We start from the raw sequence: 72,089 nt of genomic DNA, 5'->3' as shown, positions 1-72,089 counted from the left end.
GTTATCACTCTAAAATATTTTTTCCCATTAAAATCTTTCTCCTTACTACACGTCCATTGTAAATACTTATTTCCTGAAATAAGATTGTATTTAAAGATATTTTATTATATTAAGTTAGAACGTTTTAAAACAATTTTTTTATTGAAATTAAACTCTTTAGCTTTGTACAATGTACGTATTTGCATTTACAGATATTTATTGAAGAAATTGTAGTGGCTTTTTTAAGTGTTAAACATTGTATTTTAGATTTTAGAACGTGGTATATGGTTGTTGTACTTCATCATGTACATTGAGAATCGTCACTTGCGTCGAAGTTCTCATGCGGTAGATTACTGCCGAAAGTACGAAAACCTTGCACAAAGCGAAGCACAGTTACACGTACAATTGCTTTATTTTTCTGAATTTGTCTTAATAAGCTCATTTGTAAATTGCAAAAACATTAAAGACAGACGTAATTGGGTCACAATAAAAAATATACATAGTAAATCATTTATTACCTCAGAACAAACATGACAGTAACTAACGATATTTGAATATACAAACTTTACTAAACTAACGACTATGCCTGGTAGTCTTCTAAGATTTAATAGTCTTAACTGAGAAAAGCAACGGTGCATATAGAAACTTGCATAATGATATGAACAATTATATGTGCGTGAATTAACAAATTCAACTAGTATTTTTGCGGTAGTTACAAATTATAAAATATATTAGAACAGGAAATTATACATGTTGATACCAAACACGAATACTTACTAATTCGAAATATGATGCTGTTATCAATGTCATCACAATAAATATTCCTCATTTTTCGTTTGCAATATGCCATCTGCTTTGTTTTATATACACCTTTCGCTATGACAAGGCAGTTCAATGCATGCGACTTGCAAGGTGGCACGGTAGTATTTACTTTCCGGGAACTAAGTTGTTCTTTTGTGTACCTTACTTAGGTCAATGTCTCTGAACACTGTGATTGGACAAAAAATACTGAACTATTTTCCCACGCTGAGGGATGAATCAGGTGTAGGAAAATATGAAATGATTTTACATACAGGTGAAAATGATTTTTTGAGAATTGTTTTAGATTTTGTATTCACTGCTTGTCAAAAGACATAAACGCACTAGTCACCTAAGGTTTATAAATATAGCAGAAAAAGTAAATAGTCATCAGACATATTTCTGAATATTATAATGAAAGTTTTTCAGTTAACTGTGTTTGCAGCTTCTTTATCAGTGTTGGAAAGTGGCGAAAATTATAAAAAAGGCTACATATATCATGATCCCTTTTGCCTAGGAAATAATACCGTCCCACGTGCACCTTTAACATGCGGATAACAACATAACATAGCGCAACGACTTCTTATCCATTAAATTGAAATTTTCCTTCTTTTGAGTTATTCTACTCTAATATGTGATGTTAAGTGTCAATATTATTGATTTCCATTTGACCTTCTTTTTCTCCTTTTAAAAATAAAATTCAAAAGAAGTTAATCATTTATTTAACATGAAAACTAATGTTAACAAAAATTAATTGCATTTTGTTTGTATCTTACAAGCAATCAGACTGATTATAAGTTTATTACTAAGCTTATAAAGCGTTATTTTCATATACTACAAAGACATAATTGTCTTGCCTGTATTATGTCTTTCAATTGCAAAGTATAGCAATCCAGTATCACCCTGACAGTAAAGGTCATAAAACAATGTACATTTCTCTAAGCAGTAGTTGGTTGTTGTGTCCAGTTTTGTATTCATATCAACAATACACTGACAAATCGTTTTCTAAAAAGAGAGTTGCAAAGACTTACAATTAGAAATGTGACGAAATGTAATCCACATTATATTATACTTGAATCTAGAGATACATGTCTTTTAGTTAAATTAACACCGAAACTTACATTATTTCTCGTATTTTTTTTATTTTGAGCTACAACATTTGTAACTGGTCATAGGGAGTGCAAAAAAGTAAAACATCGATTGCAACATCGACATTGTTGTTAATTCTTTCAAACTACTCACTGGATAACGCACTAGATGCAAGCATTTGAAGTAAACAACTATCCATTTATCCTTTATGTATTATTACCATTTTGGCGTGGAAGCGGATACCGGAGTCGATTTTTTCTAATTTTATATAGTTTTGGAAAATATTTTTAGAAAACTCCTTTTTTCGTTTTTAATTCAGAGATCATTTAATATCGTTATATCGAGGAAAAATTATGTAATTCCGGTAATCTTTAAAAACAAATTAATACATTTTAATGATTTTAAATGTAATGTTCTTGTTTACTTTTTATTTACAATTGTAATTTCAGTGATCATTCATGTTATATTCAATATGTAAGCCATTTTTATTGAATAAAAATAATAGTGCTGCATATCCACTGTTGAAAATGATTTTTATCGGTAACTAAGAGTGTAAACTGAAATCCTTTCCTATTGAGGAGAAAAAACGTGCAATAATTTTACCCTAAGAGCTTCGAACACCTACATGTCTTAATTGCAGCGAGACTTGTGATCGATGGTATTTACTGAAGCCTGTGAGATGTTCTGATTGATATATAATACAAATTAAAACAAAGTAATATAGACAATAAGGCCCATAGTTAGTCCACTTGAATTTAGAGAATTTGATATCGTTTGATATCAGCTGCAATTAATGATCTTATAAACCAATCTTTTACTCATTGTTGAAGGTCGTACGGTGACCTATATTGTGAACTTCTATGTCATTTGGACACTGCTGGAGAGTTGTCTCATTGGCAATCATACTACATATTCTTATTTTTATATCTTTGACGATTCTTATTTCAAGTTATCGTTTCCCCTTGGACATGGTTATGCTCCCTTCATCTTTATCTATAAAATATATAAAGGTATTGATAAAACGTTCGCAACTCTCAAAAACGTATTTCATATTTCTAAAAATAACAACAACAAAAAAACACCCAAAAAATCCCCAGAATTGGCGCCTTAAACTACCGATGCATTCAGTAATATGATTTAATAAGGACAACAAGTGGTAAATGAGATAAAAAATGAGAGAAGTACAAATTTAAGGTGATTTTTTCTATATAATCACAAAGTATACACTATAATTAGCACCTTCATATGATGAACACTTGAGAGCACAGTCATACTTGTTTTCTGCGCGAAGTGATTCGTTTTGAAACACTCGACGAAAATATTTTTCAACCTTTGTCTGTGTGTAATATTTTTCAACACCACCATATCCACAACCATATTATTTACAATATGAAAATATAATAATAACAAAAACAAGAAATAGTCAACAGATATGGTATTTTATCAGTCTTTGTCACAATGCAATTAGTATACCTAATATCCTAATTTTTAGTGTAAAAATTGAATGACGAAATATAATAATTGTTTTTGTATTGGTGTAGTGTACAGAATCTTTACCGTTCATAACATATCATTAACACGATTATCATATTGTATATGAAAATGCAAGCAACAATTACTTCTATGCCCTTTTTTGGTTATTAACCTATTTTAGCCAATGGAATGATAACACAGATTGTATTTCATTATTGTTACATGTACACCAAAGCAAGGCAATATAACCGTTTTGATTTTGGCTGAACATGTTAATTCTAAAACCTTTCCTATCAAAATTACTATGACAAAAAACGCAAGATTTTTTTGACGGTTTATTTTTTATTATGCTACGATATATTACTTAATAGAGATTACTGTATGTCTTTCAAACAAGAGGAAAGATTTATTGATAAACAAATGCGTTAACTTTCTGTGAATTATATTTATTTTATGACTGTTTATCACAAGTTTCAGTTACTATGTGAATGCTTCTTTCTTTTAATTGTTTGCTTTTAATAAGTTATTCAAGTTTTGTTATTTGAAAGGTTAACCACGTTTTACAATCACTTCTGATTTTTCAGTTTGCCAAAGTCATGAAGGCGTTCGTACTCTATTGTTTTAACTGTCGCATTGATATAGTTTTATCAGAGTAACATTATTATGACCAAAGCCGAGTTGGTGTAATACCTGCAAATGAAATCCGTGGAGATACATCTATTTCTTCTCGGGACGGAACTGCATTCATATTTGTAGAAGCTGGAATTTTGATGTTTTTGGTCCAAGGTGAATATTCCGAGATGGCATTCGGGTACCTTACTACGTTTCTGGTTGTTTGTATATCAGCTGCTATAAAGATACAACTTTACTAAAAATATGTTCATTATACAATACAAAATAAACAAATTGATTAGTATGACTATCAAAGAATTGTAATAATAAATCTTTAATTTACGTTATAATTAGATATACAAATAAATGTTAGTGATTGTTTTATTTTGGTTAACCGTTCACAATCAGACCATATACCAACCACATCTACAGATAACTTGAAAAACCGTATGCACGTAATGTCCTTTAAATAGTTTAAACCAGTTTCTGGATATTATAATGTTTTGAAACCATTGAACCAATGCGTCCATATATACTAAACTACGTCCCATGTGCATGTTTTACATTTACATTATGTATTATAAATTCATATCAAATAATCGACAAAAATGCTTCATTCGGTGATTGTTGATCAAAAACTTGGCTGCTAATTAACTTTATGGTTTTTTTTTATCAAGTTTACCAATAGTGACATTGATACACAATCATCACATAATCATGAAGCCCGTCTAGTTAGATGATAGAGCTATGTTGATTTCGTTTTTTATAGTTTTTTTATGCGTTCCAATTTGTTATTTAAACTTTGGGATACCGGTTGTGAAATGATTTGGTGATTGCTCTGTGTTGAAGGCCTCACTGTGACTTTGAGATAAAAAACAGTAATAAAAGCGCTCTTCTTTTGCTTTATGTGTGTTTTATTTTTGCTGTGTATGTACTGGTTTTCTCTCATGGATAGATACCGCTTATCCTTTGTTTTCTATTGTTTACTTATACTTCTATCGCATGTTTCCCCTTCACACTTGCGCTGTCCGATTGCAGAATATCTAACGAGAGGTGGTTCAGGTCACTACATACGGAAAAGCTGTCGGCAAATAAGAGTACGGGAAATAATATAATAGCAGTTCATTTCAGAAGATTTGGATAAGACAATTTCATAGAAAGTTACTTTCTAATTACATATTGTTTATTGTTTATAGTAACAATTAAGCATTTAAGTATTTAAAACATATTCATCTAATTTGTTAAATTTGAAGGATCATAAGACTTTTAAAATACATTGCAATTATTTTGACAATTTGTGTAGTTGTTCTAACTTTAAGGATGGTTTTATGCTTCGAATTAATTGATGACTATCAGATAAAGTCTTTTTAAGTCACTTTCGATGACACATGATCCATGTTTATGACAGGTAAAAAGGAAGAGAACACTTTGCATACAAATGATAACAGGAAAAAAATTTAACAGATATATTTGATATATTTGATAGAACAACAGTTAACCCATCAACACAAGACTCTTCTGAAAAAAATATTTTCAAAAAAGACAAAATATCAATGAAGGCACAACATGTGGTTGGATTTAACCTTTTTTACATGCGCACTTTTAATTTCATCGGTAGTAAACAATGCAATATACACAGTGTTGACGAAAACATAAATAACCCTTTGAGTGTCATTTTCTGCTGTTTCGTGTACATCCTTGAGTTTTCCTACTAAATCCTTGTATTTTTTAACGCTTATGGTCTATGTATGAGTTGCATGTCAATTAGACAATGACCTAATGACAGTTTAAATGTATTACTGTTCTAAAGATCCTTCGTGTACCTTGCTTCAAACTATCCTTAATGAAGAGTCTTTTTTTTATTTAACAAAATGCTTTTCATAATTGAAAAAAAAGAATACAATGGCATAGCTCTACAATCTGTCGATACCTATATCTTGGCATTGCACAAGGTCATGTTTTTCTCTGAATGTTAATGACGTCTTTGCACTAAATACATTGGATATTGGATGTGTACTGATATTTTAATCATAGATGCATGATTTTTTTTATTAGTTGTTATTGGCTTTGAACTAGCTGTCAGTAACTGCGAGTACTCTCAGATCTGTATTTAGTGTCTTTTTGTTGTTGGGATGTACCCTGCCACGTCCACTCTGTGTTTTTGTTAGATGTATTTCTATTTGTATCCAACTGACGATTTAAGCCTTTTTCAACTGATTTTTATAGTTTGTTCTTATGTTGTACTGTTACACCACTGTCCCAGGTTTGGAAGAGGGTTAGCGCCTTCAAAAGAGTTTAACCCCGCCACATTCTGTATGTGCCTGTCCCAAGTCATGACCTGTAATTCAGTGATTGTCGTTTGTTACTATGTAACATATTTGTTTTTCGTGCATTATTTTGTACATAAATTAGGCCGTTAGTTTTCTCGTTTGAATTGTTTAACATTTGTCATTTCGGGGCCTTTTATAACTGACTGTGCGTTATGAGCTTTTCTCATTGTTGAAGGCCGTACGGTAATTTATAGTTGTTAATTTCTGTGTCATTTGGTCTCTTGCGGAGAGTTTTCTCATTGGCAATCATACCACATCTTCTTTTTTTTATAAGACAAAGTTCCATTGAATCAAGAATTTAAAGTAAGTTGTTGTGTAAATAAAAGTATTAGAAAAAAATATTTTTTTAACAGTGTAAGTATACATCACATTTCCTAAAGTTATTTATACTTAAGCTTGTCCCTATAAATCTACTTAATATCTCATCCAACGAGCTGATATAAAAATCTAAAATGGTATGTTACATGCACACTTACCGGGATTCAAAACAAGATGTCGCATCATAAGAACGAACAAAAGCCGGCAAATATATGAACGCATAGTCGAGTCTAATTGAACAGATTTACGTGCGGAGTACATTTAATGAAATCGAATTAGATCTGTTTCCGATTAAATGATGTACGTTAACCACTTGACGATATTGTTTTTAGAAGTGTCAACTTCCACTGGCCATGGGATCATATCGAACTGTATTTAACATGCAGTTTGTACGTGTATATGTTTTTAAAAAAATTTCCTCCTTCAATCATAAACATGTGATTAAACTATTACAATAAATAAAAAGTGTTTGTTTTGGAAAATGAAACAAACAATCTTTGTGAATTTGTATTTCTGATGAAAACAATATGAAACAAATGTATTTTTTCAAAATCCGATTTGCATGATGTTAACCTTTAATTTTTTCAGTTTTCACTTTAATTGATACTTTTAATTTCCATTATATTAAAAACAATGTGTGAACAAAACTAACATGTATGTCGAAATCAAAGTTGTCATTTGATCTATAAGAACACCAATATGAATCCAGAAAATGGAAACCATTATACGGATACAACAAAACACCAGTTCATAAATATCCTAAAAAGCCTGCACATATTTAGACACTATATTTTCTACAAACAAACTAGATTTTCCTTATATATACAAACAAAATTTATCCACCTCAATACACTCTTACCTAATCAAACATTACTAGCGACCGATGTTCTTTGTAGCATCTTGATATAAGAATTTCTCCTGGTATTCTCTAAACCAAAGTTGAAATCATCCCTTCAAAAGTTTTACAGACGTCAGCATTATTGGTTAACTATTGTGTAACAGATGACCACAGATATATTCAAATTGAGGGAATCACAACCCCGTACATATATTTTTAGATTGTGATCGAATAAGACTTTCATAGAATTTTTATTGGCCATGGGAAAACGATAGGTACCTCATGGGGAGCAGGAGCACCTTATATCACCCCCGATTATTGGTGGGGTTAGTGTTACTCAGTCTTTAGTTTTGAAAGTAGTAGGCTTGTTTGTCTTTTCGTCGTTTTATGTTTTTTTTTTCCTTTTACTTTTGCTTTTAATCGTTCCTTTGGCATCATCAGTGGCGCTCGAATCGAAACCGAGGTATTGTCGCCACAACAACTACACATTAGCCATGATTTTCCGTAAAAAGCATTTTCTGTATAGCCAATAAATTCATAGCCAGTACAAAATTAGGAAAAAAATCGTAATATTATGATCCATAAGAAATCGGTAAGTTGTAAGTTAAAAAGATGAAAATGCAAGTAATTAGTTGTATTTAAAAACGTTTACAGTACAGTTGTATTCATATAGTGCGGTGACCAAGGACATATTTCTTTTATCTCAGCGCCGAACACACAGCTAAATTATATACTATTTGAAAGAAGAACCCTTGTATTTTAAGAATATGCCTGTCGTACGGATCAGAAATGGACCCTAATTTTTAAAACTAAACTTAATAGTCAACTTCACAATCGTTTGAACATTTTGAAGGATTTCAATTTCATTTTTTTTCCGTTTTAATATCTGTCAAATAACAAAATTATTTGGCTTTATTAATAGTAGATTTTCGTAAACAACTAAATACTAGACATTTGTTAACACACAATTTTTAAAGACGACATTTTTATTTACAAAACTCAAGATGAGGTTTTTTAAAAAATAGATATAAAATCAAAATGTCTTTGACCTTACATATAACGTAAATTCACGTTAAATAATTTGTCATGAAAGACAATACTGCAAAATCATTTGTCATGAAAGACAATACTGCAAAACTTTTGTCATGAATCATTTTTCAACAAACAATGCATTCGATCTATCAACCCAAAAGCAGTCATACAGAAAGGTCAAATATGACATAATGATTTTTTCATATTAAATTAGCTTACAACAAGGATTTGTTTTTCTTCTTCCATTTGAGTGGGTTAATCAGTAAAATATCTTTGTCGAATTTTAGTTAAAGTTCAACGATCCAAATATGTATGCAGAATTTTACCAAAATCTGTGACATAGCCCATTTACTGTAACTTTATCTTAACATGGATGTAAATCATTTCTAGAAAGATGCTTGAAGCGAATTGTGTCTTAACGTGAATTCACCAGGGAGTGGATTAGATAACGTGTATACGCTGTTTTTGGTCACCTAAATTCGCACGAGACAGCGCAAATGACGGACAAAGCATTTAAAAATTGGTGAAAGACATTATGAAATAAAATTATACAAGCATGTTATAACAAATGAATAACACAAAGCAGTTAACCAAAGCAAAAAGAGGTGGTATAAAATATTGCTAATCGTATTGAAAACGCCTAAAAATATATGTTTTTCCTAACTTCATGAAAATGTTATTCCGCTACAAATACAGATTATTTCTTCTTCTATACGTTTTACATGCTGCATATTCTATTCAATATCCGATTTTGACAAATTGGCTTTTTAAAACACTTTCTAGTGAAATACAAAGACATTATTATTTTTGGGAATATGGGGGAAACAAGGACAAACCTTTATGCCTTCAACATGTTCAGATGGTTATACATCCAAAGGTAGTGCTAGTTGGATATCGCTATTAACTTTTTAATCTAGATTATGTTGCAATTTCCTGAACTGTTCTAGGCGTGATACCAAAAGTTGAAAAATTTCATGCTATTTTTACTTCTATCGGTGTCTTTTTCATTTTTCCAAGGTAGTGGTAATACGGCTTCTTCCCAGTTTGAATATTTTTCGACGTTTTGACGCTGTTTTCCGCCAATAGGTATAAAACGGTGTCTATTTACAAGGAACATAGTATAAGGCATTCAATATTGCCTCTACTTCTATTATTGTCATCCGCTCTTTACAAACCATGACAAGGGTTAACATGTTAAAGTTAACAATACAACCGCACTCACTAATTTACTTTGCGTATAAGACTGATTCAGATTTACAAATTCTCATAACAGTGATTTTAAACAAGTTTCTACTTACACACAAATGTACAATTAAAAGAGGCCCATTTTTTACATTACTAAATTTATTAACAATTAGCATATGTGATACTGTAACTCCTATTTACGCTTAAATGTGAAAGTTAAAAAATATATAGTTTTCAGCGCAAATGACGGACAAAGCATTTAAAAATTGGTGAAAGACATTATGAAATAAAATTATACAAGCATGTTATAATAAATGAATAACACAAAGCAGTTAACCAAAGCACAAAAGGTAGTGGTATAGAATATTGCTAATCGTATTGAATACGCCTAAAAATATATGTTTTTCTAAATTTATGAAAATGTTATTCACCTTCAAATACAGGTTATTTCTTCTTCTATACGTTTTACATGCTGCATATTCTATTCATTATCTGATTTTGACAAATTGGCTTTTGCAAACACTTTCTAGTGAAATACAAAGACATTATTTTTTTTGGAATATGGGAGAAACAAGGACAAACCTTTATGCCTTCAGTATGTTCAGATGGTAATACATCCAAAGGTAGTGCTAATTGGATATCGCTATTAACTTTTAAATCTTCACCCTTTCGCATCCCAAAGAAAGGAACATACATATGATTTTTGACAACGTTTCGAGTATTTTGAAGTGAATTCTATTTTCATCAATTTATATAATGAACTTGGGTTGTACATAATTCATGGTGATTTTGCATTTAAATGCCCAATTAGAAATATCTATCACTGACACAAATATGTCAAAAAAAAGCACATAGTCGAATGTGCAAATGAAACATTTTTTCGTTGGAAAAAAAAGAAGTTTTACACGAAGTATACTAATCATGAATACTGTTTTTCTGCAAGAAAACATTTCATTCCTTGTAGAATATGAATAAAAAATCATTAAGGTACATTATTTCTATGACAATATTTCGAGGACAAATAGGGGCTTAATCATTGATATGCAAAGAATGACCCTTTACAAAGTATTACCCTATGTTTCCACCACCATGGTCAGGTTAAATCACTTACATAATCTATATTTGCAATTACAATACCAGTATATTCTTAAAAATTTGTTTTCGTGACTAGTAATTTTTATAAGGTCAGAGAAATTAACTGTTATGATTACTTTGTTTCCATGCTAACTTATGGCCCAGATTTATGATTGCATATGAGACAATTATCATCTAGTGACCAAAGGTCATGGATGTTAGCACCTCAAGATCACATATAAAAAACTTCCCCTCTTTGACTACATCAAATGTATTTTCCCAACAGGGATTTTCTTGTCCCAGTTTTCCTCTATAGTTCTACTATCTCGACCTTTTCTAGCAGTTTTTATGGATTTCAAAACTGCAAGTTCCTGTACGGCCAACGTGTTGTGTTTTACCCTTTGTTTACCCAAGAGGGATTTTCTTGTCCCATGTTTCTTCTATAGTTCTACTATCTCGACCCTTTCTAGCAGTTTTTATGGATTTCAAAACTGCAAGTTCCTGTACGGCCATCGTGTTGTGTTTTAAACCAACAGAAAGTTCATCAAACCTGTCAAAGGGTTTTCCATCCAATTCAATGGCTTTCAAGATTTGGAACCGTATTTCAAATCTAAAATTTCATCGCACAATAGAAACTGGTGGTATAATTTTGTGTAAAAGCAACATGCCTGGACCAGTTTCTCATTAGAATACTAGATCAAAGTGGTAATGTCGGTATAAATAGTTTGTGTTTATTCTATTGAATGGTTTGTTAACATATCCTGTTGTTTGGCAAAGCTGTTATCTTAGAATCACCAAGTTCTTCATTTACTTTCTTTAAAACTTTTCCAAAAGTAGCAAATTTGTTTTTGATGGATCTTGTACAATATAAATATAGATTATGTTGCGATTTCCTGAGTTTTTCTAGGCGTGAAACCAAAAGTTGAAAAATTTCATGCTATTTTTACTTCAGTCGGTGTCTTTTTCATTTCCTCCAGGTACTGGTTATACGGTTTCTTCCCAGTGTGAATATTTTCGACGTTTTGACGCTGTTTTCCGCCAATAGGTTTGAAACGGTGTCTATTTAAAAGGAACATAGTATAAGGCATGCAATCTTGCCTCTACCTCTATTTTTGTCATCCGCTCTATACACACCATGACAAGTGCCAACATGTTAAAGTTAACAATACAACCACACTCACTAATTTACTTTGCGTATAAGACTGAATCAGATTTACAAATCCCCATAACAGTGATTTTAAACAAGTTTCTACTTACACACAAATGTATAATTAAAAGAGGCTCATTTTTTACATTACTAAATTCATTAACTATAAGCATATGTGATACTGTAACTCCTGTTTACGCTCAAATGTGAAAGTTAAAAAATATATAGTTTTCAGCGCAAATGACGGACAAATCATTTAAAAATTGGTGAAAGACATTATGAAATAAAATTATATAAGCATGTTATAATAAATGAATAACACATAGCAGTTAACCAAAGAAAAAGGAAGTGGTATAGAATATTGCTAATCGTATTGAATACGCTTAAAAATATATGTTTTTTCTAACTTTATGAAAATGTTATTCCGCTACAAATACAGGTTATTTCTTCTTCTATACGATTTACATGCTGCATATTCTATTCAATATCTGATTTTGTGTTCTAAGCGTCATACCAAAAGTTGAAAAATTTTTGGCTGTTTCTACTTCAGTCGATGTCTTTTTCATTTCTTCCAGGTAGTGCTTATACGGTTTCTTCCCAGACTGGAATATTTTTCGACGTTTTGACGCTGTTTTTCGCGAATAGGTCTAGAATGGTGTCTATTTATAAGGAACATAATATAAGGCATGCAATATTTCCTCTACCTCAGTGATGATGAATTCAAAAGATTACTATCAAATATATGCCAAACTATAGTCGGATTTGTAGTGCCGTGTAGCAATTGTTTAAGGAGCCCATAGCATGTGGAAAAAACACACAAATCTCCTTTGTTTGTGACGGTCCTTGGTGCTCTGCTGCGAAAACTATTCAAATTTTCAGATTTGAATCCCCGACAAAGCAAATTGTGTATACACCATGCTCTTATCACTTGAAACGTCGTATGGAATTGCTGCATTGGCATGTCCAAATGTGCATTTTTCTGATCTCCTGAATTCGAAAAGCCAAAATTTAACAGGAAGGATTGAGTGTATACAAAATACCATGCTGGAAATCAAAATCACTGGATTAGAGCATGAGAGTTCATAATAATAAAAAGTACATTTTCCAACCTTATTTTTCGTAGAGCCATCCCAGTAGACTACACTATCTTTTGCCATATCCTCACTCCGTCCTCAGTCCAGTACATATCATGATTTGAATTTTTTTCGACGTTTTGACGCTGTTTTCCGCGATTAGGTCTAGTATGGTGTCTATTTAAAAGGAACATAGTATAAGGCATGCAATATTTCCTCTACCTCAGCAAGTGATGATGATTCAAAATAATACTTATCAAATACATGCCAAACTATTGTTGGATTTGTAGTGCCGTGTAGCGATTTTTTAAGGAGTCCTTAACATGTGAAAGAAAGGCATGTGGAAAAAACCCACAAATCTCCTCTGTTTGTGATGATCCTTGGTCCTCTGCTGCGAAATTCTATTCAAATTTTCAGATTTGAATCCCCGACAGGGCAAATTGTATAAATACCATGCTCCTAACACTAAAAACGTCGTATGGAATTGCTGCATTGGCATGTCCAAATGTGCATTATCTGATCTCCTGAATTCGAAAAGCCAAAATTTAACAAGAAGGATTGAGTGTATACAAAATACCATGCTGGAAATCGGAATCACTGAATTAGAGCGTAAGAGTTCATAATAATAAAAAGTACAATTTCCAACCTTATTTCTAAGAACCATCCTAGTAGACTACACAGTCTTTTGCCATATCCTCACTCCGTCTTCAGTCCAGTACATAGCATATGGCGGTAGTATAGAAATGTGCTGTATAATTCATGTGCTGTCTTTCAGTGTATTTCCTTTTCCATTTTACTGGATAATTTTACCAAGCCATCAAGTTCATTTTGATCTATTTTGTTGGTATATCTAGATTCTGTTGCAATTTCCTGAAGTGTTCTAGGCGTGATTCTAAAATTTGAAAAATTCCCTACTATTTTTACTTCAGTCGGTGTCTTCTTCATTTTTTCCAGGTAGTGGTTATACGGTTTCTTCCCAGACTGTAAAATTTTTCGAAGTTTTGACACTGTTTTCCGCGAACAGATGTAGCATAATGTTCTGTTGTGTGGTGATTTACATTGGAACTTATAGTAGCGTGCATAAATTTCTTGTCATTCATCAGATACTGGCATTTATTGTTACAATTTGTAAATTGATATACACCTTCACCTCGAAACAATGGAAACGTCTTTTTTATTTTATTTTGCTTTGGCAATTGTATATTTACAACATTTGAACATGTACACACAATAAGGATTTATACTTTAATTGCCGTATGACACAATGTACTCCCACGTCCTACTCTTAAAACATCTGTTTTTCTTTAGTTGCATAGATTATTTCAAGCTCGATCACTGATGACAAAAGAACATGTTGAACAAACCTCTTACTCAAAATACTTGTTCTGAAATTGCATTCCAAAAGTGCTCTCTTTTTATGACTTACTAAAATTGTTTCCCTGATTAAAGTAACAATGTATAGTTATCTTCACTTCTATAGTCCAAATTTGATGAATTTACCTTTAGTTCAAACTTTTTTGTCTCTCTGTCCTATGTCGATTGTTTAGTGTCCTTTTTAATTTTTAACATTACCATTTGAAGCGTGGGCGATGTTTGAATAATTCAGATTGTGGGAGATATTTTTTTCCAAAATAGTTGGTTTCCTGTTAATAATTTCTTTTAGGTCTGAGGGAAAACTTTCATTCTTTTTTTATCGTTGTCATTTCATCAATATCAGAATCTGTGCTGGATTCCTGAACTTTAACCTCCATTTGTCTTACTTGAATATCGTTATCATATTTCTTACTGATTTGTCCGACCTCTGCAATGCTTTTTTCATGCATATCTTGTATGCTATCCATATTGATATCTTGTATTCTTATATTTAGTTGTCTCCCTGAAGTTAGTTAGCTTGTCTTTCCAAAGGCCTTGACTGAATAAGATCTTCAAGGTTGAACGTTAATTTCATTCACAGTATCATTCTCCGTGATTGACTCCATCAGACAGCTTCACATCAGCCTCACTCTTTGTTTCATCCGTATTCTGATTTAGATCAACATTCTCTTTCTTTACAAGGCTGCTATCGTTAATTGGTTTAAACTCTTCTAATAATTGTGGACAGATCAGTGATGCATTCAGCATTTACAGAAGATGTCACACGAGCAAACATGTGAAATACACTGTCAACTCAAGGGGAACAATTAACACTCACACCTTCGTTAATAAATTTGATCTAGTTATTAGTAGAAGGATATAAGATAAATGTAAGACAGGAAAGAATTTTGATAGCGAACAAACAAAAAGATGACTATCAAGATCATTTCAAATAATCTTGCATATGAACTTCACATCAGCCTCACTCGTTGCCTCATCCGTATTCTGATTTATATCAACATTCTCTTTCTTTACAAGACTGCTATCAATTGTCGGCTTATCTTTACCTTCTATTAAATCTTTACAGACACATTCACTTTTTCTGTTCTAATGTCATTTGGTTTAACCTTATTTCTTTTCGTCCTTTGCAAAACATACGTTTTAGGTACAACGCTCGGTTCCATATTCGAACGCCTTATTTGATTCAGTCGTTGTTGTAGAATAATGTCTTCAATTTCATTGGTTTGGATCCTTGTAGTATATACTTGGTTATTATGTTTTGTCACACTCGGCATCTTTGTGCTTTGTTTATAGATTCTCCTTTATCAGAACCAGAGTTAACTCTAAACTCACTTTTTCCAAAAATACTGTTGATTGCTTTTTATATGTTTTGGGCAAATCATCTGTAATTTCTGTAGTTACTACATAATGTGTTGTACGTCTGGCCATTTCTGATTAAAATAAGGGAACATGTCATAACAATTAAAAATACCATCCTCCAAAGTAAATTCAAAAAGGGGAAGTCCATAAAACTGACAATACCAAAACGCTCGACTATACCAGTCAACGGAATCACTGTACATCAAATGTCATATTCCTGACTTGCTATAATCATTTTCCGAAGAACCTGGTTTTACAGCTTGCTAAAACTTCCACTTGTCTGACAGATGAATCTGAATATTCCGAATACTGTATAAAGATGTATTTGCATGATCATTCTAATGAAACAAAAAGTAAAATAACAAAAATACCAAACTCCTAGGGAAATTCAAAACGGAAAGTCCCTTATAAAATGGCAAAATCAAAAGCTCAAACACATCAAACGAATGGAAAACAACTGTCAATTTCCAGACTTGGTACAGGCATTTCCTAATGTAGAAAATGGTGGATTAAACCTGGTTTTATAGCTAGCTAAACCTCTCACTTGTATGACAGTCGCATAGAATTCCATTATATTGACAACAATGTGTGAGCAAAATAAACAGACATAATAGGTAAAAATGTCAAAATTTGGGGTACAGTAGACAACATTGTAATATAATCTTAATCACTATTAAAACAAATAAGTATTTCAACAAAGAAAACCAATATGACATATAGACATAGTACACAAGCAAAAAAGAAAGTCAAGAATACAAAATTGACCATAGCACAATAACACAATGGCGGGATGTATAAGAACCGAGCCACGCCATAAGTATATTACTAAAAAAGGACTAAACAATAAAGGTTGAAAATATACAAGGAAAAATAAAAAGAACACTATAACAAGTAATTAAGATGATAAACAACGTCAGTACGTAAAATCTATACTCCAAGACCATCATGTATTATTTGTGCAGTTGATACGGAATATTTATCAACAAATCCATTCGTTTGATGTGTTTGAACTTTTGATTTTGCCATTTGATAAGGGACTTTCCGATTTGAATTTTCTTTGGAGTTCGGTATTTTTGTTTTTTTACTTTTATGGTATTTTCCAATGAACATTTTTTTAGAAAAGGACGAGACGTTCTTTGACATAACCGTGGCTTATCAAATTTCTGCTCAGACACTAGTGACGTTTTATAAAGTCTGAGTAGCAGCTGCAAGCTCTTGAATACCGAATGAGTTGGGAAATGTATATTCCATATGCAGGTGAAGTTGGTATATTGTCGCTAAGGTGGGGGAATTTATCATTTAAAAATTAAAATAGTCTCGTTTGTCATATATTCTGGTACTGAGATGACCGCTTACGTCAAATTCGATGCATAAGTCTAAAAATGAGGCAGAGGAAGCCGTGTCAGTTGTTTCTTTAATTTCTAGTTCTGGAGGATATATTAATGGAACCCAATCAGAAAAGAAGAAAACATGATAGCAATATGAAATAAAATGTAAGGTATTTCCTCATCTTTATGATTTAAAATAATTCACTGTAATCATTTAAATTACATTATATTGAAAGGAAATGGATGTTTGTTTTATTTCCCATACTCAGTAACATTCTGTTGTTTCGTTTAATTGTGTTATTTCCTAAATAAATAAATCAATAGTTTATTTGTATATTTCGCTCACAGCACAACTCTTGAACGATAAATGTTTACTGTCATAAACAACCTATCATAACTTGTTTAGGTTAATAGCGATCTCTTTTCCTTAGTGAATAAATTGAGACAACATATCTTTAGTTAATACTAGATGAACAAGTGATCTGTTCTCATTCTTTTAAACGTTGTTAAATGTGTTTAAAATCTTCTTCTAATAATTGTAGACAGATCAGTGGTGCTTTAAGCATTTACAGAAGATGTAACACGAGCAAACATGTGAAATCCAGTGTCAATTCCAGGGAAACAATTAACTCACACATACCTTCAGTAACAGCTTTGATCTAGATACTAGTAGTAAGATATAAGAAAAATATAATACAGAATAGAATTTCGATGGACAACAAACAAAAAGATAACTATCAATGATAAAAATAAACTTTCCTGTGTGAATTGTTTTATACTAGTCTGGGGCCCTTTATAGCTTGCTATTCGGTGTGAGCCAAGGCTCCGTATTGAAGGCCGTACTTTGACCTATAATTGTTTACTTTTTACACATTGTGACTTGGATGGATAGTTGTCTCATTGGCACTCATACCACATCTTTTTATTTATATCAAATATGAACTTCGTATATTCCACACTGTGAGGCAAGCTTTCAATTGTCCAAACAAGCACCAAGTTATACTAAAAAAACCTACAAACCTTAGGTGTTGCGTTTTTTTTTTTTTTTTTTTTTTGGTTTTGGCTTAGTTGTGCATATAAGAAACCAGATGACGATCCAGATTAGGCAAGGAATATGACTGCCAAGAAGAGACACATCGGATGCGCAGCACTTTTGAATCTGCTACGGCTCTTATTATAGATACTAAATATTAATCATTTACATAGACATTTGAACATCGGAATAAAACATAACAAAACCACCTGAACAATCTTGAACTATACAATAAATTCTGAATTTAATTCTGATAATTAAAATTTTTGGACGCATAAATACCGTGTCACGTCAAGAGTCATACGACCAAAAGAAACACAGTAGCACAAAGACAAATAAAGGGAAATGTGTGAAGTAAATAAAAAGAAACACAACTTCAACACCTAGAATTTATAACTCAGGACCATCTTGTATTATGTATGAAGTAGTCACGGAATGTTTAATTATTAGGTCTTGGAACTTTCCGATAAACTGTTCGAGAAAAAGGACGAGACATTTTTTGACAAACCCTACTTTTGTTTTATCAGGCACCGATCCCTTACACGGGTCATCCGTATGATCCGTGTAAGGTACGCAATGTCCGTCCGTCAAATTGTAAAAAAGTTCTACGAGAGCTTTCTTACAATTTGACGAAAATTACGTACGCTTGACGAATCAAACGAAAGACTCGTTTTAGGGATCCTTTATTTTGACATATTTATGTAATCTTAATGGAAGCGCCATGGAACTTCGATGACGTTTCACCTTAATGTTTGCCTAATAAGGACCATTGCACTGCATACAATTATCCGTGTTCAACTTGATTTTTCGAGAGATATAGGAATTTCGGGACGTACGAAAGGTGAAAATATAATACCACCAAGGGGAAGGAGAAAACTTCAAAATTTCCTAAATATAGGCTCGTCAGAAGAAAAAAATCATAAAAATAAATAATTGTGCTCAACAGACCCCCATACACCCGAGTTAGGCTCACATATGGAACCGTTCTTTCAGCGTATAATTTTGTTTTCGTCCCGAACATTCATGAAATATTTGACACTGGACAATAGGGTTAGGGTTAGGCTCACATATATCTGCTCAACATACCCCCCCCCCCTCCCCCAAAAATTACAACTTTGCATTATTTAACCTAAGAAAAAACCAAGGCAAATACATTGGCTTCTCCCTCACACTAAAAATAAGATAAAATAAAAAACAAATGCTTCCTAAATTCAAAATTTTGCAACCCCAAAATTAATAGATGAGAAAAAAAAAATGGCATCCTAAACATATTATGCAGGGGCTCGTTTAATAACTTGCACCAATTCCCCGCCTCTCCCTGGAAACAACCCATTGTCGCCTTGTGATGTGCCAATACACGCGAGTTAGGATCACATATGGAACCGTTTTTTCAGCGTATAATTGCGTTTTCGTCCTGAACATTCATGAAATATTTGCCACTGGACGATAAGCGACCAATAATCCTATATCCTTACTTGATCTATAATTGCATCCGATTGCCTCTACTCAGCACACATTCCTAGCCTACTATTCTAAATCTTCGCCTTGGTCTATTATATACAGCTACATGCAAGTCAGAGACAAAGACGGTTTAATTTTCCAAAACACCGAAGTTTTCCGTTTTTTTCTTTGGGTTTGTTTTTCTTCTTTTTTTACATTTTAATGCTTGGTATACAGTGTGAACTATGTAGCGCTCATATTAAACTTTATCTGCATTAATGTTGATGATCAATCTATTTGTTGGTTGACTGTTGTCTCGAGGACATTTATACTATTATATCTAACTAATAGAAGTTAAATCAAACCTATTTGTGAGGGTGTGTGTGTGTGTTATTTGTCCCCCTCCTCATGGAATTTGATTTCACATGTTCGCTCGTGTTAACACCATTCTTCTGTAAATGATAAATGCACCACGGATTGGTCCACAATTAGTAGTTGATTAAAGCAAATTAACGACGTGTAAAAGAATGATCCCAAATCAGTTGGGTATATAGCATTACCTGAAGATATTACTAGCTGAAAAACAGACCATGAAAATCATCTGTGAAATACTAAGGCAACGACCATTAGCTTTCAACGGGGTGGGGTAGGGGGGTAAAGTATTGTTCCGTTTCACATTTGTTTCCTGCGATCCCAAGAGTCACATTACTTTTTTTATCACATTTAACCTTAACATTAATAGAAAAAAAAACTTCATCGCAAAATCTTTTTTTGTTCCCAGATTTATTTCACATTACTTTTTCAAAACATTGCAGGATCCTTGTCTTGCAAATCTCGATGATCCACGTTGACAATTTGATGATAGCATACTCATTAAAAATAAACATTATTGTGAATCAAGGGCTAATATGCATAAAACTACTTAAGTTAAGATATCCAATCGTAGTACTTATTTATCGTAGAACATGTAGAAAAATCCGTCCGTTCGGAACAAATCTTACTTAAGTAGTTTTATGCATACCAGCCCATGTCCTTAAAATTAGATTATCATACTTCGATAATTTCATTACAATAATAATGGCGAAACGCATGCTTGAACAATTCCGGCGCCAAAGTGTGCAATCGTGGTTAACATAAGTAACGTATCGGACGTAAGTGTACTTGAGACTATTTTTCTTTATTTTCAGATTTTAGAAATCGTGTTTTATTTGCGATATGCTTAAATTTTTAAAGAAAAGAATGCTGTTGTACCGGATAAAACAAATTAGACTCTTGTGTTATCGTGTAAATGTAATGCATGCTCCCTTTACGTTCGTTCGTACCTTTCGTAAAGTAATCTGCTATAAATACATCATTTTTCAAAATGAATAAAATAAACCATACGACAACCACTGACGAGGTTCCTGATTCAAGCAAGCGCATGAACAGGTGGTGGGTAAGACTATTTTAGAAAGAAATCTCGATACGGTCTCTTTTAATCTCAATAAGTGGATTGGTTGATTGATTGATTGGTGCTTAACGCCACTTCAAACACTATTGTGCTATTTCGTGGCGGTCAGTATTTATTGGTTGAGGAAGCCGGAGAGCCCGGAGAGAACCAACGAACTTTGGTAGGAAAACTGACAATCCTAGTCAATTAAGATTGGAGTCGAGTGCACCTGCCCCGTGCGGGATTCGATCTCACAACCTCAGTGTTGACTTGCTAATGATACAGTAGTTCGACTACTTATATCACTCGGCCACCGAGGCCCCTTAATAAGTGGAAGAGGAACATGTAGTTCAAATCAGTACCGGGAAATTATATAAATACTAGATAACACCAGTACGACAATAACGATAAAAACAATACCGATTAAAAAATACTCGCAGTTTTTAAAGGCAAGCTCAAAATATCTGATCCACTGATTTTTTGTCGTGCCGTCCTGCATTCTAAAGTAGAAGATAATGTTTAAAAATTATAGAACTTATTGCTTCAAACTTGATATCAAAATTGAGTAACTTATATCTTTACAAAGAGAGATTATCTATGCTTGATATATATATATAAACGCCTAAAAAGTATACACAACAACACCAATAACAAAAAAAAGGAACTATAAATGTAATTATTTATAAATATTTCGGATAACAGATATCCTTCATCAGTAAATATGATTGTGATGTTGAATGAATCATATATATATATATATATATATATATATATATATATATATAAGTACTCTGAACCATTGACAACTCTACAACAGATTTATCCATCGGATCACCAGCAGTGATGGTGATACATAGCTGTGTACAGGCGAATTGGTGTCATGATATCAATGTAGCATGAGTTCGAATCCCGGCGAGGGAAGAACTAAAAATTTGCGAAAGCAAATTTACAGATCTAACATTGTTGGGCTGATGTTTAGACAAGTTGTATATATATATATATATATATATAAATATTAATTTGTTTATTTAGGGGAGGTAGCTCAGAAATAGTATAATTTCTGAAGGAATCTAGATGAAATTTTTATATTTTATGTTTTAACAGGAAAAAAAACGTATGGTGACCCATTTTTTTCTTTCGTTATTCCGAAAGCAATTTTTAAAGCTATCTTTTCGTAACTTATTTCACAATCCAATCATTTAGTTTAACTTCTATTCACATAATGACATTTCCCCTTGTATAATCCATACAAAATGCGTCATTTGTACACAACCTGTAGCTTGAAAAAAAAGCTCAGTGGCCTATCATTTTATTGTATTTTTGAACATATCACATATACTACATTTTGGCAAAGTATGATTTTTTTTAATTATTTTTCGTTTATACTCCCATACCATCTTAATACCTGCTTTGCACACTTTAATAGCTTGAACAAACACAATTGCTTCCGAGAGTATTCATTGGTGTCAATCTTGATATTGTTAATGCAAATCAGTTGAAATTGAAGGGCAAATGTTAGAAAAAAAAAAATTTTTTCTCTTTTCTTACTTTTGTCATTTATAACAACAAAACAGATCCAAAATGTGGAACATTTATGACTGTGTGTGCTAAAACAAAATTTGCCTTTCTCAACACTTTCAGTTTTAAAAATGCACTCAAGTTAAAAGTGAAAGTCTTATATCTTTTTGCACTTTTGGCCAATGAAACACGTTGATAAGAATGATACTCTGTGGGCCAAGTTTCGGCGTCATAACAAACTGCCTTCTTGAATACATATTATTAGCAATGAGTAATGAACACAAAGTCAATTTATTCATTCATGAATATCAAAGTCTGTTTTGACTCGGTATTACAATTGTTTTCTCTCTCAAAATGATAAATTCATGTACAGTGTGATCAGATAGACCTATTTAGGCTGATTGAATAAATCTAATTCGAATCCCTGATTTTCTGATATTTTCATATCATTCATAATTCAACAAAAAATAACAAACCGCAATTTTAAGAATTTTTATTTCAAGCTTCGTGTAGTTCAATATCTACAAATCTATATAATTCTTGTTGTATTACATAACTATCCTTTAAATATTTGTAAATATTATATACACCTACACAATTTATAAAAATCGCAAATTAGGATTTTTGAAGAAAATCCAGATTGGCATATAACACAATGGCAATTTTACACACACATTTGTTTGAAAGATCTTCGAGGAGATCTGTACTAAATGATATATATAACTAAAGAAAGGTTGATCATTCACACTCTGATAAATTTATCACTACGTTAATTCCAAAAATCAAATCATCTACACTTTCAGTTAAACTAGATTTTATTTACTTCTAATCACTTATCTCTATCTAATTAATATGTAAAATTTCAAATAATTGCTTTGTTATTTAATGATTTTGTATCTACGAAACAGATTTGTAGGTTATTTTGTTATTTATTTTTGGTTCAGTGGTAATTGGTAATAAGTCTGAAATAGCGATTGTTTTTAATATCAGGATCATCTAAAATGTCATAACATAAAACTGCTAATATTGTTTGGAGTTAAGTTATTTTTAAGATATTTCCGTGAGATAATTTAAGTACTTTTCAGACATTTCGTTTGCAGTCAATACAGTTCTGTTATATCAATCGCTTTTCAAACAATTCTATATTTACTGTTTTGATACATACAAATAACTATGGAACCAATTTAAAAGCCTGAAATAAAAGATCGTTTAGATTTAAAAGTATTTCCCAGTGATTTGATATAACTGTAACATTTAGGAAACTTGTACTGGCCATTATTGTTTATATACAGTCGAACTTTGCACAAATACAATATGACGAAATATAAAATTAATACCTGTACATTTTTAAACATCTCAAAAAGCCAATTTCAACTACAATGCTTTACATTGATACATTTATGCTAATAGTTTTCTTTCAATATACATACACCAACTAAATCAACGTATTATACTATCTAAAACATGTTGCATTTAAGAACAAATTTAGAATAATAAAAAAATATTCATTGGTAAACTTACAATATTAGCCACAAATTAATGTCGCAAAAAGCAATACAATAACGTATAATGAATATCACTGTTTAGTTAACAAAGAAATGCTAGTATCCAAAGTGTCATTGAATGTAACAGTCATATATCCCTGAATATTATGTGTGAGTAAAAGGTAGTACATTATATATTTTGAATCTTTAGAGTATTTTGGTGTTTTTCAGTTTTATCTATAAATGCAAGTGAGCTGTCTTTTTCCATTCTGACAATTTCTAGCAGCACAGGCATACTCTCTTAGGAACTCGTTTTTCACCTATTAAAATAGTACAATAATATGAAATCTGAGATATAAAGTATAAACAACAAGCAAATGTTATATATGCAAAGTGTTGATAAAATAAAGTTAACGATCAACGTCTTATTTATTTAACAAAGATGTTATGTTAATGTTAATACGGGACTAGAACAGCTTCTGTAAAAATCAACAACAACAACCTACAATTCTATAAATATTCGCCCCTATTCTAGGTAAAGTCTAGCTTGCTTCCCTATATCAAATAGTTTTGAAAGAATAATGATCAAAACAAACAAAGTCCGTCTATGAGAATATTCGGTTTTGAGCGTTTCTAACGAAGGAAAATCCAGAAAAACGCTTCGGACGCAAGATACCATAACGTGTTGTTATCAGTTTTCTCTCTCTTCCCAATTTTGAAAGCTTGAAGTAAACAAATACCGTTTTGATTGATAATATTTTTGTATTACACTTAAACATTATGATACATGATCCTGATTGACTGAAACCTTTTAAATCATTATACGATTAGTGCAATAGAAGACTAATAAGGGGTTCCAAATTACACAATGAACGTTGCAGCACAAGAAAAGACTTTTGAATAAAAAAAAATAGCAAAGATATCAGGTGTATGTTTTACTTCACTAAATGCGCGTTGTCAGTTTATTTTCGACTTATGAGTTTGAATGTCCCTTTGGTTTCTTTCCCCTTTCTTTTTCTTATCCTCGTTTGAAAAGGGAGACTACTGGACTTATGTACGTTCCATTTCCATTTCTGTGCAGCGTCTGTATGTGAAATATTTATCTCCCAGCTGAAACGATATTCCAGGCTAAGAGCTTGCTGGCGTAAACAATTATAGGACTGGTATCTTTGATGAAGTGTTTTTTTCTATTATGATTTCCTTGACAGAGGGTTGCTGCTGACGAGGAAGCTATTATGCCAAGAGGTCCAAGAGGTGAAGTTGAAATCATCCCTTCTAAACTTTTACGGACGCCATCACGAGTTGGTTGACCGTTGTGGAATATCTGTTTCACAGATGACTACGGTAATGACGGATATGTTTCAATTGTCGTAATTAACTAAATTAACTAAAATCCCGTCCTCATTTCCTCGAATGTGGCCGACTTAATTAGACTTACTACAGGTTTTGTACTCATATGTGCAACAACACGGTTGCCATATGTGGAGGAGGATCAGCTTATCAGGAGCACCTGCGATAACTTCGAAATTTTATTGGGGTTTGTGTTGTTCAGTGTTTAGTTTTCTATATTGTTTTTGCTATTCTGTTGGTCGTTTTTCGTTTTTTGCCATTATGTTGTCAAGTTTCTTTTTGACTTGTGTGTTTGAACGTCCCTTTGGTATCTTTCGCCTCTCTTTCGTGACATTTGTGTTATTATACCGAATTTTGGCAGGTTTTTGCCATAGCGATTTGAATACCTTGGACTTAAGTGTACATCAAATTTACATACAAGTCATAATGATATTGAAATGTGCTACAAATTTGGATAATAGTATTATCTAACATAGGACATTTAATTAAAAAAAAACACTTTTAAAGTATATATTTCCGATGTTCAAATCTCGCAAAGCGACTAGAAAGAGACAAATTAAGGTAACTAACAGAAAATTAGGGAATCACATGCCTAGAGAGTATGTAATGTAGGTTGTTCAGATGTTTATATATATTAGAAATCTTATTCACGACTGTATTACCCGATTTTCTGTAGGAAGAGAGACAACTTTCATTCGATTTCGTAAAAATTATATTCGTATTCACATCTTGTGTTAATTTGTTTCTCTAATGAATACAAATTAGATTTGAAGACTTTCATTTAAGTAAAAAAATCTAATAACTCCAATATGTACTGTATTTAGAAAGCTAAGCAGGCGGTTTTATCATTATATTCTTTATTGTTATGTGTCCGTATAATCGTTAACAAACATTAAGTTGAGTTTATTCATGATGCAAATTTAAGATACGATCACTAGTCAAGCATCGAATTTTGAATTGCCTCATACGATTCCAGTGACAAGTCTAGCCCAGCAGAACATCCTTGTTATTATTAGTGCAACTGATCTACCCTTTACATCGGGAGTTCACACAAGGTTTATGTATGTTGCGCTCCGAAAAGAGAATTCCTGATAGCTCATGTTTGAATTGTTAACTGGATAAAAAAATCTTACTTAAGGTAGATCATAGGTATATATTTCCTCAGATAGATTTTTTTTATACTTTGCCAAAATAAAGATTTTTCTATGCTTTTTCCAAAAATATAATAAAAAGTATGGGTCACCGTGCTATTTTTCAAGCTACGGGTTGTACGAAATTGCACGAATTTGCTTAGATTGTTCATGAAAAAACACATTTTTGTGCTCAAAAAGAAATCTATGAGATAGAATTTTGAAATATAATATGAGAAGATAGGTTTCATAATATGCTTTAAGAAAATAAAAAGAAAAAATGGTGTCACCGAACTTGTTTTCTTGCTACAAGTAAAAAATTTAAATTTCCCTATCAGTCCAGTATAATTTTTTACTAAAAGAGTTATCTCCCCTTAAATGGCCAAGCTGAAAAAATGGTTCTAAAAACACAATTATTTGGTATTTATTTAAACATTTTGAATAATGCAATAAATCACCAAGTTTTCTTTCATTAAATAAACAGTCTAACCTATAAATTGCCTATCTGTCTCCAAATTTGCAGATTTGGGCAAAGATCTAGACCGATTGTGTACTGCGATTGTACAATCCAAGATGGCGGTATACCATGAATCTACCTTAAAAAGAGTTTTAACCTTATGTTACTTTTATAGCTAAATGTATAGCATTGTTTCGATTTTAACGTCTGGTGCAAAATGTAATCACGTACGTATTTTTCTCCCTTTTTCCTGAAAACAAAATTGCATTTTGTTACGTGTAATTATCTGATTTCTATAAAGTTCTGTTTACAATAAATACATTTCTACAGACTTATGAACTTACAATAACATTATGATTACATCTTTCCCTATCAGCAGGTGTTCTGCAACCAGACTCAAGTTTTCTATTAACATTGTATCCCTCATTCCCCCAGTTGTAGACGATGTTATAAATATTGCCTCCCTGGAAAGAAAATCAAAAAGTAGAGAGAGAGAAAGGGAGGAAAATAGCTTGAAGACAATGTTTTAGTATATGTAAAGTTGGTTGTGTATTCAAAGCAAGCTTAAGATATACAGTTGATGGTTTCAAATGTTGTGTTGATTCATTTATTTTTTTTTATATTACATGTATATGATGATGTTTCACCGGCTACTTGTGTACAATTATTCACACTTTACCAGTCGCACTATTCAATGTTTTCTTCGTGGAATGAGAAAATGTTTTTTCTAAATGACGTGCTTGAAACGCGTATTTGTTATATGATATTCACTCTTACTAAATTACAAAAATATATATAAAACTCTGTTATTAGCATTGGTCCGGTAAGATGGAATGATAGTCATTTAAACTTCTTTATTCGAGAGTCAATGATAAGTCTTTCGTAGACGAAACGCGTGTCTGGTGTACAAAATTGTAAGCCTGATTGTGTGTGATGAGTTTTTTATTAAAGAGCTTGAGGAACAAAGAATTAACCTTTGCATTAACCTGGCCAAACGTTAAAATCTCAGTTTTAATCTCTATAGTAAAAATAATCAGTTCGTTATTTCACAGCCAATCAAACTGTTCTGATTTTATGAAATGTACACATTATCTATTTTTGATATGACTGACCATAAAGAATATAATGTTACGTTTTTTGCTGGATACAGGTTAACAAGAAACAATAACGTAGATTTTTCTTATTTCTTAGTAAGTTGATATCTTATATGTAGTACTCATCAAAGGAAGTAGTCTTAAAATGAAAGGACTTTAGTGGTCTTGAAGGCCATCTTGTTTTGGTAATTTTGAGTTTCTTTGACATTTTCAGTTTCACAGAATTACGGAAATATTCAACAGTTGCCTTTGCTTGGTGATTTCAGTAAACATGTTAAATACATCTTAAACAAAATTCCTGTCTTATATTATTACAGTTTTTAATTCTTGTAAGTTTTAAATGATTTTGACATTGAAAACATCTTTCCAGAAAATATATTGTAGGCTTAATATCACTTCTGAAGCAAATGTCTTACACTATGTAAGAGGTATTTCGTAGCCTTGTTGTTGTATAAGATACCAGCTTCATGAAAATTAAATCTTACATTTGATATTTGACCAAAGTTTGTATATGTGGTGATAGGACCGGGATATTCAACTACACATCGTATTACGTAATCCGCCCATCTCTGAAGGTATCTACTCCACTTCTGAAAAATACAAAAGACATGTTACATAATAATTGATAGCACAAATTACCTCTTTTCGTCGTTCTGTAACAAATGAAAAGATTAAATAATCTTTATTTTAAGAAAAAAACATAATTAATTAAACCTAAACTTCCTGCGGGTCCTGTCATAAGTCCCATAAGTCAAATCTCAATAACGTTTATAATGTGGGATAAAAGTAAATCATTTTCACAAATAAATACATATTTGTATTATTATTTACAGTCAAATACAAAGTATCCAAAGACTACTCGCTAAAATAAATACTAATAGTTAATGGGGTGGGGGGGGGGGGGGGGGGGGGGGGGTGTTATACTCTACCGACAATTACGAAGCATTTGAGTTCAGCCAATCTTTCATTTTCTGAGTAATGCATTTTCTATTGTTTGCCTTTTTCTCCTTTTTATCTTATGGCCGCAGTGCTGTGTGTCATTGTCCGTTGTGGGTTTTTGTTTCATCCGTTTTCGATATCTGCCTCCTTTTCATGAATAAATATGACATAAATAAATCAATTAGATTCCTACTATATTTACTCTTTTATACCCTTACCAATGCTGTAATCTGGTTCCCTCGCAGAAGATTGTGTGCCTGAGTTAGATAATTCTGCTCTTCTACTGTAACACTACCTGTTTAAACATAAAATTATAATTTACTATGCATTCCACAGAAAATAATCCACGTGTTTCGGAAGTGAACAAAAACTATCAACCTAGTTTAATTTTAGCATTCAAGCAGAGGATATAGATAAAATAAATTCATTCAAACATTTGTTTTATGCACACATTAGATACAAATGATAATAATGTACAATTTAAACTTACACATAGTAATGCAAATAAAGACATTCGTGAAATCAGGAAGCTTAACATTAATCTCGCTTTTCATGAATGAAATACTGTGTATGAGATAGGTTTTATTAGGTTTTTCAACTTTTTATAGAAAGACCTAATTTTAAAATTTTGCGTGATTTTTATTGTTTTCCTCTTTCGTCAATTTTTTGCTGTTTTTATTTTGCTTCGCATCATGTTTAAAGGATATTTGATGATGCTATCAATCAATTATAGCGCTTTTGAACTCATTCTGCTTTAACGAACTTATGAATTAACCCCAACTAATACTAATACTGTTTTCTAGTTATCACATCTTCAACCGAAGTAAAAAAATATCTACAAACTTATAATTTTCATTAAATTGTCTGTTAAATTTTCAGGATTCGTAGGTCAATTTTGACCTAAGGGACCAAGCGACATGCAATGTGAGTTATTTTTCGCTTATTTCAAAACAGTATATTGGTGTTCATCATAAACCGTAAGCCTGAAACACATTGGGTCTTTTGATTAAAGGTAGTTGGCACAAACAATTGAATCGAGGTCAAAGGTCAAGGTCATGTTCTATTTATCGTTATTTGTTATCGCATCTTCTCTGAAGCATAAAGGACTGTTTCAAAATATTTCGATTAATAAGATACATAATTAGTATACATTTGATACAAATCGATCATATGACTTATAGGAGTTACTGCCCCTGAAATGTTTACGATAAAGAATAATGCATTAAATTTTAATGCTTCTGGATTCTTTTACATGATGCTCGAAAGCATGTGATCTTTGATTCACCGAAAGTAGCCATCATTGTGCTAATTTCATTTGAAAGTACCTAGAACCCATAGTTATGTTTTTGAAGTAACATGACACTAGAAGTGACAATGTGCAAATCGGTAGTACATGTATCACCAAATGTGAATTTGTGCTTTGTGAATTATTCTAAACAAAAGAGCACACGATTGGTGATGAAAATTAATTTATATATAAATTTGCAAATATTATGTAAATTTAAACGAAATGCTAGATATACAAATTGTTATGGTGCATCCTTGTCAATTTCTTTTGAATTTTAATACATTATATTTGAAGAAGAAACCAAAAAAAAAAAAGATCGCCAACAAGTTCACTTGTTTAAAATGAACGTCTTACACCCGGCAATAAAACCTTTTTCCAAGAGGTCTCTCAAAATATGGATGTTTAATTTGATGCCTCGTACAGTTAGTGCCACATTAAAGAACCCCTGTAACAATTATTTGAAGGAAATGTTCTGCTCCTCTCCGACATAACCTTTTCCACTTTTTCTAGTGTCAATCAAAATCGCGGTCGACCAACTTTGCCAAAAATGTCAATGTGTCAACGTATTGAATTTTTATACAAAATTTAACAATTGATGTTAAAGCCCAAAATATCAATCAATCAGTTAATCAATCAATCAAACAATCAATCAATTCTACTTTCATTAGTAGAATGGCGTCATTAGGGAAAGTATTCAGGTTCCTGATTTGTTAATACATTACCAGATAAGAGATATAGAAATTCGAGGTCGAAAATTGCCATGCTCACTTAATACTTTTTTGTACGTTTCGAACAAATCCTTGCTTGCTACAGTGTATATAAGTGCTCAATTTCATACCAATCATTATGAAAATAACATTTAATACATGTGTTCTGTTCTTTTACAATAGTACTTTAAGATATTTCGTTTTTTCCATCATTTTAAGAGGATCTTTTTAAATATCTCGTCATCAAATAAAATTAAAAAACAAATATTCAATAAATCAATTCAACATGATTAATTATGTTCAACGGCCAGTACATGTACAATGTACATTGTATTTCATTAAATTGAAAAAAAAAACACAAATCTGCTAGTTTTCTGATATTTTCCTGAAATAAAAGTATTTCTAAAGCATATAATAGTGAAGTGGCAACTTAAAAATATGAATATGCGATCTAAAAGTATAAAACTGTAAAAATATCAAAAATTTAGAATGTCCACAACATTTTCTATGAAAGTCTTTGAAAAATATTTACAAATTAGAAAATAATAATAAAAATGTATTAATAATCATATACATTTCTTGTATGTGTTTATTGACTAAAAAAAATGCACATGTGCAAATTATATTATAAAACTCTTCTTTCATGCAAAATGCAGCAAACATATAAGCATATGTATGATACCTTGTATTGTAGATCGACCAAAAACTGTAGAAAGCCCTTTAACCATTAACTTAACTAGTACATGCATAATCGACTAAAAGTTACCTGTAGTGTATTGATATTCAACGTTTTAAAAAGATAGTATTCTTCTTAAAGCACGAATTATAATTATATTATAAAAAATATTAAAGGATCAACAAGTACATAATGAAACTCATGTTTAAAAATTGTAACTTAAAAAATAATTTATTAAAAAATGAAAATCTATAAATTCAAATCAAATCATAATTTTTTTAGAGATAAAAATACAGATATCCATTCATGTAATTCATTAATGAAGGAAAACATGATAAACATTTACGTCGAATTCTACCTACATATATGCTGACTTCACTTCTCATGCCGAACACCACCAATCTAACTTAGCGTGCAAAGCATAATCTAATAGTGCTACAAAGCATGCTTGAGTATAATTTACAAGAAGTTTCTCTAATCATTCTGTTTATATCAAATTACGAATAATACACCCTCAATCTAAAAAGGCGGCTATAATAGTAGCTATGGATGGAAAATAATAATGCATTTCAGAGCAAGCAGGCGTGACACGACTCGCCTGGTGCCGTTATTCTTTGCGACTGTCTTCTTCGGGTTTGAGTGGCAGGTCGTCTTCGTATTTGTGCAGAAGGCCTTGTATTACGTCTTTGGTGAGCTTCAAGTTCCTCTCTTTGACGTCTTAGCTGTTCACGCTCGTATAATTGTTGTGCTCGTTGTCTCTCCCGACGCAGTCTATCTCTACGTAAGTAATCGTCGTAAGATGTGTATCGTCTTCTAGTTTGTCGCTTCACTAGTGGAATAAATTCGTGTATGCATTCATAAAAACATTATGTTAAAACTTAATTACAATGTAATAGTAAATTTAACGTGCTGTGATGCTGGCTTGCCAGCGATCCGTCTGTTAACCTATGCAAAAAATTCGTCATTGTAAGTGTAAAACAACACGCAAACTCTTAATTAGACACTTTCAAACGAACATACGTGATTACCAAACGATCATAATTAAAATCATGTCGAAAAAACTTAGACAGACAACATCCAGTAAATGATGTCTACATACGAAAAAGCCATTACAATTAAGTTTCAATAAAATTTGCCTAGAAGTCTTTTTAAAATAGAAATGATAACTTCTAAAATTTAATTTTATCATTTTAATGAACTCTGAATTCTTCAAACCATGAATTGTGGTTAGTGGTTATTTTTGTCAGTCAACACTATTTCAATACTGATGTTTATATATTCTAAGAAAACGATATTTTTGTAGGGAAATTAGATACTAAGTACATGACAATAAGCATAGAAATAGTTAAACATATTTTTTCATGCGCACATTTGATATCAGTTACTAAGCTGAATGTTTTCATTAGCAACGTATGTGAAAAATCCTTTTTAATTTTAGTTAGTTAGAATTAAAACAAAAAAAAATCAGATTAGAATTTTATTATCGTAGTATATTAATATATATGATAAAAAGTTGGATATGCAAATCTTACTTCTTCTTCTTCTCCGTGGAGTTATTTTCAACTCCGTATTTACGCCATTAAACACCTTTTCACTGGCCTCTCTCCCCTTCAGTGCTGCAGGTGGAATTGGTAACAGTACATTTGTCTGGTCATTTGATGTGTTTCTGTTCGGTATATATCCCCTTGAGTCTTCTCGAATGATGATATTGGCTGTTGGAATATTTAGTTTTCTTTCTGGTAATTTTTCATTGATCACATTTCCACTGTGTTTGATTTTTGTCCATTTCTTCTCTGTTTTATGAAAGGAGTGAGAGAAAAATGCATAAAATTATGGTGTGTACATATAACAATATATTTAACTTTAAAATGCTCATTGGCTCTCCAGAATTCATTGACTTTAGGACTTAGGGAGTTCTAGATTTGTAGTGTTCGTGACCAAGAAAACAATTAATTATTTTACAAAATGGCAACAGCTATTATGAAATTCCGTGAACATTTTAAAGTTTATACTTGTATACTACATATGAACAACAAACCCATCTCTCAACGTGTACATTGAAAATTTGAAATTTTGCCTTTACATGATACAGGCATTACACTTAACCCCAAAATGAATTTGATTGTAAGACATATTTCCATTTATTTATAAATAAAACAGTGTATTTTTTTATAATGTTTCATATTTAAAGGATTCTGTCTTATTGTTCCAGAATGTTTCGTTAAAGGATTATATGTCACAATACAACCTTGATAACAAATATTGTTCATTAAATAATGTTGACTTATATCATGTCTCAGTAACAGACAGAGCCTCTAAAAATCTTTTTATGCTAAATTCATTTGTTAATGTCATTTGACCATGACTGCTCCATATGTCATCCGGTAAAAAAGGACAAAGACAAAGATGAGGATTTTGTGTAACACTGTACAGATATTCATTTTGACTTAAAAAATTCACAATATTTCTTCCTTGTGTTTTTCATGTAAAGGCAATATGTAACAAGGAGAACAAGTATTCGAACTTAATGTGGTTCATATGAGATAACCTATTCTAAAGTAGATGTTAGAGTATTTCCGAAGACGATAATTGTTTTAGTGGTGGTGACGGTTTTCCTGGAAATTGTCAACAGTTTAACTATTAAGACGATGAGTCAATGGTATTTCGCTTTAAACTGAATATTTGATAATAATATATATATTGTGATTTAAAATTTATTCAAGGGGTAAAATTGTGTTCCTTTTTCGTATAATTTATAAAAAATGCTATGAATATCTAATAAAAGTATATCATCTGATTAGTTTTGTTTTAAGTGTTTTATTATTCCGTTATTGTAATTGCCAATAACGGATACCCTGTGTTGTCAAATGTGATGATCTTGAGACATTTGACTTCTGCAATGTATACCCTCTTCAAACACCTCCGGTCTAACTGCGGAGCACATTTTTAGAAGAAATACGGCCTACATTTACCTGAAAGAGTCCAATATGACCTTCCTCAGTAGCAGTCTAAATTGTCCTTTCGTTGCTCATCTACCTTTTAGATTCTACCAATTTAATAGTAGAACTTAAATTTTATTCATTTTAAAATGCATGATATATTTGCCACTGGAAGCTCATCAAGACCTAGATGATTACATCCATAAGTTGACGGTCTGTTTTAAACTACCTGTAAAAAACCCTTAAATTTTCCAGTTAATATGTATTTAATTTCTTACTTGTGCACATTTTCCGTTTACAATGATAGCCTTGTGGACATGCTGAACATTTCCTGCCATATGTAAAAGGTTGTTTATCTAATTCTACTCTGAAAATAAACGTTAAATCACTTGTTATAATTCATATTGACTATATGTGTATTGTTATACTCATATTTCCAGAAATAAAAAATCAAGACATGTGTTTCAGAAAATCTGCATGTCAAAGAACCCAGGTAAGATATCCGGCCAAATTTCAAACGTTAACCAAAATGCCCTTACATTTCACTGTCAGTTTAAAGCACCTTTTCCTTCGAAAAGTTTTAAATCATCTTTATCCTGCAATACGGGTCGCATATTTGCATGAATCATAAATTGCAACTGAAAATGATTTAATAAACACAATTCTACTATACACGTTTCTAATAATTTAAAAGTTTTACGTTATATGTGTCATATATAATATAAGAAATAGTTTATTTAAGTCAAACTAAAATATTTTGATATGAGAAAAGACATCATAGGATGAAAAAGAAGCTGGTGTAGTAATATGACAGTCATTTAATAAACTCGCCCTAACTTTAATAAGTGTAATATATTTACAAGTGTATAGATATATAACTATCTCATGTGATACAATCGTTGTAAGATCATATCTGGAGCGATCCCATATCTATTTTACATACCCTCTCAACAATGATTTCTCTCCGAGGACGGATTGTCTTGGGTAAAAATATACCAGAAGAAAAAGCAAACTGTGCATTTTTCAATATAATGTCAAATATTTCAAACATTAACTTTATGTTTGCAGTTTAGAAAATGACAATTTAAGTTTATGTTTCCAGAATATAAGAGTGTGTGCAATTCTTTTGTTTAAACCTCGTCATGGTCCATAAACACAAACTAGCGTGCTTTTCGGTGAAATTGTAGAGCCGTATGAACGCTGAAATAACAGTTCAGCAGCATTTTACATTCTCTCCGAAAAATGGTTTGATTTATGGCTCAGATTAATTCACTTAAAGCGATATCAGTTTCGGTCTAACTTGCCCCCTGTAGCGTTTTCTTTTAACCTCATGTCAGATTTTGATTTTGACACGTAACTTTATTACACCATTAAAATCGATATCCGATGTAACAAAAAAAGAAAGAAAGAAAGAAAGAACAGATCACCACAAAAAAAAAGAATAAAATTTCGATATGTCTGTATATAGCGTTCGTAAGCAAAGTTTTGTGCAACGGTAGACATCTGATCATTTGTTTGGGGCTGCGAGAAAAAAATGTGTCCATAGTACACGGATGCCCCACTGGCACTATCATTTTCTATGTTCAATGGACCGTGAAATCGGGGTCAAATCTCTTAATTTGGCATTAAAAATTAGAAAGATCATATCATAGGGAACATGTGTACTAATATTCAAGTTGATTGGACTTCAACTTCATCAAAAACTACCTTGACCAAAAACTTTAACCTGAAGCGGGACGGACAGACGAACGAACGGACGCACAGACAAGAAAACATAATGCCCCTTCTTCTATCGAAGGTGGGGCATAAAAATTTATTTTGACTTATTCCCCAAAATAATGACACAACAAATTACAAGCACTCGAAAATTCGAACAATGAGCATGTGCCCAAAGAAAAATCCGTCGTGCGGCGTGTTGATTATCACCGGATATCTTCACAAGCATTAATGTAACTTTATTTTGACACATTTTCACTTTAAATTCGATGTTTGTTAATTTTAGGCAGTTTTTAAGGGTACACAATTTCTTTTTTTCCACTAGTATACATTTAAAAAAAGATCTATTGTCTATCTTATTTCAGCTTTTCGATAGTGAACTTTCTATTTCTATGAAGCAACATTTCAGCAGCACCTGCATATGGAGTATATATTTCCTAGTTGATAAGATATTTCAGACATTGCATTTACAAGATTTCCTTGATAAAGAGTTGCTGCTTACAAGGAAGCTATTAAACCAAGAATTCCAAGTGGTGAATTTGAAGTCATCCCTTCGAAAATTTTACGGATGCCATCACGAGTTGGTTAACCGTATGGAGAATCTGTTTCACAGATGACAACAGATATGCTCCAATTGTTGTACAATCCCGTCATCTTTTCCTCGAATGTGACCTTCCGAATAAGAGTTAGCTTATCATCGGGTTTGTTCTAATATGAGCAACACGAAGTGTGACACATGTGGAGCAGAATCTGCTTACCCATCTGGAGAACATGAGATCACCCCGGTTTTTGGTAGGGTTCGTGTTGCTTAGTCTTTAGTTTTCCATGTTGACTGAATGTGTTTTGTGCACTGTCGTTTGTTGTTTCGTCGTTTTTAGTTTTTTGCCATGACATTGTCACTATGTTTCCGACTAATGAGTTTTCATATCCTGTTGGTATTTTTTGCCTCTGACTCTTTTACATACAATGTTTGTACTTTTCCTATTTTTCTATTCCACAGCATTGAAACTATACATACTATGAATTGACTATGTCTGAGTTATTTGTGTCAGAGCTCTATATTTGTATACTTACTTAGGCGAGTAGAAACAGATGAAATAGTTCATGTTGTAATTGGTTGTTTTCTTACTTTCTATCATCCTCGGACATTTAATCAAGGCACAACCAACCGAATCTGACTTAGCACTGACTAGCTACAACAGAAATAAGACATACTTTACTCTGACATTCATTTAACCTTCATGGATTTCACTTCATCAGGAACGCCCAAAGCCGAATAATTGAAAGCCAAGGATGTATGAGAACCGAAACAGTTGAAGAGCTATATGATCAAAAAGGACATAAAAATCGCCAAATCCGTCTTAGAAGATGTGATATGATTGCCAATGAGACAACTATCCACCAGAGACCAAATGACGTAGATGTTAGCAAATATATTTCACTGAACGACCCTCAACATTGAGTATAACCCATACCGTATAGTAAACTATACAAGTTAAGTCGATTTTGATTTAAATTTTACATAATTTATATTTTTGCAATACCGTAGGAATAATATTTCAAACGTTCTGTTTGCATGATGTATGATTTAAAAATATAAACGTTTTCTTCTCATGATTTCATTGAGAATATTTATGATAATTAAACCAATAGGTAGTTAACATGAATTATTGATAAACATAGATGGACAATTTATTTAAAATTGATATCTTTTTTTCACTAAATGGTACGTACAGTTTCGGGTATCACTATTCAAGTGCAATATAACAGAAGAATGGTAATATAAATGAGAAATGAATTTTGTATGTTAATAGTCCAAATTTATTTAATGTCAACACTACCTTTTTGTCCAAATGTCGTTATCAGTGTTAATTGGTCTGAATTCCAGACAATCAAGTTTAAAACATTTAAGTAAATGTAAATATTAAAGAGATGGACGGAATCTGGTATCGCGAAGCACGGAAAATTAAGAGAGTCGTAGAATTACTGCCGAAGAAAAAATTCTAGATTTATTGGACAATACGGTAGTGAAACATATTATAAACTCTTAACTTCAAATAAGACAGAACTTTCTTCTGAAATTTATTAAGTCCATCTGCATTCACTAAAAATCAGTCCCCATTAAAATGCTACCTTATATCCTGAACGTTTTTTAATGTAATTGTTCTATTTGTCAACAAATATAAGCATTTATAGGTAGACCTCACCAAGTTTTTTTTATGCAATTTTCTAATAACTCCTGCATGTGTTGCTTTCAAAAAAATGTGCAGCAGATATTGTAATATAATATACTCCGGGTGCGGGAGTTTCTCGAGTCATTGAAGACCCATTGGAGGCCTTCAGCTGTTGTCTGCTCTATGGTCGGGTTGTTGTCTCTTTGACACATTCCCCATTTCCATTCTCAATTTTAGAATGGAATGAATTCACTGAAAGTCGACGCTATAACATTGAGTTTATAGCGTATTACTAAATACCTTCTAAAATCTTCCGAAACAAAGAATAGCAAAAAAGAACCCTTACTTTAGTAAATTATTATTTTCTGGTGAAGCTTGAAATGTTGAATGGAATGTTGTCTCTTGCACTTAAACTTAATATCATCATTTTTCCAATTAAAGGCAACAAGATATATCTATATAATAAGCAGCGGCGTCAGGAACGCATGCTACGCCTTTCTTGTGCATATTGGAATGTTCACGAAAACAAAATAGAATATGTAGAAGGCATCTAATTAGAAGCTAGTAAAGCGGCGCTGTCGGAAAACTTGCACGAGTATATCATTTGGAGTAAAATTATTGCGCAAATGTGACTGTTAAAACTGAAATGAAAAACCAGATAAATTTCAAAATCAAAAGAGATATGAATTAATGAGAGTTGGTATGATTTCCTTTTTGACATCTATCCAACATAGAACAATAAAATCATCATAGATACCAAAATTAAAAAATTGTGTACGCCAGCCGCGCGTTTTGTCTACAAAGGCAACAAGGCGGATTTCAGCAACCATAGCTCTCCGTACGGCCCACATTCACCAATCCCAACATCAGGGTAAAGTGTGTAGTAATGTAATCCAAGTATGCTAGAGCTACATGTAGTGCATGACACGCGATGTTTTTTTTTTTGCATTTTATTTATCTGACGGTTTAAGACCAATAACTCAGGAATGACAAATTAGAAAATTGTCAAAATCGAGGGGTATCTTACTTTCATTAATCCAAACAATTGTGTTTATTTTAATCAATCGAAGCATACTGAAGATATGATACAATAGAGGGAAATTTATCTATATCTGACAGTTATAAGTCACTCTGGAACGACAAATCAGAAAACAATCAAAATCGAAAGGGAATGTATAAATACACAGCAACACGATGTTGGAATGGAAATGGTAAATATGATGGCCCTTGCTTGAAAAGTGACAAGCTCTTTGTTTTCTGTAAATCCAAGCAGCAACTCTTTGAGAGGTTCTTGAAAGCAATAGGGGTTCGTCTGGATGAGTTTAGACTTCTATGTAGTATTTTGTCTTTTCGTCGTTTTGGTTATTTTTTGCCGTGATATTGTCAATTTTTCTTCGACAGATGATTGTGTTGTTGTCACTTTGGCTTTATCAGCCTCCGTTTTTTTTTTGTTGCAAAGCAAGTTTCTCGTCCTATCCGACGTAACTCTTTTGCCAATAGAAAAGTCTAAAGTCCTCCAAATCTCTGATAACTCGATTTTCAGAAACCAAGTTTAGTTTGATTATCAATGAAATTATAATATACCAGAATTGTCTTGGTATATCAAGTAATACATAAACAAGCACATTCCCGATTGAATAGTTTGTTTTGGCACTAACAAGTTGACAAACCAGGTATATTTAAAAGTAAAAATACATCATTAAATAAAGGTTTAAATGACCCTGACTTACCTGTTTGTAGTTGCATGTTTCACTTTCTGTACATTTCACATCCCACGAAAATAGATTTTGTCTCTCTTTATCCCAATCCTTCAATGCGTCCATCATTACTTCACGAGATCTCGTAGCTTTTGTAAAATATGTTTTATACAAGTTTTCACCATAGTTGTCATCCCATAGTCTATTAAATATACAATTATGTCCCCACTCTCGTGCTTTCTCTGCAGCTGCTGGATCCCAACTCTACAAAATACCAATTGACATTTATTATACAAATTGGCATGTATTTGTGCAATGCTAGGCTGTTGAGCTGCTATAATCATATCAATCTTATGAAATTGTCATTTTAAATACATTTTTATAAGGAAACAGATAATCAGTTATGTTCTATGGATTTAGGTTCAAAGCATTTAGAACCAATCAAACTTGCGTCAAACTTATTGTATGACGAAACAAATATGTCAAATACACTGTATAATATGATAATTATGTAAAAAGTATTTTCCATAATTTTGTAGAATCGAGATTTAACAATACTGGTCTAGGATATATTTTCATGAATCAGATTGGCTTTTGTGATAAAAGTTATCTTGGTCGAATATTGAATGATCAGTGTATTACCTCACGATTTTGCGATACAGCAAATTCATTTCAGGGACAATTTTATGTGATATTTAAAAAGGACTTTGGATTAAAATAACATCTGATCAGACTATCTGAACAGAATAGAGACGGGGTAACAAATTTAAGGACATCGAACTTACGTATCCCAATCGAGGCGGGGCGTTGGCAAAATATACGTAGACAAGAGAGCATCTGTACTCTCTGTCATGTATTAATTTTGTTGGTGATGGGTTTCGTGTTTCATTTGTATGTCAACATGATTCTATTGTTAATTATAGAAACCAATACTTACATGTACCTAGATACATGTATACTACTATTAATCCACAATACATTAAAATGGAAGGATTATTGTCCATATGTAGTATGGAAGTCTACAAACGACTTTCAGTTCTTATTAAGAAAATTGCTTGTTTGTTCTAAAATATTTACAAATAGATTTCTATGTGTTTAAATAGTACCACATGCTCATTTTGTCATTTTATTGTTTATGTATTATACTTTGACCTCATGTAACACCGTGATTTATCTGTCTGAACATTATCAATAAATCTCTTATAATCTCATACGAAAAAAGCACCAAAAAACAGATGATTTATTAATATAAAAATGACTTCATGTAATCAATCAAAGAATAAAATGAAATACAAGTATACCATTCAGCTACATGTTACAGTATAAAATAAGGAGATGTGGTATGATTGCCAAAACTATCATCAGAGACATTATTATATAGATGTTTGCTACTAATATACTAGGTCACCGTACGGCATTCAATAATAAGCAAAACCCATACCGAATAGCAAGCTTTAATAGGCCTCGACATGACATGATCTGGACTACATATTAACAAATTTAAAAATGATATCAATTATTGAAATTTCAAAGTCACCTGTTGCTTTGATTCTCTCTGTTGGATTTTACAAAACGTATGGTTTGGTTTCTGAAAGTAAATATTTCATTGACAAAATTTTCAAGTCAAATTTAACTTGGACCCATATTTTATGAAACGTTGAATGTATCGTACAAAGAAAAAATAAAAATAAAACTTAAGGTTGTATTTGATATTATAATGCAAGAGCAAACAACACGTAATTCGGGATTAAAGTTTATAATGTACGCTAGAGAAAAAAAAAAAAGAAAGCGAAATCCTAAAGTATAAACCCGTATAGAACACAAAAGGTCAAAATGCCTAACCGGAAAAGCCAACAATGTCTGAGGTCAACTCTATATGTGGAAATTGCAAATTTAGCATAATAAATCAAATACAAATGCACAAATGTATGTAAATTAGTTAAGCGGAAAATTTCGACATGTTTTTGAAACAACACAAAAGTGTGAAATACTGAAAACGACAAATTGATATTTGTCCCATGATTGGCCATGTGGAAGAAGTCCTTATATATTGTAATCAATACATTTTTCACATTGTAACCGTTAGATGAATACATAAAAGGAGGGAGATCACTGGAATAACAGTACAACATGAAATGAAACAACACAATACAGTTAGCTGAAAATGAATGAAAACAAATATCATTGTATTAATGAAAATCCATGTCAGTAAACTGGACCTCTGCTGTTGTTTCGCTCTTATGTGGCGGAGCGTCAATCAGCGGGTGGTCAGATTGCCATGTCATATGCTTTGGACCAGCCCGACTGTGCAAGACCCTAATGAGATAAAATATCAAGAATATGTTTTACTCTATTTCGACTTTAGAAGAAGCAGGAAGTTATTTAAAATTAATGAAATCCATCTAAAACATAAACAGTTCAAGACGTCAAATTAAACACCAAAAAAGAAAGAAATTCAATAAAAACTATTTTCTATTCAAATACTTCCAAATAATATAAAATTAAGGAGATGTGGTATGATTACAAATGAGACAACTATCCACCAAAGTTCAAATGAAATGGATGTAAGCAAATATATGTAACCGTTCGGTCTTAAACAATGAGAAAAAAAAACCATACCGTATAGTCGGCTATAAAAGGCCCCTACATGAAAAATATGAAACAAATCAATTGAGAAAACTAACGGCCTAATTTATAACAAATCAATTTACGAAAAACAAATATGACAGACATGAACCAACGACAACCACTGAACTACAGGCTCCTGGAATATAGAATGTGGTTGGGTTAAACTAGTTTGCTGGCGCCAAACCCTCCCCTTTACTTGGGACAGTGGTGTAACAGTACAACATAAGGACTAACTATAAAAATCAATTGAAAAGGGCTAAACTCATCAGATCGATACAAAGCAGAAAGCATCTAACGAATCGGACGTGGCAGCGTATCTATACATCCAAAAACAAAAAAAGACACAAAGTAAAGATCTGAGCTAGTTCAAGGTCAATGACAAGTAATTAAAACATCATGTATATAAGACTAGAAGTATATAATATGCAGGTTTATTTAACATGTAATATCTTAATTGATCCATAATTTCATTCAATTGTTTGTAGGTGAATCTTCAAAATATCGTCATTTGATAAGGTGATACTTGAGATAGTGGGTAATGAATTAGATAAATATAGGATATGTGGTGATAGTAATAATATAAAATAATCTGATGTCGGAGCCATTTTTAGCTTACTGTACGGTATTGATTTAAGCATTGTCGAAGGCCGTACCGTGAGCTTTAAGTTGATTATAACAGTCGTCCTTTGGTCTTTTGTAGATACTTGTCTTATTAGCAATCATACCACATCTCCTTATTTTTATATGTATATGTTACAGTGAATTTGTAGAATAAGGGATTATGTATAATTCATGAAATGTTCAGTGATTATGTTTTATCACTGGTAACTTTAGTGATTAGATATGATTTCTCAAGTTTTCAGGAATTATACATAATCACTAGAAAACATATCAGGGATAATACATAATAACTGAAATGAAGAGAAAACGAATATATAATGCAGAGTAAAATAATTTATTCTATAAAATCATATTTAAACATCTTTAGAAGCATAAATATCAAAATCTTAAGCACAACATTCTAATTCAAATCATTAATTTTTGACAAACTACTATGAGGGTCTGGATGAGGGAGGGGTGTCCCTCATTTCTTCATTCTTCAATTTTTTACATTATTTTTCTCTATACTGTATATTTTAGCACACTATTATTCTCTATTCTTATCGTTTTGTCTATTTTGTCTATTCCTATTTTTAGTCCTTTATTTTGCACTGTTTGCCCATTATTCTCTATTCTGTAAACCCCATCCAGACCCTTTACTAATGAAAATTTGCTCAGGGAATGAGAACTGTCCACTTTAACCTTAAAGAGGTTATATATACGATTTATTTGTCTGTATTTGATTTATTTTTACCCAACAGAGAATCTTTGTTTTATTGATAACCCCTGAAAAAAATGCAGGGAATTTGTAAAATAATTCTTAAGATTTTCAGTGATTATGTAAAATCACTGGTCATTTTCAGGGATTATATGTTACTTTCCAGAGGTGTGCATGAGACGAAGGTTTTATATATACTCCTATATGTATACGAATATGTGAAAACTGTTGTTTCTTATTTGTGTTTGTAACTATGTATACTGTATTGTTTATTATATTTGTAAAAATAATATTATAATGATATTATATTATGCTCCTTGTGAGCCCATTTGATGAAAATAAAGCATCTTCTTCTTCTTCTTCTTCCTCTTATAATCACTAATGATTTTAGTTATTATGATTATACAAATGCACTGTAACATATACACACGATTTGACTATGGTCAACTTAAATGTAAAAAAGCAGTATAATTATACCGTACAGTAAGCTAAACAAAAGGGCCCGACATTAGATTATATATATTATAACTATCACCAAATGTCCTATAGTTATCTAGATCAGTATCACCTAGCTTATCAAATGAAGATATGTTGAAGCTGTCTCAAGAATCACCTGTAAACAATTGAGTGAAATTGTCAACATTAATTGAAATATTTCATGTACAATACAATTGTCAAGTCAAGTCTTTGGAAAGAATATAGGTTCATTTATTTGCACTAGAGAAAAGTCAGACTTGCGTTTATTTGACCTAGTATGACTTACTTTTAACTTTATATGAACAAATACGTAAACTGTTTACTCGCCGTCTGTAGATATACACGACGATCATTGACGGCCACTTCATCTTAAACAACAATGTAAATGGTTTTGAGGTATGGATATGTTGATATAAGATAGACTATGTATACAAATAACTATGTAATTGCAGATAAGGGAGATAACTGTTGTTCTTGTATCACTAACTTGCCAATTAAACTCAAAGTGACCGTTCACCGATTTTTAGAACATCATAATTTGAACTTGTGCAAATGAATGTAATTCCATGTCGACCCAAAAATTTCGTCTGGCTTAAATTTCAATGGCTTTCGGTCATTTTGGGGACATGTTAATAATTGTTTAATTGTGTATGTTCACTTATCATTTTGTAAAGTAAGGGCCTTTTATAGCTTACTATACGGTATGGGTTCAGCTCATTGTTGCACATTCACACAACTACCATATCTCCTTATTTTCATATTTTAACACATCTGCAATCTGACTTCTTAAATATGCATGGAATATTTTGTCATTGGATGTTTAAAAGACAACGAACAATCAGTCAAACAAAAATCTTGAAAACCTCTTGGTGAAGCGAACCTTATGACCACCTATGAACAAAATAATGTATTCCATTTGTATTGTTCGTGCAGTGAAGAATAAGGCGTCTATTCGTAGAAGGCAAACATTTTCTTACAAAATTGCTGTATCTTGAGAAAAAAAAACGTCACTTGAACCAGCACAAAAAGTTACTTGAACAGATCTTTTAATGTCACTTCATGAATAAACGGTTTGTTACATATGATACATCAGGCATACATGTTACTAGAGAGGCCTCTTTTGTGAATATTCTGTCCCAGTATTTCATCTTTAACGGACACATTTTTTCAAATACAAAAAAGCTAACTAAAGTTCTGTTTTATTGGTAACACAGGTTCCTTATTTCTCAAAATAGACGGTTTAAGGTGGTTGCAGGTATGGGTGTCTTCCGCCATGTTGGATTGTCAAAAAGCAGAACACATAGGTCTAGAATTAGGTCAGCAAATTTCGATGCAGGAAAGCAATTTACTAATAAGAATTTTCATTTAAATGTGATCTTAGGTTATTATAACTCATATTTTTGGGTATCATTTTTTTTAAATGTTGGTATCTATGACCGGTAACTCCGAAAAAAGTATAATTTATAAATGAATCTTCAGGAATTTTTTCTATTTTATGTTATAGCAGGTAAAAAACGTGCGGTGACCCTATTTTTTCTTTTGTTATTTTGAAAGCATTTTATAAAAGCTATCTTCTCATAGTTTATTTCAAAATTCTATCTTTCAGATTACCTTCTATTCACATTATGATGCTTTTTCTCTGAACAATTCATACAAAATGTGTATTTTTTTGTCACAGCCTGCTACAGTAGCTTGAAAACAAGTTCAGTGAACTATCATTTTTGTTATATTTATGAACATATCACAATGTATTATACTACATTTAGGCAAAGTATGAAAAATTTCTATCCGATGATTCTTTGTTTATACTTCCATACCACATTAAGAATACTGTTAAGCGGTTTAATATGGTTTAAATGCTCCTAAAACAAATTTAAATGCTGATGCAATGATGTTTATTTCCAAATTTGATTAAGAAAAACTCTTTGTATGCTTTAACGAATAAGTATCTGTTTGTACATTCTAATGATAAAATTTTCTCTGCATGGCCACTACTGGTGGTCTGGATTGTGTTTACAGAATAGAGAATTATGGGTAAAAAGTGCAGAATAAAGGGCAAAAAATATAAAGAATAGAGAAAAATAGGCAAATCAAAAAAGAATATAGAGTAATGGGGTCCTAAAATATAAAGAATAGAGAATAAGGGTAAAAATAAAGAATATAGAAAAATGGCATAAAAAGTCGGAGATTAAAGAAATGGAGGCACCCCCTTCTTTACTTGTAAAGATTTTATAAGAAGATATGCTATGATTGCCAATGAGATATTTCTCCACCAGAGACCACAATGACATAGAAGTTAACAACTTTAGGTCACCTGTCGACCTTCAACAATGAGCAAAACCCATGAAAAGATTATTTCAAGCTTATAAATCTTGAAGTGCTAAGTCTGACTTCTATCATCTTTTACATTGCACATGGCATGAGTCTAAGACTTCATTAAAGCGCGATGAAATGGACCAGACTATATCCGGTGTCAAATCTGTCTACCATATGTTTGTCAAACTCGTTTGTGTCTGGCAGTGAGGTTCACAAGGTCATAAATTATATAAAAATACCTGATTTAATGTTCCTACTTAAAAGTATTACTGCGCAAATATTTACTAGTTATAGTCTTGTTGCAAAAAAGGAACATGATTTATAGCTCAGTTACATTATATCATATGCATGGAATGCAAATTGTATTCTATTTAAAATCTGCAAAGTGTGAATTCAACAAATTCATGATATAAAATATCATTTTCACAATTTATTTTGAAAGCATTTTTAAAAGACTTTTTTTTTGTTTTACTTTATAAAATATGCATTTTCTTGAATTCCGACACTTTATGTATTTTATTTGTGTCATGTGCGTATAAAAAGGTCTCTGAACTGAATCATATAGCGATAAATTGTTAACAACATTAAATTTAAATTGTTAAATATATTCATCTCATGCAATTAAACAATTTATAGTGTACATAATCCGAACATCGTATATCAACAAATTCTTTGTTGTAAGCCTTATGTAACAAGTGACATTACATATGCATTTTATATTGGTATTAAACATTTAACATGAAGCTTTATGTTTCTTTTTAAATAAATAAATCTATGAACAATACACACATGTCTATATTGACAGAGAAACAAACGAAATACAAGTTAAACTAAGATCTACATATTTGAAAAATAAGCAACGACAAATCCATCTGCCTCTGCTTTCGCTAATAGTAAGTTAACCTTTTTAGAACTTTTTTGTTAATGTGGTTCGCTCCCCATTTTTGAATTTACTGCTTTTGACCATAAGCGTACATGCTGAAGTTCCCTTTCACTTGTATTCATTTCAAAGACTTTCATACTCGTTTTGTTAATGAAAATCTGTCTGCATGTATGGATGGCAACAGGATTTGTCCAAAGGCGTTTACGTCCAACCACTCCAAAAACTCTTAAAGTTTGAATATTCCATTAATAATCTTCAATCATGTTTTTTTTGTTTTTTTTCTTTATGTAATTTGCAATCCAAGATGGCAGAAGAACTCCGAGTATACCTTGATCTGAAGTTAATTGTATGTTCTGCAAATTATAGTTTAAAGTAGAACCAAAATCCAAATCGTCACCTATCGTTATATTTATTAAAACAGCAAAACAGTTTTTCATCGGAATCTGTTGACGTGTTTTGCCGTATACGGTTTTATATCAATTTGTTCCACCTAGGTTTCTTCCTCTTTAGATGGTCATATAATTATCATTCATACCATATAACAAATAAACAGCGTTATTGGTTTCTTTAAAAGATCTTTGAAATTTTCAGCTCATCTCATCACATTATTGGCTTTAGTGCCCATGCTGTATTTCGAATTAGAACAACAGCAAAAAAAAAAAAAAGTACAGGGAGACTCAACCAAGAGAATTCCTGCCGAGTTTGATTTTGTTTGATCAAGAAGTATTTGTGTATATATTATGCTGTTTGTCTTCAAAACCTTACGACGGTCTTTGCAAAGCAATGATACGGACTAAGCCAAGGCCGTACTTTGACCTATAATGGTTTACTTTTACAAACTGTAACTTGGATGGAGAATTGTCTCATTGGCACTCATACCAAATCTTCTTATATCTATTTACATGAGTTAATCCAACCTGACAATCCTAATATGATAATAGTGTTATAAAATCAACTGTATACAAGTTTCTAGCAATCAAGTAAATGCCTACAAAACTGAAATCTTCAACTGTCAATCAAAATGTCTAAATATTAAAAAAAAAAAAATGAATGTGGAAGTTTCAGTACTTGGTATGAACTGCGCCTTTCTTGTGTATGCTTACTATAATATGTTTTTATAAGATTGTACTTTACATTTGTTTCTCGGGGATTTAGATTTTAGATGAAAGCATTTGCAGTTAATATAACCACATACAAAAATATATATAAACTTTCAGTTTCTCACAGTTATAAATCTTGCGTTAATTAAAAATTAAATCGTAAAGAATATAACTGTTTTGCTTAATATACTTTGTTTTTGGACAGATTTCAAAGCCAGTGGGCATGTTTGGGCGTTAAAGGCTAAATATCATCAAAAGATCTAAACATATCAACTAACTGCTCAACGATATCAGGTCAAAAAAATACGAGTTTAAAAGTTATCTAAGTCGGACAACAAAATAATAAAGTTTTATCATTTTCAATCTTTCTCTTTCGGTATTTTATACTGCAGGTCATTTTATATATTTTATGAATGAAGTATTATAATTAAGGTTATGAGAAAACGTTACATATAACTGTATAAGTACATACATTAACAATAAATGATTTATTAGCAGTTTAATATCATGCATGTATCAAAGTGAATTTGTACCTTTTAAATTAAAGTGCATTCCCATTACAGCAAATACTACATGAGCAAATGTGATATACAATATATAAAACTTTCTGCTAAATATTTACATGTGTGTGTGTGCACTAGACCCGACTAGTATAAAAGTTTACAAACAAAATTACAATTTCTCTCGGAAAGGTTTTGCGATAGCATGAGTAGGAACATTTAAATTTGTATACATTATAAATTCATTAAGTATATTTTTTAATAAAGAAAGTTTTAAGTACAAACCAAAAAATGTATATAAAGCAATGTTTGGTTGTAGGGTGCTTTCCTTGGTGATAATCTACTTTTTAGAGCAAACGATTTTATATATTGAACGTTTTTCAAGTCGTAAATATGTCTGATTTGTTCTGAAATGATCGGATTTATATACATGTATTACTACTGCAACAAACACGTGTCACATTGAATAGAGCTCGAAATTTTTCTTTACAGATAACAGATAACCTACGTATCACCAAAGAGAGTATATGCTTGTTCAGTATGCAAACTTTCTGCAACCCTTCCAAAAATTCAGATTTTGGCCAGAACTTCATGTACTGATATTCCAGAGGAAAATAGTAAAATATTATTCGTATTGTCTACGAACAATCTAGATCACCAAGAATTGTTCAATAACTCCGCCAGACACAAAAATCTTCAATTGAATATTCGCGGTCTTGGTTTACCCAACAAGATAGCTTCCCTTTAAATGTTTCTTATGTTGAATGTCTGTTTACACAGCCAGCCAAACGTGCACGACAGGAACCATCTAAGTGAATGTAACCAAACGTGTTTTATGACAAATAAAAACTTAAAAGTGACGGGCATTGTAAGCATCTTAAAAGCCCTGTTGTAATATATTTGTTTGTTTCTAGTTAAAGGTGTGAAATAGCAAATTACTCATTTCACACGCATTATAGACATATGTACTTTACAGCACTAAAAGAATAAATGCTTCTCACACTCCTTTCGATTTCTAAAAATAAGATTGCTTTTTAAAACTCTGTCGTATCTTCTGATAGGCGACTTCATATAAGTATTTACGCGAAATTGTATACATGTAACATTACAAGCGTTCAGAAATCTTTCCTGAATTACGGGAAATTTTATAAAGAGCGATCTCATATATTCTGTTAATATATAATATATTATGTTCATAATTACTCTAAATATCAATACAACAATGTTAAATCTGCAAATTTGCGGAAACAAATTTTTGTTCTTCCCTCTCCGGGATTCGAACCCATGCATGAGTTCGAATCCCGGCGAAGGAAGAACAAAAATGAGTTCGAATCCCGGCGAGGAAAGAACAAAAATTTGCGGAATTGCTTCCGCAAATTTGCAGAATTAACATTGTGCTTGCTGGTATTTAGAGTAAGTATGAATATAATATGTGTTTTCAGCCTTGTATCACCTCCACTGGTGATCCAATTAATGGATCTGTCGTAGAGTTGTCACTTGTTTAGACGTACTTGTAATATATTATGTTCTACATATATTTAAGCATGTACGCGCTTTTGTGCGTAGCATTACAAGTGTTCAAAAGTCCTATCTGAATTTGGGCAAGATTTATTAAGGGCTATCAAAGGTGAATGTTAATGAAAAAGCAAGCAAACAAAATCTAATAACCATATATATAAACATCGAGTCTTAATAGGCGTTCTGTTTGTCATCGACTATGCAATACGAGTGTCTTAACCTGTATTTTATCGGGAAGATATTACCAACTGTAATAATTATTTGTAAATAAGACTATGCTTGAGTGCTGAAAAGCAATAAATCAGTTTAAAACCTCAAATATGTCTTTTATTTTGTGTCCAGACATCTGACATCAGATACGCTCGCAACTGATGACCTTGTCATAATTTTATCCAATCAAATTGACTCCTTTTAATACCGGAAACTCAATATATCATCTTGAGACATTCTAACGTAAATCGCGTGCCAAGATGTTTTAAAAAACTTGGATCAAATAATAAAACATTCTGAAAACGTGTATACAGTCTGATATTTGAAGAATTTTCGATTGAAATATGAAAATTAGGTTGTCAGCAAATTATTTTTTTATCTTCTGTGAATACCTGCTATCAAACAGTATTTCAATCAAACTAATAAGCTTGCAGTATACAGCATGAACATTATATGACACTATCAATTTGGCAATGATATTCAAATATCATGATGACTACACAAGAACCTATTAAAGTTATGCAATATTCTCGTTTTTTTGTAGTATTGACTGTTTAATATTTAAATGTCATATTCTCAAATTTCAAAATAATTTACAGAATTTGCTAATAGAAAAAATCGTCCTTTATGGCGGTTAAATACATTTGATCTAATAAATTTTGTATGTTTAGATTACTATATCAACTGCTGATGAATGATTTTTTAATGTTGTTAAATATCTTCTTCTTTCTAGATTACCTTGACCCTGAACCACATGCGTTATCGGAACGGGCAGACGATCGCACAGACCAAAACTATATCATTAGTAATCCCATGCCCTGGAAGGCGGATCATACATTCGAGTCATTTATGATAGTTTTTTTTTCTTCAAAATAGAACTCTGATGTTTAGAACGTTTTCTGCAATTTCTCACATGCAAAGACGAACAACAACGAATAACAAATGGCCTAGATAATTTGACTTGGCACAAGCTTCCAATTGGAAATGTTTTCAACATACAGCCCTTAACTACCAAAGCTGTATAGGTCACGGGAACACCACAATAGTCCGTATTTGTACGAAACTAAACTATAAATAGAAAACAAAATATAAGCAAATTCCAATTATATGCAGGCAAGATTAACCATTTCCAAAATCGAGTCACTATGACAATTTAAAAGGGATATTATTCCCTAGGGTCAAGAGGGTAAACATGTTTTGTTATTTGCAGTAAAAACGTTTTGAGTTCAATTAAAGTATGGATGACTGTTCCAATAATCAAAGATTAAATATACAGGGTAGGTCTGATTAATCCCAACCTTACATGTTGGAGTGAGGGTTTGTCTTGGGCATTTGTTAAGAAATAGTTTGTTTTGTAAAAATAAAGTTATTTATACACCTTTGGGTCATGATAATGCAACACATTTCCTTGTGCAATGATTATCCCATTTCAATATATGTATACGTCTAACCCACATACATTTAAGATTATTATTCAATTTACATTCATGTAAGCATTACACTATTATAGAACATTTTCGGTATATGATGTTATAGTATAGCACTATCAGAATAGTATAGCACTATCAGAAACACTTGGAAATTATATGTTTATACATGATATAAGGAACGAGCTTTTTACTACTTTATATTATGTATGTACTTTTTTCAACTTGTTTTATTATATACATATAATTATGGTTTCCAAGTAACTTCTTCATTTTTAAATCCGTACGGTTAAGAAGGTAAGCACACAATTAACTTATTCTCCTTAACGACAAGAAGAGTTATATTTTCTATTATCACGACGCACCAGTTTTTTTTTTCACTGTAAAATGCATGTTTATTATTTAAAAGTTGAAAACGAGGAGGCAAAGCAGATCTATAAGTTCAAAGTGGAACGTTGGCAATGGAAAAAAGGATATAGTATGTGGCGTACCAATTTAGGACACAAAATTTATTCACGCCCTTCAAACAAAAAGCATAAAGAAAGGAGGTAGGCCTCTATTTATTGGTTGTACAAAAAGTCTGTATGAGCTCTTCAAACTTCTAAATACCGATTTTCCAAATATTTACATTATATATGTTCTTTTGATTTCTTAATAAACGATTGATTCATGCGGCATGGATAAGATCTTTTTGAGAATACACATTATGTGCATGTATATGTACATGTATCTCTTTGGTAGAAAGAACATAAGGTAAGTTATCTTGTCAATATAAGAAAGTGTATTTACCTTGTTTGGTATTGAACGTGCGACCTTGTGTGTTTTTACTAATACCTATACGCAATATTTCGTTACCTAATTTAGACGAGGTCTACCTTTTTTCGAATGACTGCTGATTTTCATTTTATTGATGTCATGTTTAACATGGGAATGTTTGTATTTACCTGTACAATTCATAATAACATGCTTTGAAATAAAGATCATAGGAATTTGTTGTGTACACAAATATACTATTAAAAAAGGAAGTCAAATTGAAAATCATTAGATTTTGAAAGAACAAACATCACACGAAAATAACATTTAAACACTTAAAACAGTAAACCTTTAATAAAAACTGAAAGATATGGATCACGATTGTCAACAGAGACAGCCTTACAAGCTTATTCTAGCAAAAGTCGATATAGATAAGCGAACATACATATTGACATAATACATGACATGAAAATTAGGGACACTGACCTTTTAGAAAATAACATTCAGAGTCTGTTCTCAGTGAAACATGACAATTAAGTTAAATGTTGCTTCTTCAATTAAATGCACTTTTTAGAGTATTATCCTTGGTTGTAATTTAAGGATAAAGTCAAATATGGCATTAATGACAGTCTATTTATATTAAATTAAGATATATGACCATATACAAATTCCAATCAAGCCCCCAAAATATTTTCGTGAGAAAGAAAATAGGAATAAAATTCAGTGTATACATTTAAATATGATATTTTATACATTTTGTTTTTGTCTAACAAACAGTTTATTAATAGTCTAAAATAATTATGATGAAACAGTAGGAGTTGTGGGTTATATGTAAGCAGACAGCCACCTAACGACAAAAAATCCGAAAGAAACCTTAAGATCGTACTATGTTTAGAAAATATGTAATAACGATAACCGAAATACACTTCAATTATTCAGAGAATCAAGATTAATGTATATTTCTTCAAGAGGCTATATGTATTAAGTATCATCGAAAAAACAACACCGCCTTAACTACAGGTAGATATAAGACGGCGAACTTAAAAAGCACTACGAGATTAAAAAGATAAATAAAATCGGGGTTATGGGACCATGTTTTTACATTTTTATCTCAAGTTATTTGAAACGAATTGAGGTCTAATATAGAGATAAATAATTTGTACTTTCACATGTACATGTAAGTGACAACACATTAAATGAAGGAAGGACACGTTTACTGAATATGTACATTGCAAGCACCACTCCAAACGCACTGAAATTTTGTAGAAGTATTGTTTGAATCCTAGATAACGCAATAACCTTTTAGAGACATTTAGGAATGCAACTTGAAGACAATCAGTTGGCTTACAAGTGAAAGGTGTATATTATATGGAGATTTTGTCTTGGTGTTTGTCCAACAACCCCAGGCAATTGTTTAATGTATAAAACCCTATCAATTTCAGTGATTTACCTGTTCCCATTGGGTGTTGATTGCTGATTAGGCTTAATTTGAATGTTACACCATTAATGGGTTGAAAGATTACATACAACGATATGTTGTATCATTTCAATGTAAATAATAAATATTAGGACAACCAAACTATACGAATAAAATGTTGTGATAATACTAAGTTATCGTTGCAACAATCACTTCAGTCGTGATAATTTGTCAGATCAAATGTACATATCTTGTACGCATGATAAAATTGTTTTATTTTCATTCTTTACTTCAATAAATGTGTAAAAAAAAAACAGCAATCATTCACTAGAGTAAAATTTGTATTTAAAGGCAACAGAAAGGTGTGCCCATTTCTTAAACTATTTTCTTTAATTCTTCGCCGATTTATTTTTTTCCTGACCTGTTGATAACTTCTATATTCAATCAAGGTGTGGTTCGTTTGATCTCAGTTCTTCTTGGTCAAAATTCTATTATGACATAAAATTTGCTTGCTTTCCTCTGAATTTCCTATTGTAACGTCATGAAAAAAAGCGACCATGTCTGATGACGTTTCATAGAAAAGAACACATCTTTTTGTAGATCATAATTAGAAAAGAAGGTTAATTATTATAATAAGTTTGTCTGCATATCGTCAAAAAATCATCAGAGAAACAGATTCTACCACCAAATCTCGTGCAATATGATATTTCTCCATTCTGGACTGTTAAATTTTATATATTTATAACGCTCGGCGAGCCTCTCTCTTAGAATTTAAAAATATAACTGTCTCCAGTGTAGAAATATCGTGTCACACTCAGTGCAGTTGAAGAATCTATATTTATTATACGGTATACTATGACGCTATAAAACATACATGAAGAATGATATAACTCTTTTATTTGCTTACTCAGAAAAAAATCACTTCCACATTTCTGAAATGGTCCTTTTATAAATTTATAAATCATTAAGAAACTAAGGTTCCATCCCCCTCAGGTGTAGTTGACTTTAGATGAATTTGGCTGTACATGTAAGTCCCTTTTGGTAATACAGCTCTTGTTTTTGGTATTGATTCCTCATTGGCTTTCTTAATGAAAATAAATACAGCAAAGCACTCTGGGAGCAAAATACTTTACAAAGTGTTATTTATTTTTTTTTCTACCCATTTTATAAAGATATATATATATATAGACAATAGCAGGCATCTGAGGGTAAAACCATCCTTCAAGATTGCCTAAAACTAAAACAATCCCAGTTAGCACCTTATACATGTATCAAGGAGGAAAAAATCTTGAAACAATATTTCGTTGTTTGCATTGTATAGCCAATAACTCCACTTTGCGGCACTGTTGTATATAATTATTTATAAGAAATTCTTACAGTATGTACTTCAATATTCAGAAAAAAATTAACAATTATTGCGTAGGGATTTCAATGTCAGAATATGTTCTTTGAATGAATTCAAAATGATGATTTCCTTCTGTTTATACTTATCCAGACAAAAACATTATCAAAACAGTCAAAACAAGTAAGTTGATCAGAACGAGCACTTATCTTCAGATTTTGCATAAATGATCTGATACGCGTTTTCACTGCAGCACAGTCCTTGATAGCAAGATTGGTAATTATAAAACATGTAATAATACATGTCTTACCTCGTACATGTAAGTGCATTTTATTATTTTGCCATGTTGGCGAGTATCATCGAAATTATGATAAGCATTTATTGCTAGTTTGCTAGTTTTATCATTAATAATCTAAATTTATTAAAGTTTACCTGATTCTCATTTAAAGCTATAGAATACGTAATTAAACATTGTCTCTCCGGAGATATTGAGAAATTGTGACTGATACCTTTTTGTCTCTCTGGTGACCAATGAGAAATTCAGTCTGGTACCTTTTTGTCTTTCTGGAGAAAATGACAAATTCAGTCTGATACCTTTTTGTCGTTCTGGAGAAAATGACAAATTCAGTCTGATACCTTTTAACATGTTTTGTTTTGTGTCTGACAGCTAACCACTACAACTTAAAACATGAATTGTCATCAGACATCGAACAAACTAAAATATCACGTTATAAACAAGTTGTTGTGTATTCCTGCACTGTTCATAAATAAAGTAACTGTATAAAATCTACTCAGAAGTACAGACGTTGATATTTGAATGTAGGCAAATATGATCTATATATTAGTAAGTTATCCCTTACGTCAATTGGGCTTACTTTCAGTAATTGCAAGCATTCTTACGAATTGTATTGTTTAGTAGTGCTTTGCTGATTGGCTCGGGGTCAGAATAATATGTATTCATGTGGGCTGTCACAAGTGTAGCTAGCACATTATATTATAATCCCAACTGAGTCTGAATAATATGTCTTCATGTGGGCTGTCACTAGCTAGCACATTATATATATATATATAATCCCGAATCAGCTATGTTTCTAGTTTAAAGCAGGGCATATTCATATTTCATTAATATGCTATCGACCTGAATATGTATGTACTACTTGCTGCTGGACGTTAAACAGACATAACCAATCAATCAAAACCTGAGGATCTGTGATCTATAGGTCGGAAATACAACTTTGTCTAATATTCTTTTCTTCTCTAACAATCTTAAAATATACTTCTTCTAACAGATTTCTCTTTGCTATGCTTGTATTCTTGAAATAATTGGGTATCTGCTAGAATAAGTATTAAGTAGTATACAGCAGTTTGTCAGAAAGTTCGCGATAAGTCATGAAGGTCAAGTTGGTTGTCAATGTTGGGGGTATATACATTTTTACCGTTTAAATCCCTATATGATCAAATTTAGTACTTACATAAAGAACTTTATCGAAAGGGCGAAACTGTAATTTGACTGTTAATTATTATATACAGTTCTATGTATATCAAATTTAACGTGTCATAGTCATATTTCATATCTATTAAATAATATAATACTTTATAAATTAAATTATTTTACAGAAGATCGTACCAAATATTTGTTATATTTTTTTTTCATAGTCAACTGGTCATTTAGCTTGAAGACACAAGAAATGAGGCACCATTTACCAACTGATTAGAAGAAATGTTCGTCCATTATGTGATTATTATACACGAATAAATTAAAATCACAAACATTAAATACCAATTTTTGCATAATATACAAATAAAATAGCTATTAAATCATACATCTGGTGTTGATTTTGTAAATTGCCATTAGCAAATTGATTGAAGAAAGTCTTAAATGGCCAAACGTTTGCTTCTTTGAGGATAAGTCTTTCCCGGCCTGAAATATTCTGAACGACAATCTGTTTGCTATATACTATTATTAGTTTTCAACAGCATAAAAAATGAATTTATATTAAAAAAAAGTATAACTGAATTTTCCTGACAGTAAATTTCTGTCTCATTGGCGTATACCCACGTCTTCTTTTATTTACATTCTATAGTCAATAAAACAGATCTCACAAAGGTGAAAAAAATTATCAATCACAGAAATTGGAGAACGACAGTGTCTATCAAAAACACTGTATACAGGGTTCGCAAATTTAAAACGTATAAGTCAAGCTTGGTAAATAGTTTGGTATCTCGAATTATATCCGATAAAGTCAAAATATTAAATGGCACATTAAATTAATAATAAAAAGAAATAAAATATTGAATAACAATGTCTATTGTATAAACATGCTTCTGCAGGCAGCCTTTCGTCGTTTATATAAAAAAAAAGACTTGCAAAATAAATTATCACTAAGAGATGTAGTTAAAAGGACTTCGTTTATTCTGTGATGCATGTAACAAATATATTAGACAAAGTAAACGATCCAACAGCATTTCAGCTATCCAAGCAAATAGTCACATGGTCAACAAAGAAGATTTAGTTATATTCCTTGGACGACAATTTCCTTATTTACAACACCCAAGTATCTGATTACTATATCTATAATTGAGAAGCTATATTTCAGTCGTCCATTGTACCTGTATACGACTTGCATTTAATCTTAAATAGTCGTAATGTTATTAAAATTTATGATAGATGGGTGTTTGTTTTATACATAGATCATTTACTTCTTCTATTGCACAGTATTTGCACAACATGGTGCAGGTTAAGTGCACGTAAATGTAACGGGGCTATACTAAATTTTAAAAAGATAAATATAGGATAGACGACATCGCCATTTGTTACACACGAATATTGAAATGTTTGGAACAAATACATGTAGTATACATAAACTTATTTTCATCACTATAATGTTTAAATCATTAAAATGACACGATGCACAACAATATAAACATATACATGTACACGAAGTACTCTCAATTATACTACTTTAGTTAAATGCATTCTTTAATAAGCCGAGAGCCTGGCGCCAAACTCATTTTAAAATGTGATGTCGTAAACTTGACTACACATTTGCTTCCTTTCATATACAGTCAATATAATGACTAACCTCTACTTACAACGAAAGGAAACAATATTTCGGAAGAAGGGAAAGAAAACCCAAAGTATGTCCAAGAAGGCATTCCGAGTTTTCTGCAATCTGTAATTAACAAGTTTCACTTTGATTAAAACAGATCTATGTCATAAGACGCACTGGATGTTGTATTCTAATAGGAATGGAGGACCCCCCCCCCCCCCCCCCCCCCTTTCCCCCGCGAAATTGGCACTTCGGCAATGGAACATACCCAGTCACTGACATAATTGTTCTTTGCTATGAGCAACACAACGGATGCGATTAGTGGAGAAGGAAACTCTTATATACAAATTACCATTCCGGAGCACGTGAATGTATAGGTATAAGAAGATGTGGTATGAGTGCCAATGAGACAACTCTCCATATATCCAAGTCACAATTTGGTAAGGTTCGTAATGTATAATTTTTATAATACAGATTTTGTTCAAGTTAACTAATATGGGTGTTATAGTGTAATAACTAACTCTGAATTACCAAGTTACAATGTAACAATGCACGTATATGTCAAAAGCCATACACCAGGGAAGTGAACAAATGAAAATCTCGATTTAATGACCGAATGAAATGGCAATAAGACAAATTGCTTGATTGACATAAAAATATACGTTACAGACTATCAAACGTTCTAACTTCTATACAGATAAACTAAATATCATCAAATTAGTATCAACGTTGTGTCTATGTTAAAGATTTAGATTAAAGGAACTTAAGGCGTCGTAATGGGGATGAGGTAGAGGGTGCAGTAGCCTCTAATTATTTTTTTTCCAAAATTTGTTGAAAGACAATATCGAATCTCAATAAACTGTAGTCTAACCTATGTTTTTCCAATTTTCCTACCTTACACTGATGTAAGTACTAGCAAGTTATCGCTTAAAACATGAACAGAGCCAAACTAAAACACAAAAATATCATTTAAAACAAATCGACTAAACACGTATAACTATTACAAAAATGACAATACAAGATACAATAGTGTATTCTTTACCAAGCTTACAACGATACATTCTAGTCTTAATTCTTTGAAGAAACACGACTGTTGTAATAAATTTTATGTTGTTAACAAGCTGTACATGTCAATGGTTACAACAAAACGTCTATCTAAGATTGGAGTTAAATTGTATATATAAAATAATGAGATGTGGTATGATTATCAATGAGACAACTATTCACGGAGATTTTAAGCAACTACAGGTCGCCGTATAGCCTTCGAATTGAGCTAAGCCAAAACCACATAGTAAGCTATAAAAACAATATAAATTTATGTGGAATATAATGACAGTTTTATTTAAAATCTTTCACTCTAAAGTAACCTCCTGATCAATCAATCAGTCCAGGTACCTACAGCTTCATCTAATTTTATATGCTGCGATGTGATTGAAGGAGAAGAAAAATCTGGTTAAGTGTTGAATTTGATTATTAACTAATTTTTTAGGGATGTTTAAACTGTAAAAGGACACCAAAGAATTTCTGTTTGTCTTTAAGAATAAGTCCAACTTTATTTGGTAATCTCTGTTTCCTTAGTCTTAAAGATAGGCGGAAGGTTCCAGGAGATATCAAACACAAGTTGAAGACAAACAGGCTACACCATGGCAATAAAACAAAAACACGAACGACATAAAGACAGACAGCAGTCTACAAAACATGACATAGAAAACTAACGACTGGGCAACACGTACTCCACCAAAAAATACCGGGATTATCTCAGATACTCCGGAAGGGTAAGCAGGTCCAAAGATATGATAATTTGAAGTGAATGAGCAAAAGTAAAAATTGAAAATAAAACTTACCAAAGCTTGCATATTGGAAGCATATATAAGTCGTCTAATATCATTATGGTAGTTAACAATCATTAATTTATCCCTATGTGTCAATTTTACACTCCTTCCTATTTTTCTTGAAAATGTACACACATAAAACAATATTAATTGTACAAAAAACACTTTCAGTAGCTTCTGCATAATTCTTGTTATCCGCTGATTAAATCCTTGAAATTAAAATCTATCGTTTGTCATTTAGAAAAATAAAACTTTTAAATCATCCTTTTAAACATGTTTTAAACAGTAAGTGTTGACACTGAAACACAGTACATATGCCATCGAACGAAAACATAAATTTCAAAGCGGACTTTAAACTGAAATTAAGTAACACCGAAAACAGTAGTTGTTGGAAATGCGACACTATGCACGTTGTATATATCAACCCTTTGATGGACAGATTTACCAACGATTTAATCTGAACTTTGATAAAACAAGCGGTGTCATAGTGTATTTAAACTACCTAAACGATAGAGAGGCGTACACTATATATATATTTTACAAACAAGGGATGATAAAATTAACTTGTCGTTTAGTTTTACCTTGAAGTGCATATATATTTTATAAAGTTAATGCAATCGCCAAAAACTTACTCGGGCGTGGAATTATTTATTACGATAAATATCATTAATACGATTATTCGCATCAATGTCAAAAGGAAATTTTGTGCTGTATTTAAAATATTTAAGATGAAATTGTTGATATTCTCAAGACTATTAAACGGTTTGATAACGATTATATATTAATACTCTGAAATAGATAATTTAATAGACCAAAATACTTATCGAGGTGTGATTAATTTTAATTAAATGCACGATCATGACTTGTTAATTAAAATGATTTAAAGTGGAATGGTCAATACAATGTAATTACTAGGTACCACTTTAAAATGTTATATATACGATCTATATAGATCTGCTATTTTTAAGCATTTTAATCTCATATGGTATGGTGTATCAATTGTTGGCTGCTTTTTCTTTCATCTTTTTATCATATAGATAAAATATACAATTTCCAATGCAAACGAACTACTTGTCTATAAGGTTCATGACCTTTTCATCAGATTATAACAATATTAAAGACGCTAAAGTACAAATGCATAAACAGACTGAAATGAATAAATTGAATGTTATAAGAAGAAGGGGATGCGGTATGGTTGCCAATGGGCATCTTATCCACAAAAGTTTATCAAAAGACATGGATCTAAGCAGATATAGATCATCATACGGCCTTCAAACATAAGCAAAACCCATACTTACTGCCAACCTATAAGAGGGCCCGACATGACAAAATGTGAAACAATTCAAACGAGAAAACCAATTGCCTCGTTTATGCTTTATCAATAAATGAAAAAAATAATAAGACAGCAACCGACGAAAGACTGCCATTTTTATACACTAAAACAATCATACGGGAGCGTTGTGTACGTTTTAACGACCGTTCAAAGTTGAACAGAATTTTGTCAAGCATGTTCTCATATATGTTTCGAAATTAGCTTTTCATTCGGAATTGTGGTTATTAAGCTTTGTAAAGTATTTGTTTGCTGTTAAAATTCTCCAAGTCTGTAAAACGCAACCTTCTCTAAATGTATGCTAATATATTTAAGTTCCATTGACATTATTTATCTTTGTAAAATTGTTTGAAGTATAGCAGTGCAATGCTTATAAGAAAAACTGGTAAAGTTGGCTTGTTTTCACTCTTGGAATCTCTGGCACGTGGTTTTGAATGTTTTTTCTTTAGTATAATCTTTCTGTATCAACTACGTGCTGTAAAAATGGCAACAACCAAAAAACAACTGTAAGACTTTTAAAGATCGCAAAAAAAGAAAGTTTTAACTTAACATAGATCGAATGTATGCAATACAAGAGTAAAGGCAGAAAACTGAAAGTGAAGACACCAGCATATATTAACACTGTATATACAACTTAATTCTCTTATTTATCTGTACAGAACATCAAATACATGTCAATGAAACTGCTTACACATACCCCATCTGGTTAACATTAAGTGAGATGGATGTAGTTATAGCAGCATCCGTTGTTTGTCTACCTGCAGTATAAAAAAGTATAAAGACTGGTGTCGACATTTCACCTATTTCATATGTGATATTTGATCATGATGTGTGTTTGAAAATACATAACCTGTATACAGGATTTATGGTGTTGCAATACTTTGAATTCAAAAAGTATACACGCGAAATATGATGTAAAGAACACTAAGAGTCGTTTACCGACGGCTTCATATTTGGTGGCTGATGTTTTACGAAATACTGGATCATATTACTGGGTCACAAAAAGTAAATAATACATTTTAGATTTTACCACTGCATCAAGTGTGATACGATATTTCTCCTCATTAGATATTGAATGTTTAAAATTTAACTGCCGAGAGAGAATAAATATCGTATCGTACGAGATACAGAGATAGAATCTGTTACTCTATTGAATGAATTTTTAAGATGGTATGTAGGCCAACTGTACTGTATACCTTCTTCTTTGATTATCTGCAAAAAATCGTGATCTTACTATGTTGCATCATCAGACATGGTGGTCTTTTTTTCATAACATCACAATCGCGAGAAAAGAAAGGAAAGTCGACGTCATAATTGAGTTTTGACCAACGAAGAACTGAGATTATTTGAGTAAACCGCTCGTTCAATAAAAAAAATAATGAGGCTGATAACGGCAAGGTCATAAGATCACTATCCCTAATGATATTGAAAAGATAGCTTAGCCTATAATTGACGTAATTGTCAAATCATAACATTAAAAATCGACATTTTAAAACATTTCAATTTATAAATCTGTTTGCAGGATAAGGCTAGACAATACAAAAACATACTGAATTCAAAGAAAGAATATGTACCAAAAAGTTAAAATCGTTTTAAAAAAGTATTGTAACAAAAATACCGAGTTCCACTGGTAAACTTAAAAAGGGGGGAGTCCATAAAAACTGACAAAATCGAACGTTGGACTTTATCGACCAACGGAACAAATGGAAAAAAGCCGTCAATTTCCTGACTTGGTACAGGCATTTTCTGCAGAATACGGTGAAATAAACCCGTTTTTTTTTTAACTAGCTAAACCTCTCACTTGTATGACAGTTGTTTATAGTTCTGTTATATTGATAAAAATTGAAAGAGCAACCCAAACAGACATAGTATGTAAATGTGACAATAATTGGGTCCAGCAGCCAAAACTGTGTAAACATACATTACAGACATACAACACAAACCGACTAAAAAAATTCAGCATACATACAACTAAATCTGACAAAGACATCAAACAAGTTTTCGTAGGTGACATACAGTATAAAGTATACACTTTGTCAATCAAGCACAAATTAAGTAAAATATAAAGACAAAGATCAACAAAATGAAAACAACACTGTAAAAACATCTTGCTTCCGAATTGCACATTTGGACCCACCTGCAACAGGAACACCCAAACCAAAAAAAGCCGATAGCTGGATGAATAAATACCGAGTCACATCAAGCGTCATACAAAAAGGAACCCAGTAATAGCACAAATAAAGGGAAAACTGTTAAGTAAATAAAAAGATACACAACTTTAGCACCTATAATCTATAACTCAAGGCCATCTTGTATTATTTGTAAAGTAGACATTGAATATTTATCTATTAGGTCTTGGTACTTTCCGGTGAATCTCTTGAGAAAAAAGGAAGAGACGTTCTTCGACAAAACCCTGGCTCATTAATTTTTTGTTCCGACATCGATGACGTTCTACAAAGTCTGAGTATCAACTGCAATATCGTAAGAGTTGAGAAATGTATACTCCATACTCGGGTGAAGTTGGTATATTGCTGCTTAGGTGTGGAAAATTCACAATTTCACAATTGAAATCGTCTTGTTTGTCATAGATTCTGGTACTGAGATTACCGCTGTAGTTGAAAATGGACATCACGAAGAAGTAATAGAACAATGATTGATAAGCTCCGGACAAGGCAAATGCACTTTCGATGGGAAAATGGTGATTTGAACCACTTTTACGGTGCGCTAATAGTTCCACTTGTACGACATGCATTCAGATTTAGTTTTAAATCTGGCAAAACCAAAAATGCACATTTAATTCAAGTAGCAATAGTTGTTTCTTCAACTAACATTTCAAAAAAGTCATGTACAAACACACACTTATAACAATAAGCATAAGATTTTTTTCTGAACAGATCATCAAATTTTAAGGATTAACAGCATTAATAAAAATGTACAGTGGGAAAACAAAATATAAAAATAAATAATTTCCTTTCATAACAAACCTTGTAATGTTTTGCCGGAACGTTTTTAGCGATGCAGCTTTTAGTTATTACGTAATATAACTTGCACATTCACACGTAGCAAGGTTTATCTAGTTTTTGCGTTCTCAGCATCCTTTCTGATCTGTATAAATAAAATGTATCCAATTTAGGGATGGTGAAATAAATTTTCCAACTAATTTATTACCAGACATTATAAAAATAATGTCACCATCTCTCTTTACTGTTTTGTGTGAATTCCTTTGAAATTAATCTTTTTCAAAAACATTAAAGAAAGGCGTCGATATGTATCCTGTAATTTTATGCAACATGCAGTAGAATAAAGCAAACAAATCTTTAAACGTCAATCTCTATTTATACACTTAACGAGCTCTTAAAAGAAGATATCATCTTCGTGTATAAATATGTAATTAATGAAGTCTGCATATAATATTGTCCTCTTAAAATACCTAAAAGATTAACTCAACTTTAATTCCAAAGAATTTCTAAACAAAGATTATTTAAATGGTCCAGACTACATTGGGATTTGACTATGTTACATGGAACAATAAAACTGCATGGTAATACCGCTAATGATAAAACGAATGCAAGTAATACATGTACATGCACAACATTGTGTTTTATGGCGTTGTCTCATTATTTTCATATTTCTAAATAATATGTATTTTATTCAAATAACTTAAATTCATTTATTTGCAATCCCACAGAACACCAGATTGAGATACTCAATATGCAAGCGATAGTGTTGAAGGAATATTGCTACATATAAATGATTCACGAAACCATCTCATCCTACACTAAATACTTTAATTGTCCTTTGATTTGCTCTGAAATGAACCTAACTTAAAGATGGTCGTGGGAACTATGATCAATCATTTTCATCACAATGTATAAAATAACACTTAATGCGATAGTTGTCCTCCAGAGGTCTTACTTTTTGTGAGTTGTTGTTTTTTTTGCCGTACTGATGTACATGTATACCCATAACCTTCTTTTATTTATACCTGAATTAAGCATTGCTCGTTTCCACAATATTGCATGCAATGATATATTCAAAATCAAATGGAACAGATACGAAAAAACATTAAAGGCAAACCAATTTTTTTAGAGAAAACCCAAACAAAATGGTTCTCTCAGAAAGAACTACGTTAAATACAGCAACTCCGATATGTCGTTATATATTGTAAACACAACGTTTAAAAAACGTATTACAGTATAATTCCTATAGATGCAAAATGTCAAAGTTTGCTACTTTTTCAACGATTAAGATATTAATTTCAAAATAAATGAGGTTATTTTCTTTTATGTTTATAAAATTTCTCTGTAAATTAAAGTGTATTTGCTTAAGACATTTTGTGTTTGTGCACACGTATAAGAAACATATTTCAATCCAACAACTACATAGTTAAGCTCAGACGAAATCACAGGTGATTACTAATTGTAGCAATACACATTAATAGTTGGTTGTCACTACATGTAAGAAACCTCATTTTAAAAATATTCATGTTGCTAAGCCTTTTTTATTACTAGTATATTCGCCTATGGTCATGTCAATTTCCATATTTCAAAAAAAAAATCATTTGGTTCTTTACTTTCAATTGGTTCGGATTACTCCATCTTAATTTCCTGTCATCAATTTTTTGGAATATTTTTTTTTCTTTAATTTGAATTATGACCTTGTTCATCTTTATTACAGTTTATAATTTTTACTCATTTCTTATTATATACTAAATTCATGTTGAGATCAATAAGAATGTTACATATCTCCAACAAACCTATGTCTTCTTTGTGTTTATGATTTGTGCTCATAGCTATAAAAGATCCCCATGCATCGTTTGTGAAGAGTGGACTCGCACAAGTCTCAGTATTTGGCAGAATCTGCTAGATTGTCCGACATACCTAACTGTCCATTTATTTATTTAATGGTATAACCATTAAAATTCGTTCCCCTTTTTGACTCCCCTCCTCTTCTAATATCATCATCCAATTGTGCTTAAGTCGGCAAAAGAGCACTTTTCATATCGGCAAAACCATTTTTAGACAGCGTAAGAATCAGCAGACTGGTTGATGATATATGCTAGTATGGATTCTATATTATGATAATAAGTGTATATTTCTGAATGTTATATTGCATAAATAGTTTTATCTTTAACTGAAACCATCTGTACCCAGGGAAAAATAAAAATTCTGAAATAGAATACGTCAGGGAAAGGTTGATGACCCACCTGTAACCAAATATGTACGTTACATGTTTTGCCAACATGGTTTAAACCAGCTGACAAATAACCTCATTAGTAAAACACTTTGAACTGACAAGAGCTATGTCAAACCCTGCTATAACATTACATGAAAAATGTGTTTACAGGGCAAAGGTATGGTATTTATTGCACCTATCTATTTAATGTTTTAGTTAAGTTGTTGCCAAATGCCCTGCCCGACCAGATGTGTATTGGAGGAAAAGGCATTAAGGGATATGTGTACATAAAACAACGTTCATGAGCTCATCGCGTTTATGCTTTGTTCCGTAATACTGAGTTTAATAGGACACGTTCTGACTATGAATTGGATGTGCCTTAGACGATACTTAAACATTCATAATACTTATTATTTACGTCTTTTTTTGTGCATGTCAATAGTAATATACTCTCTCTCTATCATAATCATAGCGGCGTCAATTACCAAGTGGTCTAAGTAGTTCATGTACATTGATCACTAGCCTCTTAACACTGAGGTTGGGAGTTGGAACCCCGCTGTGGCAATGTGCGTTCATCTACGATCTTGATTGACTGGCGTCCGGAAAGCTGTTTAACCCACCACGTGCTGTATGTACCGGTCCGAAATCATAGTTGAAGACTGTACGGACACCTGTTGTTGCCAACTTCTACGTCATTTTGTCTATGGTGAAGAGTTGTATCATTGGCAATAATACCAGCACTTCTAATGATTATAGGATTGTCAGTTTTCCTGCGATGGTCAGTGGTTGTCTGCGGGAACTTCGGGTTCTACAATCATTAAAAGTCTGACCTCCATTTAAATAGCCAAAATTGCTAAAAGGGGCGTTAAACACCAAAAATAATCATCAATCTCTATGCATAATACGTTAGGTAACTTATGTTAGTTTGCTGTCTCATTGACGTTTACTGCAATCTTCTTCAATTCATTTACATGTACCTGTCACTATGATACTATGTCAATACAAATCACATCGTTTGTGTTATCGTCAATTTATATTTATATTTATCGTATAACTCTAGTGCTTTATTGTGAGTTTAACTCTATTTCATAAAAAGTAAAATAACAAAATAACAAAAAAACGGACTCCAAGGACAATAAAAAACGGAAAGTCGTTTATCAAATGGCAAAATCAAACGCTCAAACGAATGGAAAACACCTATCATATTCCTGACTTGGCACAAGCATTTCCTTCTGTAGAAAATGGTGGATCAAACCTGGTTTTATAGCTACAATGTAGCTAAACCTCTCACTGGTATGACAGTCGCTTCGAATTCCATTATATAGACAACAATGTGTGAGCAAAACAAACTGGCATAATAAGTAAAAATGTCAAAAATTGGTGTACAGCAGTCAACATTGTGTTATAATCTTAATCTCTGAAAACAAGTAACTATTTCAACAAAGAAAAACAATTGATTTGTCACTTTTTAGATCATCCGCTGATATCCGGGGTATGCGAATATCGACTATTGGAACTCTGTTTGCCATCAAATTCTGACAATACATTGAATATAAGGAGATGTGGGATGCATGTCAGTCGGAGGGCAACATGTTTCAAGATTACTTTCTCCATGGGGTATGTTCTCATGCAGTAACTATAAGGGATACCATTAAAATCGTACATGTACACAACGTACACATACGATAATTTACTTGTTTTTAAAGAGAAATAGTGTTTGTGTAGAGCAAAACTTTTTCTATAATATATATTCCACCAGGTTAAAACAAACTAATGAAACTATAAAAAAAATGTATTTTATTTAAATTGACAGCATATCTTCTGATAAATTTAAAGTTGTTTTAGTTTTTACTAACTGTAAATAGTGTGTGTACATAATTACAAGACGTTTTACGTTTTACCCTCAAAACAAACTAAAAATCTGAAGCTTCTCTATAAAGCCTGAATCAGAAATAATTAATAACTAACCATCTTGATTATGAGTTCATTTTAACATTATTATTATTATTATGGAAACTAAAAAATTATAGTTAACTTTCTGTTGATTATTGTCCGTCATTTGTACACTGTAGAATTTTTTTTGGGAGATACTAAGCGGCAACGACGTTCGAAGAAAGAAGAGTTCGGTTTGAGGGGGGAGGGGTGGGGGGTTGTGTTTCATCATCCTCGAAGGTTGGAGAAAACTAAACCAACTTGCAACCGAAAATTTTATAAATAAAAATAGAAAATTTTGATTAACCTTTAGTTTTAATGTATTTAACCGTATTATGTCTTCTATTGACGTTTGCGACATGTTTTTTTTTAAATATATATATGTTTGGTTTGGTTTGAAGAGTGAATGGCGATATTGGACACATCGTTATGTGTACACATAAGGTTTACGCTGTCATTGCAATAGTTTTATTTTTACATCTCAAAAGATACGGGTAAAACAGTACGATATGACTACTCACATTTAAATTTTCAAATAACTAGACCGAGTCTTTTTGAAATTTTAAAGACCTGCATACCTTATTTGTTTATCTAAATCGTATTTCAATAGGATGACACGCGCACATTTGTCTATCAAATATAGATTTAGATCTTATCACCACCTGACCATGACACGACTCGTCAACTTAAAAACTTTGTAGTTAATTGATACTGTTGTTTAAATGGTCTTGATTGTTTCGTAATGTTTACATAAATTCTTTGCATGTTTAAATTATACTTCTTTTCATAAAAAAGTTAGTTGAAGAATGTTAAAGGTTATTAGAATGAATAAAAATATCGATCTACATTTGGTACTTTGTCATGCAATCAAATATTTAGAATGACGTAAACGACATTACGAACGACGCCAAAAAATGACAGCCGTGATTAGGAATATTTTATCAATGGCTGACACTTTACTTTTGTGCAAGTTGAAATCGATATGGACACATGATTTTTTAATAAAGTAAAATATGTACATAGGTACAGACATAGTGTAAATGGTCGTTTATTATTATTTGGTTATAACGGAGCTTTATATACACAGCAATTGCATGCTGCTGATATGCACACAGGGACAACAGTTCAATATCGAAATTCGCGAATTCTTCAAATTTCGTTTACTAATCAATTTTATGTTTGAATAAAGTATTTCACTGCTGTCCTTGTTTAAGGACAGGGGTTGCACTAAAAGACAGACGTTTACCTGTGCTACATACTTAATTTTAATGTGCACTGCATTTTCCAACCCATGAGTTTGTAGTCAATTAATTGTCGATGTCTTATATTTTTTCTACTTCAATAAGGCCGTCATATTTTGCACAAAATATTATCATTTGTTGTACCTGGGGCCTTGTACAATATGCTATATGTAAACCGTGTCGATGGTAACATGCAGAAGTTTTTTTTCACATTGCCGTCCTTTTTGTCTTTTGTGGATTGTTACATCCATAATCATAATTATCGTATTTTTGTATACCATACAATCAAATATATGAAGTCTTACTGTAGGCAACAAAGGGACAATATAGCAAATCGAAAAAAGTCAGATACATGTAACTCCATGAACAATACAAAAAGACGAACTAACAACTGTCAAAAAGAGGATGAAAAAATACACTATACAGAAAACTTAAGATTGAGGAATACATACCCACGAAACAACTGATGAGGGATTTAGGTGTTGTGAAATACAAATGTTGAATACTTAATATGTACATGTTTGATGTATATAAAGTTTAAATGCAATATGTAACTGCTTGGAAGTGTACGACTGGTGTTTAATGGTGAAAAATAAATGTTGTTTTGGGATGAATATACTAAAATTGTACCACGTCTAGTTAAAGAAACGGATATTCATAAAAAAAAAAACGAAAAAAAAAAACCAACTGAAATTCAATAAATTGTAAAATACTTTTACAGAAATGTTATCGTGAAAACATGTCAATCACTTTTCCTTCTTTGATGAATGGTTAATAAACATGGACGGACACGGTTTAGATTCAATCACATGTTTGAACAACGACAAACTTGAAGTATTCTAAAAAGATCAGCAAAATATTTTGACTCATCATTATACAACTAAATATAAATGTCTGTTGCAATAGCAAAACTTCGATTATCACGAAATTATTTGCAGTTAAAAGTCTGTTTTAAATAGTTAGAACATGCTAACTCGAGCGAATCTGTAGTGCTCAACTACACCTACGCACATGTTTGAAAAAGATATTACATCTACGGAGAGAGTTAAGACGTTCCTATTATGAACAAAGTTACCTTGGAATCCCTAGATGCAGAAATAATATAAATTAATGCATTTCACTATTATCACATGGCCAGTGTCCAAAACTTATAAATAATAAGTTTAATTTAGCATGAAATATATCTTTGTACATGCGTCTTTTTTGTCTTTCAAGATTTATTACACACCTTTAACATAGATCAAACAAATAATAACAATTCTAGATAACATTATCAGGATCAGACCTCAAAAAGGTTAAATCCAAGAGGTACTCGTAGCTTATATCAACGCGAAGTAAGATATACTAATCAGACCCTGTGTCAGACAATGTGACAACTTAGTCGCAGTTATCATTTACATCAGTATGTTAAAGCTTTTGACACTGTATGCGGGTGGTCGATTACGATGCAGATAACCCTCACATGAATTGTCAGTATCTTCATTTTCATATCTTTAATTTTTTTATTGATTCTTTTTTATCCCCGATGCCAAAGGGACATTTTATTGTCTTGTAGGACAG

General features: G+C 31.8%; 1 protein-coding gene across 3 annotated transcripts; it reads right to left on the bottom strand.

Annotated features, from left to right (window-relative positions):
* Positions 1-22,907: 22,907 nt before the first annotated feature.
* LOC127707777 (uncharacterized) lies at positions 22,908-65,327 on the bottom strand. Of its 3 annotated transcripts, none has more exons than XM_052212539.1 (10): positions 65,166-65,327; positions 40,114-40,344; positions 37,284-37,402; positions 34,772-34,860; positions 33,087-33,347; positions 32,149-32,383; positions 29,102-29,174; positions 28,430-28,534; positions 27,195-27,314; positions 22,908-24,233 (listed from the first exon to the last, which is right to left on the bottom strand). In XM_052212539.1, exons 1-10 carry the CDS (start codon positions 65,232-65,234, stop codon positions 24,147-24,149), a joined length of 1,389 nt encoding a protein of 462 aa, XP_052068499.1. In that variant the 5' UTR covers positions 65,235-65,327; the 3' UTR covers positions 22,908-24,146. The 3 variants fall into 3 exon arrangements, with proteins under 3 accessions (XP_052068499.1, XP_052068498.1, XP_052068500.1); XM_052212538.1 differs by lacking the exon at positions 65,166-65,327 and adding an exon at positions 60,864-61,358; XM_052212540.1 differs by lacking the exons at positions 32,149-32,383; positions 65,166-65,327 and adding an exon at positions 60,864-61,355 and having other exon boundaries at positions 29,102-29,178.
* Between the last annotated feature and the right edge of the window lie 6,762 nt (positions 65,328-72,089).

Source organism: Mytilus californianus, unplaced genomic scaffold (assembly GCF_021869535.1).
Source record: "Mytilus californianus isolate M0D057914Y unplaced genomic scaffold, xbMytCali1.0.p SCAF_7, whole genome shotgun sequence".
Taxonomy (NCBI): domain Eukaryota; kingdom Metazoa; phylum Mollusca; class Bivalvia; order Mytilida; family Mytilidae; genus Mytilus; species Mytilus californianus.
The sequence above is the reverse complement of the archived record's forward strand: the minus strand, read 5'-3'. Positions and strand labels throughout refer to the sequence as shown.

Bases quoted from the DNA above. Each gene is read 5' to 3' on its own strand.
- LOC127707777 (XM_052212538.1), bottom strand. From the start codon at position 61,034: ATGCAGAAGCTACTGAAAGTGTTTTTTGTACAATTAATATTGTTTTAT. The intron at 37,403-40,113 runs GTAAGTCAGGGT...TTTCTGTTGTAG, and splicing joins AAACATGCAACTACAAACAG to CTAGTCAGTGCTAAGTCAGA. The intron at 28,535-29,101 runs GTAAGGGTATAA...TGTATTTTTCAG, and splicing joins GGAACCAGATTACAGCATTG to AAGTGGAGTAGATACCTTCA.